Consider the following 72,089-nt stretch of genomic DNA (forward strand, 5'->3'; position numbering starts at 1 on the left):
GTTTTTCAGAGAGGGATTGCCAAGTTCCTGCAACCTCTGGACTCTGCCTTAGAATAGGTGGTGGACTCTGTTATAACTTTACTGAAGCTGGACTGGGGGCACTTGTGTGAGAGGCGCAAAGCTCAAGTACATAGAACACCCTTTTTCTCTCCTTTGTTTTAAAATCTCTTCCTTGTTCCCATTTGTTTCGCTTCTATGACTGATTTCTTCCTTTTAATCATTGTTATTATTCTGAACTACACTGAGCAGCCTTAACTGCTTACGCAGGGTGTGTGTGCTGGCATGAAGACGACTTCAGATGCATCTTGGTTTCATTAATCTTAGTACAATATTATTAACAAAGGAAGCTTGCAGCAGAGTTCTGGGAAGCTCAGAGCACCACAGAGCATGGTAAAACTTATGAGGAGAAGGGAGGGAGCGGGAAGTTTGAGCTTTTAGGACACTGGAAACTTAGGAAGAGTAGCCTGGAGACTCACTGCTGTGTTTCCCAGCTGAGGTTGTAGTATTAATAGGATTCCATTTGCTTAAAGAATTAAGAGGATTGGGTGTTTGCAAATATGTCCTTAAATAGAAATGAGTAGATTATTAAGAGAAAATACATATAAATGGACAGTGGTATGATCAGAAATTGGATATTTTCACACTTCCTGTGTGTGCACGCTCTTAGTCTTGCAGGACCCCAATTGTGCCAAAATAGGCAGAGTCAACACAAAACCAGACTAAGGAATACAATAGAGAAGTATATCCCTCCCAGGTTATCACAGCTGAAATCACTGCATGTTTTTATTTTGTTTTTTGTTGTTTTTGTTTGAGTACATGATGGAGTGCCTTGGAAAAGAAAGAAATTCCCTAGAGGCTAGCTATAATAAGGATGTGTAAATTGGGTAGTAAGCAAGTATTTGCAGCAACAACTGCAGCATGGACAATTGTTCTAGAAGCATCTGCAGATCTTCATAGCGTAGAGCTCAGGTTTAAAGATCATTGCAATTGAGATACAGATTTACTCCCAAACTTTGAGCTACCTTGTATGCTAAATTCACAGTATTTGTTTTCAAAAATTGGAAATTATGTTAGTCAGAGTTCCCAGAAGAACTGTAATGATATAACATTCAATATCACAGTTATCCAAGTCAATGCCCCAACCAGTAACGCTGAAGAAACTGGCGTTGAACAGTTTTATGAAGACCTACAAGATCTTTTGGCACTAACACCCAAAAAAGATGTCCTTTTCATTATAGGGGACTGGAATGCAAAAGTAGGAAGTCAAGAAACACCTGGAGTAACAGGCAAATTTGGCCTTGGAATATAGAATGAAGCAGGGCAAAGACTAACAGAGTTTTGCTAAGAAAATGCATTGGTCATAGCAAACACCTTCTTCCAACAACACAAGAGAAGACACTACACATGGACATCACCAGATGGTCAACACCGAAATCAGATTGATTATATTCTCTGCAGCCAAAGATGGAAAAGCTCTATACAGTCAACAAAACCAAGACCAGGAGCTGACTATGGCTCAGATCATGAACTCCTTATTGCCAAATTCAGACTGAAATTGAAGAAAGTAGGGAAAACCGCTAGACCATTCAGGTATGACCTAAATCAAATCCCTTATGATTATACAGTGGAAGTGAGAAATAGATTTAACGGTCTAGATCTGATAGATAGAGTGCCTGATGAACTATGAAGTGAGGTTGGTGACATTGTACAAGAGACAGGGATCAAGACCATCCCCATGGAAAAGAAATGCAAAAAAGCAAAATAGCTGTCTGGGGAGGCCTTACAAATAGCTGTGAAAAGAAGAGAGGCGAAAAGCAAAGGAGAAAAGGAAAGATATAAGCATCTGAATGCAGAGTTCCAAAGAATAGAAAGAAGAGATAAGAAAGCCTTCTTCAGTGATCAATGCAAAGAAATAGAGGAAAACAACAGAATGGGAAAGACCAGAGATCTCTTCAAGAAAATTAGAGATACCAAGGGAACATTTCATGCAAAGATGGGCTCGATAAAGGACAGAAATGGTATGGACCTAACAGAAGCAGAAGATAGTAAGAAGAGATGGCAAGAATACATGGAAGAACAGTACAAAAAAGATCTTCACAACCCAGATAATCATGATGATGTGATCACTAATCTAGAGCCAGACATCTTGGAATGTGAAGTCAAGTGGGCCTTAGAAAGCATCACTATGAACAAAGCTAGTGGAGGTGATGGAATTCCAGTTGAGCTGTTTCAAATCCTGAAAGATGATGCTGTGAAAGTGCTGCACTCAATATGCCAGCAAGTTTGGAAAACTCAGCAGTGGCCACAGGACTGGAAAAGGTCAGTTTTCATTCCAAATCCCAAAGAAAGACAATGCCAAAGAATGCTCAAACTACCGCACAATTGCACTCATCTCACATGCTAGTAAAGTGATGCTTAAAATTCTCCAAGCCAGACTTCAGCAATACATGAACTGTGAATTCCCTGATGATCAAGCTGGTTTTAGAAAAGGGAAAGGAACCAGAGATCAAATTGCCAACATCTGCTGGATCATGGAAAAAGCAAGAGAGTTCCAGAAAAACATCTATTTCTGCTTTACTGGCTATGCCAAAGCCTTTGACTGTGTGGATCACAAAAAACTGTGCAAAATTCTGAAAGAGATGGGAATACCAGACCACCTAACCTGCCTCTTGAGAAATCTGTATGCAGGTCAGGAAGCAACAGTTAGAACTGGACATGGAACAACAGACTGGTTCCAAATAGGAAAAGGAGTACATCAAGGCTGTATATTGTCACCCTGCTTATTTAAGTTATATGTAGAGTACATCATGAGAAATGCTGGGTTGGAAGAAACACAAGCTGGAATCAAGATTGCCAGGAAAAATATCAATCACCTCAGATATGCAGATGACACCACCCTTATGGCAGAAAGTGAAGAGGAGCTAAAAAGCCTCTTGATGAAGGTGAAAGAGGAGAGTGAAAAAGTTGGCTGAAAGCTCAACATTCAGAAAACGAAGATCATGGCATCCGGCCCCATCACTTCATTTGAAATAGATGGGAAAACAGTGTCAGACTTTATTTTGGGGGGCTCCAAAATCACTGCAGATGGTGATTGCAGCTATGAAATTAAAAGACGCTTATTCCTTGGAAGAAAAGTTATGACCAACCTAGATAGTATATTCAGAAGCAGAGACATTACTTTACTGACTAAGGTCCGTCTAGTCAAGGCTATGGTTTTTCCAGTGGTCATGTATGGATGTGAGAGTTGGACTGTGAAGAAGGCTGAGCGCCGAAGAATTGATGCGTTTGAACTGTGGTGTTGGAGAAGACTCTTGAGAGTCCCTTGGACTGCAAGGAAATCCAACCAGTCCATTCTGAAGGAGATCAACCCTGGGATTTCTTCGGAAGGAATGATGCTAAAGCTGAAGCTCCAGTACTTTGGACACCTCATGCGAAGAATTGACTCTTTGGAAAACACTCTGATGCTCGGAGAGATTGGGGGCAGGAGGAGAAGGGGATGACCCAGGATGAGATGGCTGGATGGCATCACGGACTCGATGGACGTGAGTCAGAGTGAACTCCGGGAGTTGGTGATGGACCGGGAGGCCTGGCGTGCTGCGATTCATGGGGTTGCAAAGAGTCGGACATGACTGAGCGACTGAACTGAAATAAACTGAACTGAACTGAACATGATATAGTATGATATGATATAATATAATATGATATAATGTAATATAATATCAGTTCAGCTCAGTCGCTCAGTCATGTTTGACTGTTTGTGACCCCATGGACTGTAGCACACCAGGCTTCCCTGTCCATCACCAACTCCCAGAGCTTGCTCAAACTCATGTCCATTGAGTTGATGATGACATCCAACCATCTCATTCTCTGTCATCCCCTTCTCCTTCTGCCTTCAATCTTTCCTCTCAGTGAGATCTTTCCCAGTGAATCAGTTCTTTGCATCTGGTAGCCAAAGTATTGGAGTTTCAGCTTCAGCATCAGTCCTTCCAATGAATACTCAGGACTGATTTCCTTTAGGATAGACTGGTTGGATCTCCTTGCAGTCCAAGGGACTCTCAAGAGTCTTCTCCAACACCATAGTTCAAAAGCATTAATTCTTTGTTGCTCAGCTTTCTTTATGGTCCAACTCTCACATCCATACATGACTACTGGAAAAACCATAGCTTTGACTAGATGAATCTCTGTTAGCAGAGTAATGTCTCTGCTTTTTAATATGCTGTCTAGGTTGGTCATAGCTTTTCTTCCAAGGAGCAAGCATCTTTTAATTTCATGGCTGCAGTGAAAATCTGCAGTGATTTTGGAGCCCAAGAAAATCAAGTCTGTCACTGTTTCCATTGTTTCCTCATCTATTTACCATGAAGTGATGGGACAGTATACCATGATTTTCATTTTTGTATGTTGAGTTTTAAGCCAGCTTTTTCACGCTCTTCTTTCATGTTCATCGAGAGGCTCTTTAGTTCTTCTTCGCTTTCTGCTGTAAGGGTGGTGTCATCTGCATATCTGAGGTTATTGATATTTCTCCCGGCAATCTTGAGTCCAGCTTGTGCTTCATGCAGCCCAGCATTTCTCAATATGCACTCTGCATCTAAGTTAAATAAGCAGGGTGACAATATACAGCCTTGATGTACTCCTTTCCCAATTGGAACCAATCTATTGTAGTGTTGGCCAAAACATTCATCTGAGTTTTTCTGTAAGATCTTATGAAAAATCCAAGCGAACTATTTGGCCAATCTAATCTAATATAACATAACCACAAATATAAATATATGGAGAGAGAGAGATATTTATTTTAAGGAACTGGCTCACACTATTGTGAAGACAAGCAGGTCTATAATCGGCAAGGCAGGCCAGTAGGCTGACTGTTCAGGCAGAAGTTGATGGTATAACCTTAAGCCTTGAGTCTGAGACTCAAGAGACTTAATTCTTTCATCCATCAGGAACCTAAGTATTTTCTCTTACAACCTTCAACTGAGTGGATGATTATCCACATTAGTGGGATGGGGATGGTGGTAGTATGCTTCACTCAAAGTCCACTGACTTAAATGTTAATCTTATCTAGAAAATATTGTCATAGAAATATCTAGACTGGTATCTGACCCTGCAAGTGGATACTACAGCCTAATAAGTTGATGCATAAAATTGTTACAAGAACCAACAGTTGAGATGTGTGTGTATGTGTAACACAGAGAGCTCTTTCCTCCCACTCTCATTATAAACTGTAAATATTAAATTATATATGTGTGTATGTTTGCAGCTTCCCAGGTGCTGGCACAAGTAGTAAAGAACCCACCTGCCAATTCAGGGGATGTAAGAGATGTGAGTTAAATCCCTGGGTGGGGAAGATCCCCTGGAAGAAGGCACGGCAACCCACTCCAGTATTCTTGCCTGGAGAATCCCATGGACAGAGGAGCCTGACAGGCTACAGTCCATAGGGCTGCAAAGAGTCTGACACAACTCAGCAAGAATGCACACATATATTTGCATAGATGTAACTGTCTGTGTATCTCATGTTATGAAACAGATTGTTTTTTAACCCCGACCTCATAACTGAAGACAAGTATTTTAAAAATGGAAGCTGAAAAAAAAAAAAACAAACTGGGGAAATATTTTCAGATATGCTCCTAGCTCAGTTTGTCAGAGGCATCATTTTTATAAAGGCCATAGTTAGGCTGTATCTAATCACTAAATATTGGACTGATATAAGGCAGAATTAAGAGAAAAATTAACCAGGTTCAAACATTTCCCCTCTATGGTATATTCTCCATATCTGTAAAATGAAAACACTCATACGAAGGCACTCAGTCTCGCAAAACTCTGAAATAGGGAAGGATGTAGGCACTTATGTGCTTTGAGAAGAGAGAGGCCATAAATATTATAGCTTATTTAAATTCCTTTCATAGTAGACAAACATCCCACAAATTGTTTTCTAATTTATCTTGCCCTAGGGTCAATTTAACTAATATGCACCAAATGAGTTCAGAAAGCTTATGACATCATGGAACGCATAATACAAAAAAAAAAAAAAGGGGGGGGTTGATGATTTTTTCATTTCTATCCTTCTAAATTTCAGCAATAATTCAGTATGGTTCAGGCTCTATAGCCACAGCAGTCTGATTTATCCAAAGAAAACACAACCCACTCTCTGCTCACGTATTACTCTCATTTTTCTCCAGTTTGTTTAGTTAACTTTGTGAGATTCATTTACAATAGAAGAGGGTTGAACTGGATGCCAGTGAAGGTCCCTTTTAGTTCAGATTCCAGAGCTCTTAGTCATCAAAGTGATACACTTTTAAGTGATAAGGAAGAATCTCATGCATACTCCCTGCTCAAAGATGGCTCTATTGAGTTTGGGAGGAGATAGATGTTAAGAAACAAGATCAGTCTACTTAACTCGGAACAGGTTGGTTATCCTTTCATTCAGTATTTACATCCTCTTGGCAAGAAACTAATGAGGAGAGGGATGATTGATCCAGCTTGAGTATAACCTGCCTGTTCTCTTCTTAACAGGAATATTATCAGTGTGCTAACTACCCATTTCCCTTTGTTTTCAGAATCATATAATTGCTTTAATTGTCCTCTTTTGCATTAGTGCCTTCCTAGGACAAGGCCTTCAACTATTCATTTCCTTGATGTAAACAGTATATATGGCTTGATTTCCACCCTTTCTTTCTTACATGTGATCGCCATATAATTTTTTGCTTTGCTTGTTCTTGCCTTCATGTGGTTTTGAAACTTCATAAAAGAAATGCAGCTTTGTGAAGCCCTTGTGTTTGAGTGTGTGTGTGTGTTGCTCAGTCGTGTTCCACTCTTTGCACACTTAGCAGACACCTTTACAGCACAAGTACCACAGAAAGAAGAGTAATTCTGAATACTATCTGGACACATGGATTTCAGTCTTGGCTTGCCACTCATTGTGAGCCTGAGTATAAGATACTTTGTCTCACTGATTCTCCTATTTCCTTATCCAGGCCAGTTGAGTACTCTGAGCTCTCAATTTCTTTTGTTCAAAAAGGACTTAATCTTTTACATATCAATCTTGTTACAAACAAGTCTACAGGCCCAAATTGGAGTTGCTTATGCCAAGCTCCAGGTCACCAAACTGAGACTTAATCACACTTTCAGCTCTCCTAGAAATGGAATCTCAAACCAGTAAATCGGGAATTACCTGATAGGTACTAGATAGGTAATCAGCCTGAAAGACCTCAAATGTCCCCTAAAGGAAAGTAACATTACACACTCAGTCTACTTCCTTGCCTAGCATAACTCCCTCCTTTCTGACCATAAAAGTCTCGCATTTTGTACGGCTAAGAGCTCTTTTCTGTCTCCTACATTGAATGCTGCCTGATTCATGATTTGTTGAATAAAGTCAATAAGATCTTTAAAATTTACTCAGTTGAATTTTAATTTTTAACAGCCTAAATAGAAACAAAAATCAAAAGATAATCTAAAGCAACATTCATCTAGACTAAAATTTCTCAGAGAATGGATTTGTAAAGTTCTGCATTTAAATGAACAAAGATATCCTTTGGACTGTGGCAAGAAATATTTTGCCCTGCAAAAGCCAGGGCAACTTAGGAAACCTCAACCCATGCTAGGCTTTCCTGGGCTTCTCTCTGCAATTGAACTTGTATGTTGGAGACTCAGTGTTTTAGGATCAGGTATGGCTTCCAGAGAACAAGGATGGAGAGCTGATTACAAGTGAAAAAATGTTTATTTTCTCATTCTGGTTAATAAATTTAATGTTTATTTTGGGCACAAAGAAATCTTATGAGAAACTATTCAAAATATTTTGAAAAATTTATTAGGCCAAAAGAAAAAATCACTTAAAAATAGAGTTCCCATATGATACAGCAATCCTACTCCTGGGCATATATCCAGAAAAGTCAAAAGTGTAATTTGAAAAGAAACATGCACCCCATTGTTCATGGCAGCACTATTCAAATAGCCAAGATATGGAAGTGACTTAAATGTCCACTATCAGATGAATGTGTGTGTGTGTATATATATACACACACACACATATATATGTGTGTGTGTATGAATATTCCTTTGCTATAAAAAGGGAAATAATGCCATTTGTAGCAATGTGGATGGACCTAGTGCAGGCTGAGTCACTTCTGTCATGTCCAAATCTGTGTGACCCTATGGACAGCTGCCCTCCAGGCTCCATGAAATTCTCCAAGAAATCCACTGGAGTGGGTTGCTGCATCCTTCTGCAGGGGATCTTCCCAACTCAGAGATCGAACCCATGTCTCTTAACTCTAACCTACACTGGCAGGCATGTTCTTTACCCCTAATACCACCTGGATGAACCTAGAGATTATCATATTAAGTGAAATCAGACAAAGACAAATTTCATATGATATCACTTATATGAGGAATCTAAAAAAAAATGATACAAATGCACTTATCTACAAAACAGAAATAGACATAGACTCACACACATAGAAAAGGAACTTATGGTTACCAAAGGGGAAATTGAGAAGGAAGGATAAATTACAAATTTGAGATTAACAGATGTAGACTGCTGTATAAAATAAACAAGGACCTAGGAAACTATATTCAATATCTTGTAATAACCTATACTAGAAATGAATCTGTAAAAGAATATATATATATATATATTACAATGTCCAATAGACATTAATAACTTTTTAAATACTTGGCTGTTTGTTTTATGATGGGAAATGGTTATTACGCTCAAATTCATATTTGCTTTTCTTAAAAATCATATTATTCATCCATTGTTACATATTATTCATCATATTGTTACTGAGAATGCACACATATTGGGCTTGGACTTGGATGCCCAGGGTTAATAATAAATAAGCATCAAATGAAACAGTTAACATAAACGTATTTTGTAATTTTAGGTTATAAGAAAAATCAATGGTCTGCAGTCCACAGAAGCAGTCACTGAAAGCACTGTACCATAATCCTAATTGTGCGCACGCGCATAAGTCACTCAGTCATGTCTGACTCTTTGTGACCCCGTGGACCGTTGCCCACCAGGCTTCTCTGTCCATGGGATTTCCCAGCAAGAATACAGGAGTGGGTTTCCATTTCCTCCTCCAGGGATCTTCCCGACCCACGGATTGAACCTGCGTCTCTTGCATTGGCAGGTGGATTCTTTACCTCTGCACCACCTGGGAAGCAAACCCAATTAAGTTTAGTGATGCTATTCAGCATGGGCTTCCCAGGTGGCGCTACTGGTAAAGAACCCACCTGCCAATGCACTAGATAACAAAATGTCCTTTAAAATTTTTATTTTTATTCAATTTTTAAAAGTTACTTTCTATTTACAGCTATTACAATATATTGGCTATCCTCCGTGTTTCACCATACATCCTTAAGCCTATCTTACACCCGTTGGTTTGTACCTCTCTCCCTCCCACCCCTGTAATGCCACCACTGCAGCTGGGAACCACAAGTTTGTTCTCTATATCTGTAAAGCTGTTTATGTTTCATTTTATTCACTAGTTTGTCATACTTTTTAGATGCTACATAAAAATGATATCATATTGTATTGTCTTTCTCTTTTTGACTTATTTCACTTAGCATAATGTCCACCAAGTTCATCCATGTTGCTGCAAATGGCAAAATTTCATTATCATTTATGCTGAGTAGTAATCCATTGTAAATATATACATATATATATATAAATATATAATGTACACATTTCCTTTATCCATTCACATATTGATGGACACATATTTGTTTCCATATCTTGACAATTGTAAATAATGCTTGCTATGAACACTGGGGTGCCAGTATTTTTCCAATTAGTTTTTGTTCTTTTCATATATATATATATATGCAGGGAATTGCTGGGTCATGTGGTAGTGTTTTCCAAAGCAGCCACATCAATTCACATTCCCACCAACAATGTACATGGGTTCCCTTTTCTTCACATCCTTGCCAACACTTGTTATCTGTGTTTTATTTTGATGATGGCCTTCTGATAAGTGTGAGGTGATATCTCATGGTGGTCTTGACTTGCATTTCCCTGATGATTAGTGATGCTGAGCAGCTTTTCATGCGTCTGTTGGCCATTTGTATTTCCTCTTTGGAATAATTGTCCTTTATTCAATAATTCATTCTTTTTTTCTTAAAACATATTTAGTTATTCCAGTAATATTTAGAAGGAACTGAGATGTGATGAGTTCTCTTTTAGGGATATGATCTACAATGAATAAGCCAGATAAGGTACCTGTTCTCTTGCGTCTTATGTTCCAGGGAGGAGACAGGGTCAATATGCAAATATGCAAATAAAACAACTGACAATTACAGATGGTCGTGAGTACAGCGAAGAATGCCAGCATGGCAGTGAAGGAGCAGGGTGAGCGAGCTTTAGGTGGTGTATGTATGGCACGGAAGAAGCTAACCAAATTTACATATGAAATGCACAAAGGAAATTGGATCACATTAAGCTGCCAGGTGAGGTCACCTCTTTCACACATAGAGTCATGCTCAGATTACAGACTGCCACCTGTAAATCTCTTGAAAGTTGTTGTTGAAGCCCAGGGCAGGGAAATCAAAAATATATTTCAATAGCATACTAAATATTTTGAATTAAATTTATCTGAGAAGTAGGTGGTGGGAAAAATAGTACTAAAAAGGAAAAACAAAACAAAACACACATTCTGACCCTCCTTTCTTCCCCTGAAAGTTAGAAATAAATCTCCCATGTAAAACCCTCCCTTCTATACCAGGAGGATAGAAAGCATTCTTTTAGCAGAGTTAGGGAATTCAAGGAAAAGAATGCTGTAAAAAAAGACTATTACTTCTTTATTTATCTGCTTCCTGAAGTACAAGCATCCCCACCCTTGTTTTGTTAAATCTTCACAAATAAATGCTTTTCTCTAAAAATGATATAAAAACAGCTTATCATGGTCATTTTAGGGGTCCTAGTTCTATGAGAACTCCATGCACATAAATTCAATTTTTAAAAAACCTGTCAATCTGTCTTGTGTCAGTTTAACTATTAGACCAGCCAGAAGAACCCAATGGGGTAGGGCAGACTTTTCCCCTGCTGTGACGCTTGGCAGGGTCTGCAGGATATTGGCTGGCCCATGCTCACTTACTCCTCTCCCCCACGGCTCCTGGGCCCCCTGACCATGGTCAGCAGACCCTAACAGTTCTTATACCAAGTCAGCCTCCTGACCTCCTGCCAGGTCAGATACAAGGAAAAAGTGGCGAGAGTCCTTTTTCTCTCTTCTCTCTAAACCTAGATTAACTGGAGAAAATATTTGTGAAATGGGATCCTTGGGTCATAGTGACTCTGGTCATTGGGTAAAACGATCACTCAATTTTTACTGATGCTTTCCTCCCAGAGGTGGTCATTATTTTCCTTTGTTTTTGTGTGTTGTGTCTTTTGTCATAGGAGGAAGAACCATAGAAAAGAACAGCAGATAGAGACCTATTATAAATCTGCTTTATTGACTACACCAAAGCCTTTGACTGTGTGGATCACAGCAAACTGTGGAAAATTCTTCAAGAGATGGGAATACCAGACCACCAGACCTGCCTCGTGAGAAATCTGTATGCAGGTCAAGAAGCAACAGTTAGAACTAGACATGGAACAACAGACTGGTTCCAAATAGGAAAAGGAGTACATCAAGGCTGTATATTGTCACCCCGCCTATTTAACTTATATGCAGAGTACATCATGGGAAATGCTGGGCTGGGTGAAGCACAAGCTGAAATTAAGATTGCTGGGAGAAATATCAATAACCTCAGATATGCAGATAATGCCACCCTTATGGCAGAAAGCGAAAAAAAACTAAAGAGCCTCTTGATGAAAGTGAAAGAGGAGAGTGAAAAAGTTGGCTTAAAGCTCAACATTCATAAAACTAAGATCATGGCATCCAGTCTCATCACTTCATGGCAAATAGGTGGGGAAAAAATGGAAAGAGTAAGATTTTATTTTGGGGGCTCCACAACCACTGCAGATGGTGACAGCAGCCATGAAATTAAAAGACACTTGCTCCTTAGGAAAAAAGCTATGACCAACCTAGACAGTATATTAAAAAGCAGAGGTGTTATTCTGCAAACAAAGGTCTGTGTAGTCAAAGCTATGGTTTTTCCAATAGTTATGTATTGATGTGAGAGTGGGAATATAAAGAAAGCTGAGCACTGAAGAACTGATGCCTTTGAACTCTGGTGTTGGAGAAGACTCTTGAGAATCCCTTGGACAGCAAGGAGATCCAACCAGTCAATTCTAAAGGAAACCAGTCCTGAATATTCACTGGAAGGACTGATGCTGAAGCCCTAATACTTTGGCCATGTGATGCAAATAACTGACTCATTGGAAAAGACCCTGATGCTGGGGAAGATTAAAAGTGAGAGAAGGGGACAACAGAGGTTGAGATGATTGGATGGCATCACCAACTCAATGAACATGAGTTTGAGTAGGCTCTGGGAGTTCATGATGGACAGGAAAGCCTGGCATGCTGTGGTCCATGGGGTCACAAAGAGTCAGACAGGACTGAGTGGCTGATCTGATCTGATCAATCTGCTATTTAAGCTGGCCTCACAGACAGGTGAGGTCATGCCTCATCAGAGTAAGGCTTGTTTAAACAAGGCTTGTGGGTGTTTCATGTAAAAACTGGATGGGGTTTTTCCTTCTTGTTCTATATCCTTAGAACTTAGCCTTGCGGCAGTGTGAATATGCTCTCTGGTCTCTGCCATCTAAAAGGTGCACTTACTGGGATGCAACTGGTGACCAGTTGAGTAAAATGGGATTCCGAGCAAGAAGTCAAACAGCAGTCTCCTTGTCCAGCCACTCCAGCTGTTAAGGAATTTTGTCATGAGGGTTCCTAGTCCATAAGTGGCCTTTGTAAGACTGAGTAATCTTTCTGATTTATTTATTAGTGCTAGAAAAGTGTATTTCCAGTAGCCTGTTCAGTGTCACAGATTAGTGGGCCTATAACTAGAGGTGTCACACATTCTCATGGGAAATGCGAGACACCATTTTCATGACACCATTCTTAGAACCTGTAGCAGCACAGAGTTTTACTCCTTTAGGCTAGCTCTGGAAGTGAAATTTCTGGACCTCGTGAGGCTACATAGTCTCTTGTGAGATGCCTCTTGCATCTTTGGTTAAGCTATAAAAAAAGGTTTATTGTCTCAGCCCCTATTTGAGAGTAATATAAGCTCTTACTTGTCAATAACCAGATGATGGGTCTTTAAAGTTACATGTGGCGTGCTAGGTCACTTCAGTTATGTACGACTCTTTGTGACCCCATGGACTTTAGCCTGTCAGGCTCCTCTGTCCATGGGATTCTCCAGGCAAGATAACTGAGTGGGTTGCCATTTCCTTCTCCAGGGGATCTTCCTGACCCAGGGATTGAACCCAGTCCTCATGTATTACAGGCAGATTCATTACTATCTGAGCCTCCAGAGAAGCCCCCTATAAAACTGTCTACTTTCAAAACAAAAAAATTATTCTGAGAGTCCTCATCATAAACAGCTGTCATAGGTACTTTGGGGAGGGGCTAATTGAAAGGAGAAGACACATACACCTCATATCTATAGCAATATCTGATGGTTAAACTTAGAGAATTCCTTAGTAATATGAAAGAATAGAAATTAGACTAAAACCAAAGATCCATTGTAAATGTCCCTTCTTAAAGGGGAAAAAAGAAAGTTATCTACTTCCTCAGCAATTCCCCAGACCCTCCCACAAGGAGACAAAAAATAAACCTGGAAACCCATATTCAAGGGCTAACAGAAACAACTCTCTTTGTCTTGAAAATCTGTAAAAACCAGAAGTACAACCCTAGAAATAAGACAAAGCCCACCTATCTCTACCAAATCCCAAACTCACTAATTCCGCTCAAATGATTATAGATATTACAAAAGCCTAGGATACTGGAGCAAAATTGTCCTGTTCTTGAGGGGAAATAAAGAAATCTTTGAAAACAGACTTTATGTATGGTTAGGTCTAAGACTGGAATAAATTTAATTAAGTGAGCTTTAATATACAAAGTTAGCTGGTGAAAAATTAATATGCAGTTTATATCTCTGTTAAAAAAGCAAAGGTTTCTTTGATTATTGATCTGCTCTTAATGAGAAATTGTAAACAAAGATTTTCTTTACCTTTAATGTAATCTGTCTAGAAAAACAAAGATTCAATATTTTGTCTTTAATATGTCTTTGATAACTTAGGGAAAAAAAAAACTTAGCCTTTTCAATATAAAAGAGTTTTACAACTATTTACATTTCTTTATTTTCCCATAAAGCCTTTGTCACTTTGATTAAATAGATAACTAAACATTATTTAACAGTGACTTATGATTCTATTTGATTTTTTAAAATAAATTTATTTATTTTAATTGGAGGTTAATTACTTTACATTATTATATTGGTTTTGCCATACATCAACATGAATCCACCACGGGTGTACACGTGTTCCCCATCCTGAACCCCCCTCCCTCCTTCCTCCCCGTACCATCCCTCTGGGTCGTCCCAGTGCACCAGCCCCAAGCATCCAGTATCATGCATTGAACCTGGGCTGGCAACTCGTTTCATATATGATATTATACATGTTTCAATGCCATTCTCCCAAATCATCCCACCCTCTCCCCCTCCCACAGAGTCCAAAAGACTGTTCTATACATCTGTGTCTCTTTTGCTGTCTCACATACAGGGTTATTGTTACCATCTTTCTAAATTCCATATATATGTGTTAGTATACTGTATTGGTGTTTTTCTTTCTGGCTTACTTCACTCTGTATAACAGGTTCCAGTTTCATCCATCTCATCATTCTTTTTAATGGCTGAGTAATGCTCCATTATCTATTTGATTGTTTTAAAAGATTTCTGATATCCTTGATAAACTTCCCCCAAATCAAATTCTAAATGAAGTCTTATTGACCTAAAAATAACTTTGGGCTTTTCCAAAGGGCTCCTGGAACACCTCCAAATATCTGTTTTCTTTCCTTATGAAAGAGAGATTAAATGAATTAGGCTTATTTGGTATGTTCAATTATATGGGAAGTATTATTAAATAAATGATGGTAAAATTCTTAGATTACATTGTATAAGTAAGTAAATGTTATTAATATAAATATTCTAAAGATCATATCAAACTTTTGAAATTTGGGTATATCCAAATATAATGTTATCAGTCACAGTTACAGTTATTATCTTAAGATATTGTATGTTTCAGTGATAACCAAATATCCTTGTCATTTGTATTGCAGTGAAACAGATATTAATGATGGACATTTTAAAATCATTTATCATTCACAGTTTTTTTTAATGTACTTTTTTATTGAAGGGTAATTGCTTTACAGAATTTGTTTCTGTCAAACCTCAACATGAATCAGCTATAGGTATACATATGTCCCCTCCCTTTTGGAACTCCCTCCCATCTCCCTTCCCATCCCACCCCTCTAGGTTGATACAAAGTCCCTGTTTGAGTTTCCTGAGCCATACAGCAAATTCCCATTAGCCATCTATTTTGCATATGGTCATATAAGTTTCCATGTTACTTTTTCCATACATCTCTTCCTCTCCTCCCCTTTCCCCATGTCTATAAGTCTATTCTCTATGCCTGTTAGATGCTTTTACAAAAGCTTCTTACAAATGTGTTTTATCTTCAGTGATATTCATGGAAATATGCCTGCAAGTGGGCTAAGCAGCTTCAGTCATGTCTGACTCTTTGCAGCTCTATGGACTGTAGCTGCCAGGCTCCTCTGTCCATGAAATTCTCCAGGCAAGAATACCAGAGTGGTTTGCCATGCCCTCCTCCAGGGGACCCTCCTGACCCCAGCGATCAAACCTGAGTCTCCTACATCTCCTGCATTGGCAGGTGGTTCCTTACCACTAGCATCACCTGGTAAGCCCCTCATGGAATCAATAAAACCACCTGGACAAATAGCTTTATGGGGTTCCCAGCAGTCTAACCATGTGAATAAGGAAGGTCCCTTCCCCAAAAGTCAAGGAACGTCAGAATATTTGAGGGACCTCAAGAATTCACACAAAACTATTTGTTGGACCAGCCAAAAGAATTCAAGAGGGGTAGAGGAAAATTTCTTCACTCCAACAGTGTTGTTCAGTCGCTTAGTCATACCTGACTCTTTGTGACTCATAGACTGCAACATGCCAGGCTTCCCTGTCCTTCACTATCATACATTACGTAATATATGTTGATTCATTATTTTCTATTGTAAGGAAGAAAACCTGAAGCTCATCATTTTCTTGCAGGATTTTTATGAAAAAAACAAATAGTTGAGAGATTGAGGGAAAAGGCAAGTATATAGTTTTCTTAATTGGGAAGAACACAGGTTTGTGATATGAGAGATCTGGTTTCAGGCCTGCTTCTTTCCTAACTGTGATCTTGGGAAACCTTATTTTCTGCATCTGTGCAACACAAGTATATGAAAAGGTGACCTCTATTATTCCTTGCTTCTAGTGGATGTATGAGGCTGAATATAAACAAATACTTGTTCTGTTTAAATTGTTTTTCCTTGAAGGCAGTTAATCCTATATTTAAAAAGCAATTAAGTCAAAAGCAAAGACAGGATTAAAGTGAACTCAAGGACCATAAGGAAATATACCCTTGGTAAAACAGATATAAAGCTTTCTTTAAAATTGTTTATGACTGAGTTGCCTAATCTAGGGAGAAAACCAAGGGGACTCTCATGTCAAATACATGTGATTAAAATCCTACAATCACTAATTAGCTGTGTAACATTATGCAGGTTTTTCTCTTTTTAAAGTCTACTTTAAGCATCATTTTTCTCATCTGTGAAATAGATACTAGGAATAAATGAAAAATTTTCAATATATCCAGCCAAAGAAGGCATCCAGTAAATGCTAAGTTCAGGTACCTCATGTAGCAGAAACTGAAACTGCGTTTTTCCCCTAGCACCTTTCAGTGAGGATAGTAAAGGGATCTCTCTTATATTACTCTAAACCTAGAAATAGCTACAATTGGACCCCAAGGACAATTTTAATAAATGCCTTAAAAAGGATACCTAGTAGGCTCCTCTAAATTTCAGTTGGACTTAAGTAACAAATTTTTCAAAGGGATTAGGTTTTTTTTTTTTACTTTTTTTTTTAAAGTTTTACTTTATTTTGCTTTACAATACTGTATTGGCTTTGCCATACATTGACATGAATCAGCCACGGGTGTACATGATTAGTTTTTTAAGAACCCATATAATACTGATTCATTTTACTCTTGTTTTCAAGAAAATACCTGGTGTGATAAATGAGAAGAAATGTTATGCATACATTTTTCATACACTTGTGTCTTTTATGTTCCTTTATTTGGTATATTTTTGCTTACTTCATCTTTTTTCTGTTTTACCTATTTTGAAAAGCTAAGGTATTAGATGAGCCCTAAATAGAGACAAAATATGAGGTCTTTAAAATCAGATATTTGAAAGAGACACTTAAGTGGCTATCTGAGTGACTTGCAAACGTTAACTTCTTCACCTTAATTACTACCTTGTGGTGGTGGTGGTTTAGTCATTAATTCGTGTCCAGCTCTTGCGACCCCGTGAACTGCAGCCCGCCAGGCTCCTCTGTCCACGGGATTCCCCAGGCAAGAAACCGGAGCTGGCTGCATTTCCCACTACCTTGTAGGAATGTAGTAAAAATATAATGAAATAATGTACATTAAAGTATTTATGCATTTGTTATACAAACAAATGACTAATTACTACTACAAAAACAATGACATCAGCTCTGTCATGTGTACTATTGAACACTTGGTTCGTTGGAAAAGTAAATTTTACTTGGTCACTTAATGATAATTATATAGAATTTTAACTCAAGGATAGTATTCTGTGGCTGAAAAATCTGTTTTCTATAAACACCAGAGTAGATCCAGGAGTTTTCACATGGATTAAGCACAGCAAAAAAAAAAAAAAAAAAAAAGGATATCTACTACCCAAGCTAAATGAAGAATCTTAGACCGATAGTACAGCCAAAACAACAGATAGCATTTTAGTACTTCTAAATTCAGCAGCAGCAGATTAATTTTCTATTATAGTAAGAGGCAAGTTTAATCCTTTAAAACAAATTCTAATGAGTTTTCAGAGAGGGTGTAAGATGTTGAAGGAGACCATTTCTTCTACCTATGAATGAAAAATACTCTCTGCTGTATCAGTAAACAAGGCATGAAGCAGCCATCAAGCCACTGCATCCACCCCCTATCCCATGGTGAGCCCCAAAGGAATGCAGGATGGGGACAAAATGGACTGTCCACTGCCAAGCCCTCGACAACTACAGCTACCGTGCAAGGGTGAGGGAACTCAGGATGCAAAAGAGAAGGATGCAGGCCCTAGATAGCTGAGGTGAATATCAAAAGAGTGATTTCAATGACTCTTACATATTACGATACACAGAAGAGTGCTACATTCATTAACTCAAGATGTCTGATTTTCTTTAATTAACAATAATCTTTTGACGTTTAGACAACCCTCTCTTTGTGGTAAAAACTCCTATATATCCTGATCCCTGCCTTACCTCTTCAGAGCAGTCACTCAGAGCTATCTGAGAATCTGTCTCCCCAACATTAAGTCCTAAAAAATCCATAGAATATAATCCTCCACTTCTAGATTGTATATATGTTTTTAGCCGACATAACCTAACCATCAGAAAAAAAAAAAAAAGGAACAGTAAGCTAAAAATAATGAAATAAAGTAAATTACAGTTTCTAAAAACCCACCAGCATAGCTGAGGGAACAAAAAGCCCAAGTAAACTAAATTTCATAAAGAGACAAAATCTAAGTAAGAAAGATCCACATCTGGTTTCATTCCTAATAAGAGGGCAGAAAAGAGTAAATGTACCGTAAATGGGGGTAAAGAGAAAAAGATCAACATTTAAATAAATAAATAAATAAATAAATAAAACAAAAAAAAAACTTTCAATGTCTCTGTTGGGTTGGCATGATGTCTTATAATTCAAAAGAGCCAAATTCACAGAAAAAGTCTCTGTTCACCTGAACTTCTTTCCCCTGGGTCCTTGGGTGTCTATGCTGCCGCTGCTGCTGCTAAGTCGCTTCAGTCGTGTCAGACTCTGTGCGACCCCAAGATGGCAGCCCACCAGGCTCCCCCATCCCTGGGATTCTCCAGCAAGACTACTGGAGTGGGTTGCCATTTCCTTCTCCAATGCATGAAAGTGAAAAGTGAAAGTGAAGTCGCTCAGTCATGTCTGACTCTTCTCGACCCCATGGATGGCAGCCAACCAGGCTCCCCTGTCCATGGGATTTTCCAGGCAAGAGTGTTGGAGTGGGATGCCATTGCCTTCTATACAACCCCAGAATACCCATGGCTGAGTACAGGTAACTCCTTCCCATTTGGGCCAGCCCTTCATGTGCCCAAAGCAGTGAACTGCATCTTGGATTAGGGCATGAAAGCTGAGAAAGAATCTTGGAGAACTTTAGGCATTATTTCATTCTTGGCATCAACTCATGGAAGATGGGGGACAACGATGGAGGAAGAAGAAAAATCTCCTGTGGTGATGAAATTAGAAAAGGGATGAAGAGGGAAAACAATTCCTCAGAGGCTGAAAACATCTGTGACCATAGTAAAAAAATAAATAAAAACAAAGAGAGAGAGAGAGGAAACTCTTCCAAGGTAAGGAAACATGTTAATGGGCTAAAGCAGAGAGTTCCCAAGTCTTGCTGTAAAGGGGCAAGATAATGTGGCCCATGATTTAGAAAACAAAATCAACAGAAGCAACCACGGTGAGTTAAGCAAGCAATTATGGTCAAGCAAGAAAATCACACATCAGAAACTCAAGTATTCTGAATAACAATGGATAAACATAAGGAAGATTGAAATAGCTGTTAACTGATTGAAAAAAGAAACAAATGGAAGAAAAAAGGCAAAAATATCTTTAAAATAAAGAATGACTTAAAAGGAAACCCAGGGAGAACATATTGTACCAAAAGGGGCATTGATGCTAGGAATTAGAAGAAACCCAAATAAATAAAATCAAAGAAGTAACTAAAAATTATAGTTACTGTAACTGATTATAGAAGATAGGGAATGGATAGTCAATATACATAGTACATGATTCTTTGAAGAGAAAAAAGCATAATAACATAAACAAAACTAACATTTAGAAACAAAATCTAAGAAACTCCAGAAATTAAAACACACACACACACACACACACACAATTCATTATTAAAACAGAAGCAACTGGCCCTAAAATATTAGAAAGAAGATGCTTACCTCATAGTAAGTGTTACATAAACTAAAACAGTAGTGAAATGCTATGTCATACCCATCAATTTGGCAAAAATGTATGTTTGACAATATCTCTATTGGAAAGACTAGAAAGAGATATTCTCATACATCTGGTCTGAGTTCAAAATGTACACGTATGATGTTTGAAAACTCCCCATTATCTCAAAAAAATTTGGTTCTCTTATTCAATAATCTCATTTCTAGGAATCTCTGCTAAAGATACATCTTCAGAAATAAAAATAGGCACAAGAGTATTCACTGTAGCATTATTTCTAATGGTAAGATATTTTAAACAACTCCAATGTCCATTCACAGGGGACAGAAAAACAATAGAGTATTATAACATCCTAAAAAATGGACACACAAATATGGAAATGAATCAAGGGAGTTTTCTGAATCCTGTTTTGTAGTGATCTCCAAGAAAAAGAGGATTTCCCAGGTGGCACAGTGATAAAAAGAATCTGCCTGCCATTGCAGGAGACACAAGAGACCTGGGTTTGATCCCTGGGTGGGGAAGATCCTCTGGATTAGGAAATGGCACCCTACTCCAGTGGCTTGCCTGGGAAATTCCATGGACAGAGGAGCCTGGTGGGCTATAGTCTATGGGGTGGCAAAGAGTCAGAAATGGCTGAATGACTGAGCATATATTCAGTGTGGCAGAAGGGTCAGAGAGTGGCATGCAAATAACAAAATTTACTTACGAGGCCTATTGTTAATTATACTACTGACTATATTAGACTATATTAACAGTAGGGCAATGCCAAAGAAAGTTCAAACTCCATACAGTTGTGCTCATTTCACATGCTAGCAAGGTCATGCTCAAAATCCCTCAAGCTAGGCTTCAATAGTATGTGTATCAAGAACTTCCAGATGTACAAGCTGGATTTAGAAAAGGCAGAGGATCCAGAGATCTAATTGCCAACATTTGCTGAATCTTTGAAAAAGCAAGAGAGTTCCAGAAAAACATCTATTTCTGCTTTATTTACTATGCTATAGCCTTTGACTGTGTGAATCACAATAAACTGCGGAAAATTCTTCAAGAGATGGGAATACGAGACCACCTGACCTGCTTCCTCAGAAATCTGCGTGCAGGTCAAGAATAAACAGAACTGAACAAGGAACAATGGACAGGTTCAAAATTAGGAAAGGAGTACATCAAGGCTGTATATTGTCACCTTGCTTATATAACTTACATGCAGAGTATATCACACAAAATGCTGGGTTGGATGAATCGCAAACTGAAATAAGATTTTCTGGAGAAATATCAACAACCACAGATATATAGATCAGTTCAGTTCAGTTCAGTTGCTCAGTCATGTTTGACTCTTTGTGACCCCATGAATTGCAGCACGCCAGAACTCCCTGTCTATCACCATCTCCCAGAGTTCACTCAGATTCACGTCCATCGAGTCGCTGATGCCATCCAGCCATCTCACCCTCTGTTGTCCCCTTTTCCTCCTGCCCCCAATCCCTCCCACCATCAGAGTCTTTTCCAATGAGTCAACTCTTCACATGAGGTGGCCAAAGTACTGGAGTTTCAGCTTTAGCATCATTCCTTCCAAAGAAATCCCAGGGCTGATCTCCTTGAGAATGGACTGGTTGGATCTCCTTGCAGTCCAAGGGACTCTCAAGAGTCTTCTCCAACACCACAGTTCATCAATTCTTTGGTGCTCAGCTTTCTTCACAGTCTAACTCTCACACCCATACATGACCACTGGAAAAACCATAGCCTTGATTAGACAGACCTTTGTTGGTAAAGTAATGTCTCTGCTTTTGTATATGCTATCTAGGTTGGTCATAACTTTCCTTCCAAGGAGTAAGCGTCTTTTAACTTCATGGCTGCAATCACCATCTGCAGTGATTTTGGAGCCCCCCAAAATAAAATCTGACACTGTTTCCACTGTCTCCCCATCTATTTGCCATGAAGTGATGGGACCAGATGCCATGATCTTCGTTTTCTGAAAGTTGAGCTTTAAGCCAACTTTTTCACTCTCCTCTTTCACTTTCATCAAGAGGCTTTAGATGATACCCCTTAATGAGCAAAAGGGAAAAGGAACTAAACACACTCTTAATGAAGTGAATGAGGAGAGTGAAAAGGCTGGCTTAAAATTCAACATTCATAAAACTAAGATCATGGCATCCAGTCCCATCATTTCATGGGAAATAGATGGTGGGAAGTGGAAACAGTGACATATTTTATTTTGGGGGCTCCAAAATCACTGCAGACAGTGACTGCAGTTCTGAAATTAAAAGATGCTTGCTCCTTAGAAGAACAGCTATGACAAACCTAGACAGGGTATTAAAACGTAGAGACATCACTTTGCCAGCAATAGTCCATTTTGTCAAAGCTATGGTTTTTCCGATAGTCATGTATGCATGTGAGAACTGGACCATAAGGAAGGTTGAATGCTGAAGAACTGATGCTGTTGTATTGTGGTGCTGGAGAAGACTCTTGAGAGTCCCTTGGAAAGTGAGGCGATCAAAGCAGTCAATCTTAAAGGAATTCAACCTTGAATATTCATTCAAAGGACTGATGCTAAAGCTGAAGCTCCAATACTTTGGCCACTTGATGTGAAGAGCTGACTCATTGGAAAGGACCCTGATTTGGGGAAAGACTGAGGGCAGGAGATGAAGGGGACAAAAGAGGATGAGATGATTGGATGGCATCACTGACTCAATGGACATGAGTTTGAGCAAACTCTGGGAGATAATGAAGGACAGGGAAGCCTAGCATGCTGCAGTTCATGGGTTGGCAAATAGTAGGAAATGACTTAGTTACTAAACAACAGCATGCAGTTAGAATTAATTTTTAAATCTCACAGTATAACACAAATAAGCAAATTTTTAAATATTATTGGGCAAAAAAGTTTTTAGTGTCAGAGAAAAGACATATAAATTTGCTAGCATCATTTACTGAAACAGCCTTGTAAGAACTGCATACTGGAAGACCTGCAGTTCAGATCCTGGCTAATTCCAAGCAGCGAGGATGGAGGGTGAACATAGGACTTCTAGCTGTGCCTGAAAAATCACATGGGGTTCTAAGAAAAAGATATATAAGCCAACTTAGAGGGTCACTTTCTGGCTAAATTTGACATTGTTTATGCTTAAAGAGAAAAATGACACTTGGTTTTAAAATATTGAAAGAATAAAAAATATGGTAATAATTAAAACAAAAGAGGGAAACACACACACCCCTTTTGTGTGATGGCAATCACGTTTGCCATTAGTGGTAGTGATTGTTATACCAATGTGTTAATATGAAAATTAGTAACAAAATGTAATTAAACATTACCCCATTTTTTAAAATTATATGTTCATATTCTACTGTTGTGGCAAATTCCTTCCTTAGAAGAATACTTGCTAATATATGGAATGAACATGATACAAAAAACATTATTTTGAAATCCCTCCAAAACCATCCTCTCTGGTGGCTCAGATGGTAAAGAGTCTGCCTGCAATGCACCAGACCTGGCTGTGATCCCTGGGTTGGAAAGATCCTCTGGAGAAGAAAATGGCAACCAACTCCAGTATTCTTGCCTGGAAAATACCATGGACAGAGGAGCTTGGTGGTCTGTAGTCCATGGGGTAGGAAAGAATTGGCCATAACTGAGTGACTAACACACACACCTAAAACTCATTCTTCCGGAAAGTGATGAATGCTAAAATCAGTAGTCTCATGGCACCAAAGAATAATCCTACAGTTTATTTGCTGTTGGAGAAGACTCTTGAGAGTCCCTTGGACTGCAAGGAGATCCAACCAATCCATCCTGAAGGAGATCAGCCCTGGGATTTCTTTGGAAGGAATGATGCTAAAGCTGAAACTCTAGTACTTTGGCCACCTCATGCGAAGAGTTGACTCATTGGAAAAGACTCTGATGGTGGGAGGGATTGGGGGCAGGAGGATAAGGGAACTACAGAGGATGGGATGGATGGATGGCATCACTGACTCGATGGACGTGAGTCTGAGTGAACACTGGGAGTTGGTGATGGACAGGGAGGCCTGGTGTGCTGCGATTCATGGGGCAGCAAGGAGTCGGACATGACTGAGCGACTGAACTGAACTGAACTGAAGAGAAAAATAAACTTTCTCAAAGAAACAATCTGCCAACTATACTTTCACAAAGTTGTCAGACTTAGAATCACTAATATTGACACAATCTGACAATATATTCCTCCTGATATGATGAAAAGTACACAGCATTGCTTTTCAAGTTTTTTTGCCAAAGGTAAAATATCAAGCCTTTAGATACAACTTACATTTTACAATATAAAGGAGATGGAAAAAAAGTTAACACATTCTACAAGGAATCAATCTGACAAAGAATATAAAACATCCTATTGGACAACTGGCCTGCTTTCTTCAAAAAGTCAGTAACCAGGGAAAATGAGGAATTGTAGATTAGAAAAGACTAAAAAATACCTAAGAAATATTATACATCAACTTAACTTTGTTTAAATCTCTGGTTTTAAAAAATATTCTATTGGAGTTTTTTGAGGCAAAGGAGGAAATTTAAGCACTAGCGCTTGCATTAGCTAATATTAAAAATTATTATCTTTTAGTTGAGATGCTATTGTTGTAAGGAATATTATTTTTAGAAGAAACTTGAAGATTTTATAGTAAACCATAATGAGTTGTATGGTTTACTTTCCATCTCTCAACTGGTTGAAAAGATTAGATAGATAATAAAGATACATAAAAGGATAAATGAATAGAGTAGTAATTATGAGTAAATATTATTAAATATAGTTCCTTTTCAAATGAGATCATTATCACTATTTTTTTTTTTGGTTTATAAAATGTAATTTTATTTTCTGTTACTCTGCTGTTACATAGGGCATAACATTTTCACAAGGCTTTTATGGGACTACAGTCAATGATTAGCAACATACAATAGTGGTCCAACTCTCTAAATAACAATCACTAGACAAACTGGACACCCTCTCACATGTGCACAAATCTGCATGGAACAGTACTAATATTTTAGACTGGGCTATGTGCTTTTTCCCCCTTTCTAGTGTATTAAGAAATGACATACGCTTTAATTTGCCAAAAGCAATGGTTGTATTCTGGCAGCAACATGCTACTTCTATTACATAGTAAAGTGAATAACAGAACTATAAAGGCAGGAAGTGTAAGTGAGTTTTTATTGGGAAGGGAAGTTGTCAACTTAATCAGCAGCAAATAAAGAGTGAGCAGAAAATGAAGATCATGCATTCGGTCCCATCACTTCATGGGAAATAGATGGGGAAACAGTGGAAACAGTGTCAGACTTTATTTTAGGGGGCTCCAAAATCACTGCAGATGGTGACTGCAGCCTTGAAATCAGAAGACTCTTACTCCTTGGAAGAAAAGTTATGACCAACCTAGATAGCATACTCAAAAGCAGAGACATTACTTTGCTGACTAAGGTCCGTGTAGTCAAGGCTATGGTTTTTCCTGTGGTCATGTATGGATGTGAGAGTTGGACTGGGAAGAAGGCTGAGCACCGAAGAATTGATGCTTTTGAACTGTGGTGTTGGAGAAGACTCTTGAGAGTCCCTTGGACTGCAAGGAGATCCAACCAGTCCATTCTGAAGGAGATCAACTCTGGGATTTCTTTGGAAGGAATGATGCTGAAGCTGAAACTCCAGTACTTTGGCCACCTCATGCGAATAGTTGACTCACTGGAAAAGACTCTGATGGTGGGAGGGATTCGGGGCAGGAGGAGAAGGGGACGACCGAGGATGAGATGGCTAGATGGCATCACGGACTCGATGGATGTGAGTCTGAGTGAACGCTGGGAGATGGTGATGAACAGGGAGGCCTGGCATGCTGCGATTCATGGGGTTGCAAAAAGTTGGACACGACTGAGCGACTGAACTGAACTGAACTGAAGGAAACTTCCTGTTGTCACAGATACACAAGACCTCCATCACATATGATACAGGAGACATTTGAATCTGTGATCCCCCAGCCCCAAAATGTTGAATGCTTTTCCATTTAATCTAATACTTCTGGATTCCTACGGAATACATTAACAGAATGGAAAAGTTGCTTGCTGAAAGGAAATCTCTGAAGAAGAGTAAGGGAGGGAATGCAGAAATTAAGAACTTATGTAGAACACTCTTTAAATTGTAATTAGCTACATTTTCATATCTTCACAGTAATACAAAACACAGTCACTTGCAGAACTGGTTCAGATTACTTAAATACCAGATACATTTTTAGTCGTCTACATAAGTGTTTGGAAGTTACTTATGTTTGTATGAAATGAAGCTATTAATACTTTTCTACAGCAGTAACTGCACACCAGGAAGGCTAAGACAAACACAAACCAAGGAATGGAGTATTCCCAAAGCTGCAGTGTGAAAAGACTATAAACAGTTGATTCCATACACATGAATTCGTTTCTATGCTATAGGAAATCCAAATGGAGTGAGGAATGCAGATGAGTATAAAGGTTTCAAGGGGAAGAAAGATGGCACCCTGTACGCACTTCGTTTTCTGCCCCTTCTGCCGCATCACATTCTTAGCACTATCCGATGTCCATAATGTGAGGTTGTCTCTCAGCAGCTGCATGATGAGGATGCTGTCTTTGTAAGAGTCTTCATTCAGTGTGTCGAGTTCTGCAATAGCCTCATCCAAAGCCGTTTTAGCCCATGTGCAGGCCAGTTCCGGGTTATTGAGGATCTCATAGTAGAGCACAGAAAAGTTAAGAGCCAGCCCCAGCCGGATGGGGTGTGTGGGCTGCATCTCCTTCTTGCTTATGTTGAAAGCCTCTTGGTAAGCTCCTTGGGAATTATTTATCGTTTGCTTCCGATCATCACCACAAGCAACTTCAGCAAGGTACCGGAAGTAATCTCCCTTCATTTTCAGATAGAAGACCTTACTTTCTGGATTAGTTGCTGCTGTTGCTACTGCTGCTGCTAAGTCGCTTCAGTAGTGTCCGACTCTATGCGACCCCATAGACGGCGGCCCACCAGGCTCCCCCGTCCCTGGGATTCTCCAGGCAAGAACACTGGAGTGGGTTGCCATTTCCTTCTCCAATGCATGAAAGTGAAAAGTGAAGTGAAGTCGCTCAGTCATGTCCAACCCTCAGCGACCCCATGGACTGCAGCCTACCAGTCTCCTCCGTCCATGGGACTTTCCAGGCAAGAGTACTGGAGTGGGGTGCCATTGCCTTCTCTACTGCTGAATTAGTTGCATTTGCTATTAAATACTTATCCAACAATTCCAGGACCATGGTGCAGTTGGACCTCACCTCGGACTCCACTTTCTCCCGGTAGTCCTTGATCAGCTCCAACTTCTTGTCCGAGGTGTCGGTCTTCTGCTCGATGCTGGAGATGACCCTCCAGGTGGACCGGCGGCCCCTGACCACGTTCTTGTAGGCCGCCGACAGCAGGTTGCACTCCTCGTTGGACAGCTCGGTGACCTGCTCCTTCACGGCCTTTATGCAGGTGGCCATGTCGTCTTAGCGCTCGGCCTGCTAGGCCAGCTTGGCCTTCTGGATCAGCTCCGTCTTCCCCATGGGGGCTGGGGGAGCAGACAGCGAGGTCGAGCCCAGACCCCGGGGGGCTTCACGTCTCCGCGGCCATGGTGCAAGTCCCCCACTATTCTTAATATATTAAAATTCTTTTAATGTTTGTACATTTCATAATAAAAGTTTTATTATGATTACCTCTAATGTAAATAGCTCCAGAGGACAAATTATGTTTTCTTTGAATGATATTCAAATTAGAATGGCTATCTGGTTAGCCTGGCTTTAGTTAGCTGACTAAACAATGTTCATTCTCTCCATCTTTTTGATATTAGAAAGTAGAAATTGTGTCCTACTGGAAACTTCCTTTGCAAATTGGGGAAACCGGTGTGGGTAAGCAAACTTATTTGGTGAAAGCCCTTTAATTATTTTTTATTCTTGTTTTGTTTCAATTGGAAGATAAGCTCAATGACGAAAAGAAGGTTTGGCTATACTAGTTCATGAGGAAACTTGCCAAGGATTGTGGACTAAAAGAGAAGATACCCAATCCCCTTGTGTGTGTGTGAATGTTTTACTTTACACTTAATTTAATGAGAGAAAAATAAAACTTTGGTGTTCATACTACTGTAGCTTTAAGGTTTCTATTATTTTCAGTTTAACCTAAACTTAACAAATACAGTCTTTATAAAAATTTCCCTGTCCAGATTCTGGTTGCAGCTCTGTAAAGAATATTTGCATGGCTATCTGTGGTAGCCTGATTGATGGTCTTTAAATAATACCCATGTTGCCTTATGTGTCAGAAAAAAGACTTTGCAGATGTACTTAAATTAAGAATCATGAAATGGAGAGACTATCCTGAGGTACTAGGTGAACTTTTAATGAGATCACATGCATTCATAATCCCTCTCACAAAGAGAGAGAGTCAGAGAGTAAACAGAGAAGAGAAGGCAATGTGACCAGGAAGACAGACATTGGATTGATGCTCGCAAAGCCAAAGAATCCTTAGAGACACCAGAAGCTGGAAGAAGCAAGAAATGGGTTCTCCTACACAGCCTGTCAAGGGGAGCAGCCTGATCAGAACTTCCATTTCAGTCCAGTGAAACTGATAATGGGCCTTTGGCCTCTAGAATAGTGAGAACATAAATTTCCATTCTTTAAGTCATGTCGTTTGTGGTAAATTTGCTACAGCAGCCACCAGAAGCTAATACAATATTTCCACATGTAGAAGCCGTTAGCCTTTTTCATGCTTTTTTATTTTTTTTTCTTTTTCACATTTACAGCATCTCAACTGGATTGTATTCTACAGTCTGGCTAAATGTTCACATTACTTCTTACATTCTGTTCAGTTCAGACGCTCAGTTGTGTCTGATTCTTTGCGACCCCATGAATTGCAGCATGCCAGGCCTCCCTGTCCATCATCAACTCCCGGAGTTCACTCAAACTCATGTCCATCGAGTCAGTGAGGCCATCCAGCCATCTCATCCTCTGTCATCCCTTTCTCCTCCTGCCCCCAACCCCTCCCAGCATCAGGGCCTTTTCCAATAAGTCAACTATTTGCATGAGGTGGCCAAAGTATTGGAGTTTAAGCTTTAGCATCATTCCTTCCAAAGAACACCCAGGACTGATCTCCTTTAGAATGGACTGATTGGATCTCCTTGCAGTCCAAGGGACCCTCAAGTCTTGTCCAACACCACAGTTCAAAAGCATCAATTATTCGGCCCTCAGCTTTCTTCACAGTCCAACTCTCACACCCATACATGACCACTGGAAAAACCATAGCCTTGACTAGATGGACCTTTGTTGGCGAAGCAATGTCTCTGCTTTTGAATATGCTATCTAGGTTGGTCATAACTTTCCTTCCAAGGAGTAAGAGTCTTTTAATTTCATGGCTGCAATCACCATCTACAGTGATTTTAGAGCCCGCCAAATTAAAATCTGACACTGTTTCCACTGTTTCCCCATCTATTGCCCATGAAGTGATGGGAACAGATGCCATGATCTTAGTTTTCTGAATGTTGAGCTTTCAGCCAACTTTTTCACTCTCCTCTTTCACTTTCATCAAGAGACTTTTTGGTTCCTCTTCACTTTCTGCCATAAGGGTGGTGTCATCTGCATATCTGAGGTTATTGGTATTTCTCCTGGCAATCTTGATTCCAGCTTGTGCTTCTTCCAGCCCAGTGTTTCTCATGATGTACTCTACATATAAGTTAAATAAGTAGGGTGACAATATACAGCCTTGACGTACTCCTTTTCCTATTTGGAACCAGTCTGTTTCATGTCCACTTCTAACTGTTTCTTCCTGACCTGCATATAGGTTTCTCAAGAGGCAGGTCAGTTGCTCTAGCATGCCCATCTCTTCCAGAATTTTCCACAGTTTCTTGTGATCCACACAGTCAAAGGCTTTGGCATAGCCAATAAAGCAGAAATAGATGTTTTTCTGGAACTCTCTTGCTTTTTCCATGATCCAGTGGATGTTAGCAATTTGATCTCTGGTTCCTCTGCCTTTTCTAAAACCAGCTTGAACATCTGGAAGTTCATGGTTCACGTATTGCTGAAGCCTGGCTTGGAGCATTTTGAGCATGACTTTACTAGCGTGTGAGATGAGTGCAATTGTGTGGTAGTTTGAGCATTCTTTGGCATTGCCTTTCTTTGGGATTGGAATGAAAACCGACCTTTTCCAGTCCTGTGGCCATTGCTGAGTTTTCCAAATTTGCTGGCATATTGAGTGCAGCATCATCTTTCAGGATTTTAAAGACACGTTCTAAGGCAAAATTAAAGAGTTCTATGTTCTCTGGGATTCCCTGGTGGCTCAGCTGGTAAAGAATCCACCTGCAATGCAGGAAACCTGACTTTGATCCCTGGGTTGGGAAGATCCCCTGGAAACGGGAATAGCTACCCACTCCAGTATTCTGGCCTGGAGAATTCCATGGACTGTATAGTATAGTTCATGGGGTCGCAAATAGTTGGACATGACAGAGCGACTTTTATTTACACTGTCTACATTTTCTGATCACAGCAACAACTAACAGCCACCAATTACTTCCTCTGTGTTGGTGCTTGCTTATCTCAAGTAATCTGAACAACCTAATGAGATAAAGATTTCACTAGTTTCCTATTTAAGAATGACAAAACGGTGACTTGCCCATGGCTACCATGGTGGCAGGGTCCATCTCAAGGTCAGAGTTGTCTGACTCCACAGTCTATACTTTTAAGGAACATAGCTGACTATCTCTGAAAAGGAGGAATTGGTCTTGGACTTGAGCCTGCTCAGGACACTTGATGCATGCATCTGTGTGTTTTCACTTGCTTGGTCATGTCCAACTCTTTGAACCCCATGGGCTGTAGCCTGCCAGACTCCTCTGTCCATGGAATTTTCCAGGCAAGAATACTGGAGTGGATTGCCATTTCCTACCCCAGGGGATCTTCTCATCCCAGGGATCTAACCCATGTCTCTTGTATCCCCTGCATTGGCAGGTGGATTCTTTACCACTGAATTACCTGGGAAGCCTTGGCATATATCAGTATCTTCTCTTTCTAATTCATTGGGATAAAGTATGAAATCAGGCTTCCTTCATAGCTCAGTTGGTAAAGAGTCCTCCTGCAATGCGGGAAACCTGGGATCCATTCCTGGTTTGGAAAGATCCCCTGGAGAGGGAAATGGCAACCCACTCCAGTATTCTTGCCTGGAGAATCCCAAGGACAGAAGAGCCTGGCAGGCTACAGTCTATTGGATTGAAAGAGTCGGACATGACTGAGTGCTAAGCACACACAAGGTATGAAATAGACTTCTATTTACAGTTTGGAACTGTGAGCTGTCACACTTCCTGGTTACGAACTTTTACCAGGTACAACAGAGTGATCAAATTTCAGGAGGTTTAGGACCTTATTAAACGTAAATTTCAGTATCCTATGATAGATAAAGACATCTTTGATACATCATTAACAAAGAGGTTAGGTAGAATTTGGCACCTGAAGAGTTAGGCAGCAAAGAAATTCTAAAAGGTATGCACAATGCAATCTACTATCATGTATGGAATTTGCAAGCTATTGTCAAATAGATCAAAAGCAACCTGATCCAAGATGTGCATTTTCATTACAAAGGAGAAACTAGCAATAAACTAATTAAAAATATGACCAGAATATATCTAATTGAGTAATTAATTTAGAATCCTGTTCATAAAAAATAAGTTATTCAGAGTATTTTTGTTTAATCTAGTTTCAAATTTTTACTGAGCTCTACAAGTTCAAGAATTTCTTTTTACTATAAGAAAAAAAATTCATCTTGATTCATGGAAAAATGATAGACTTTAATACTATCAGATCTTGAGAAACCAGTATGCAGGTCAGGAAGCAACCGTTAGAACTGGACATGGAACAACAGACTGGTTCCAAATAGGAAAAGGAGTACGTCAAGGCTGTATATTGTTACCCAGCTTATTTAACTTATATGCAGAGTACATCATGAGAAACGCTGGGCTGGAAGAAGCACAAGCTGGAATCAAGATTGCCAGAAGAAATATCAAAAACCTCAGATATACAAATGACACCACAGTTATGGCAGAAAGTGAAGAAGAGCTAAAGAGCCTCTTGATGAAAGTGAAAGAGGAGAGTGAAAAAGTTGGCTGAAAGCTCAACATTCAGAAAACTAAGATCATGGCATCCGGTCCCATCACTTCAAGGCAGATAGATGGGGAAACACTGGAAACAGTGTCACTGCAGATGGCGATTGCAACAATGAAATTAAAAGACGATTACTCCTTGGAAGGAAAGTTAGATAGACCAAACTAGATAGCATATTAAAAAGCAGAGGCATTACTTTGCCAACAAAGGTCCATCTAGTCAAGGCTATGGTTTTTCCAGTGGCCATGTATGGTCGTGAGAGTTGGACTATAAAGAAAGATGAGCGCCAAAGAATTGATGCTTTTGAACTGTGGTGTTGGAGAAGACTCTTAAGAGTCCCTTGGACTTCAAGGAGATCCAACCAGTCCATCCTAAAGGAGATCAGTCCTGGGTGTTCATTGGAAGGACTAATGTTGAGGCTGAAACTCCAATACTTTGGCCACCTGATGCGAACAGCTGACTCATTGGAAAAGACCCTGATGCTGAGAAAGATTGAGGGCAGGAGGAGAAGGAGATGACAGAGGATGAGATAGTTGAATGGCATCATCGACTCGATGGACATGGGCTTGGGTGGACTCCGGGAGTTGGTGGTGGACAGGGAGGCCTGGTATGTTGCGGTTCATGGGGTTCCAAATAATGGGACATGACTGAGCAACTGAACTGAACTATTTATTTACTTATTAATTTTATAATATTTTATTAGTGCTTTGCAATTTCTAAACTTTCCTACAAATTTATATAATCTCAAACCCATAATATTGTAAGGTGTGTATATTATTATCAACATCCAAGCTACTGGTGAATAAAGTGAATTTCAAGATTTTAAGTAACTATCCATACTCACATAGCAAATAAATGTTAAATTAGCTTTTGAAATGAAGTCTTTCAGATTTCAAAGGCTACACAGAGTTCTAACTGCATCATCAGGCCAAGGAGCTATAAGAAAATCTCAGTGGTGGGAAAATATATTAGCTAGAAAAGAACAAACAGAATTTGCATGTGTCTAAGCACTTGGCAAATGTAACTTCAATTCTTCTGGCTTAACTCGAGTTATTTAAAGTCACAAGGGAAAAAAAAAAAAAAGGATAGAAAAATATCTGCATTGACCTTCCCGGCACATTGTCCTTGAAACTCTGTAACTTGTACAGCAGAACCCATTAAATCCCTCTAGGCCTTTGACCCCTACTCAGATAAGAGACCAGGCATTCTCATGGGAGAAATACAAGAGGCTGTTGTCAGCAATTTATTTACAAAGTAACAGTGAATCAACCTTGCCAACAGACTATGGTATTCTAGTTCTTCAATAATGGGTTCTTTTTTATTCAACAGTAATTTAGATGTTTAGTATTTCATTTCTCCCAGAACTGAAACTTTTACCCTTGGCCCTATGAGCAACCCCCCCCAATCCCCTCCCCCCTACCCCCCCACCCCCCGCCGCCCCTGCCCCAGTAAAAGAATCTTTTCTTTCTGCTGCTGGATCTCATGAATGTTGCCTGCCTCTTTGAGTTTTTGAATAACTGAATCCTAGGTGAATTTTTCTGATTTATCCCTTGGAGTTCTATACTTTGGATTCCTTTTTGGACTTCTTGCTTCCTGTCCTTCCTACTTCCTGTGTCTTAAATCCTTCCTTAGAGCATGCTCTCTACCACCATCCTTTGACCTGCCTGTCCAGGAGTTCATTCTTGTCTCACCAACTTTCTACGGCTGCCTAACTCATATTTTCAGCTTTCTCTGGTTTGAATTCTTTACCACTAAGCTACCAGGGAAAGCGATGACAAATCTAGACAGCATGTTGAAAAGCAGAGACATTACTCTGCTGACAAAGGTTTGTATATCAGGGCTATGGTCTTCCCAGTGGTCATGTATGGTTTTGAGAGCTGGACCGTAAAGAAGGCTTTATGCCAAAGAATTGATGCCTTCAAACTGTGCTGCTGGGAAAGCCCCTTGGACAGCAAGGAGATCAAACCAGCCAATCTTAAGAGAGATCAACCATGAATAATCACTGAAAGGACTGATACTGAAGCTGAAGCTGCAGGATTTTAGTCATCTGATGCACACAGACAACTCACTGGAAAAGTCCCTGATACTGCGAAAGATAGAGAGTGGAAGGGAAAGAGGGCCTCGGAGGATAAGATGGCTGGATGGCATTACCAATGCAAAGAACATGAACTTGGGCGAACTCTGGGAGATGGTGAGGGACAGGGAGGCCTGGTGTGCTGCAGTCCTTGGGGTCCCAAAGAGTCAGATGCGACTGGGCGACTGGACAACGACAGCTGGTGTGAATGCTGTGATGGCTGTCCCATGGTATTATGAAGGTTTCTCCTTGATTTTTTTTTTTTTTAATAGAGTATGATGCCTGGGAAATCCCGTGGATGGAGGAGCCTGGTAGGCTGCAGTCCATGGGGTCGAGAAGAGTTGGACAGGACTGAGCAACTTCACTTTCACTTTTCACTTTCATGCACTGGAGAAGGAAACGGCAACCCACTCCAGTATGCTTGCCTGGAGAATCCCAGGGACGGGAGCCTGGTGGGCCGCTGTCTATGGGGTCTCACAGAGTCGAACACGACTGACGTGACTTAGCAGCAACAGCAGCAGGGCTTGTGAAGTTTTCTTTTTTATTAAAAAAAAAAAAAGGAGCATGATAGATGATAGTATCATATGATTGGGGCTCAGAAAGAATTAGGTAAATCCATTTAATCACTACGTAATTGAGGAAGCCACCTGGAAATAAATGATTCTTTTCTTTCCTGTTGGGTTTATGCACCACATTGATAGTCACCAAGTCCTATCTATTTTTTGCCTTAATTTCTGTCGAGCTTGGCTTCATTGAGCCCATCATACTGCACTTCTTTAGCTCAAGCTTTGTAATTTCCCATGTCTGTCACACGGAGACTTGTAACGGGTCTTCTTGCCCTAAGTTTTACTTCTTTTAAATTTCATTCTTGTCACTTCTCCTGTGATCTCCCCTGATTTTACACATCATTCTCTGGCTAGAAAATTCTTTCCTTTTCTACTAAGAATTCCTACTCATTTTTCAAAACTCAGTTTAGCTACTACCACTTCTGGGAATCTTTAGACAACCTACTTTACTATTTTCTTTTTCTGCCCCACACATACTCACCACCTCTCTGGGTCAGGGGGCTCTCTTTGTATTATCCTGAATAATCCCCTCAAATATCTTATCATTTATCATTCCAGGTTTAGCATTGTTTATATATGAATTTATCCTTGAGTGTTTGAACTTATTATTTCTTTAAATCTATGGTTGCTAGTACTAAACTTTGAACACTTTAATCAGCCCCAAAATATTTGTTATGCAAAAATGGAAGTTACCACTACAACTCTCAGAAACAATTGAGAACTCACAATAAGGGGAACTCTGCTTTATTCTTCAGTAACTTGTACTTTTTTATATCATTTCTTTTTTCAGTTCCAGCTCTGAGTAATATGTCAGCTTTCATTTACTGCTTGACTACCATAAGGCAAAGAAGTAGGATAATTTTGTTGACTAGAGTTTATGATTTCTGCTCTGATAAGTGAACTGGTCATCCATTCATTCACTTTTTCATTTAATACAGATTTATTAAGTACCTACTATGTGTCTGGACCTCTATCAAGGAGACCTGGGTACCAAAAAATAGGCCTTCAAGCTCATAATATAATAGAAATATACTGTTGTAAATGCCTACTCTTCCCCTCTGTCTTATGGAAAAGGAGTTCCTCTATATGTACAAATATATAAAAATATATACATATATTCATGCAAAGATATGAGTATATAAATAAATTACATGTGTAAGTAAAAATAAAACCTAGTAGCTTCAACATTGAATATTCAATCCCAGAACTTGGATCTGACTCACAAAATTCTGGATTTTTCTTTCCCTCTCTGCTCATCAGCAATACTTGGCCTAGCTCACACTGATGTTGTTATTATTAGATAAAACACTCATCTGCCTTTTCACCACTCGTACATCCAAAGATATCACCTTGCATTAGTGGACATTGGCTATGATACAATGTCAGGCTGGGTTTCTCTAATGAAATTTTGGAAGCCTTTGGGATAACCTATAACTTGACCTTGTAGTGGATGCCTGTATATTACCCCATCTCTGTTTTGAAAATCCCTATCCATAATGACTTGTCAGATTGCTAAAGGAAGAAAAGTTTAAAGAGAAAAGAACCTTAAATTTTTTTTTATTTTCTAATACTCCTATTCTCAACCCTAAATTAAGCCCTGAGGCTGAGGACTGAATTGCACTGCAGCTGCTGACCACAACACCTGGGGAAAATACTTCTCTTTTTCCACTGGTGAAGATATCAAAGGGAGTAAACCTAATTTTACATCTGAAAAATTTCTCCACATTTGCAATATAACTTATCCTGTCATGAGCATGATATGTCATCATATTCACAGTCCCATCCAAAATGAAAGGGAGATTATACCAGGAAAGGACACAAGAAGGCAGGGATCTTGGGAACTATCTTAGAATCCTGCCTACCATATCATATTACACCCTCATTGTGTGTTAGTCGCTCAGTGGTATCTCTTTTTGACCCCATGGACTGTAGCTTGTCAGGCTCCCTTGTCCATGGAACTCTCCAGGCAAGAATACTGGAGTGGGTTGCCATTCCCTTATCCAGGGGATCTTCCCCACCCAGGAATTGAATCCAGGTCTCCTGCATTATGGGCAGATTCTTTACTACCTTAGCCACCAGGGAAGCCCTTAATATACCCTAAGTTTTAATAATTCAGATCTTCCCTGGTGGCTCAGACAGTAAAGCGTCTGCCTACAATGTGGGAGACCTGGGTTCGATCCCTGGGTCGGGAAGATCCCCTGGAGAAGGTAATGGCAACCCACTCCAGTACTCTTGCATGGAGAATCCCATGGACGGAGGAGCCTGGTAGGCTACAGTCCATGGGGTCACAAAGAGTCGGACACGACTGAGCGACTTCACTTTAATAATTCAGATGGCTTTGTTCAATGCTACTGAAAGCAAATTTATGTTTTAGATTAACACAACTCATTAAGCTCAGAAAGCATATGCACTTGATTTTTTTAGAGACTTTCTTTAAAGAGTTGGCATCAGAGAATTCAGATTAAAAACTTTAAGAGATTACAAAGCAGCTTACACATATAATTGAAAGTGTTTACAAAACAAGTAAGACTGTTGTTTGTTTATTTGAAAAACCTGTTGCTTTGAATTGTATTTCATTTACACATGTATCGCTCTACAACTATGTCAGAGCTTTTCATTATTTCAAATATACTTCTAGAACATTTTATTACATTTATGATTGGTTAATGGTTAATCATTTAAAGTAGATTTTTCAGATACACAAATTGTGAACTGAGTGACTTCTGTGTGTGTGTGTGTGTGTGATGATTGATGCATTTTATTTACCTTGCATTTTATTTTTAAGAAGTTTGGAGAAAGAGTTAATACTGTTACTAGTTTTAAGCCTCTAGATTTGGTTATATATTATTCACAACTGTATCTGTGTAATTTAAAGATATCCAAGCCAATAAAGTATTTCATTTAAGCTAGCTTGGATTCCATTCCTGATATATAAAACCAGAAAAATCTCAACCAGTACAACATTTACAGCAAGTATTGGTTACTAGAACACAAAACTGTAATGAAATAGGAAAAAGGAATATGAAAGGAAAACTGGGATGATTAAAACAAGTGATGATTTGCTCATGAAAATGACTGGGAGTTTTTCAGATTCATGGATTAAGGTCAAGACGCAAGCACAGCGTGACTCGCTTTTATTCAAGTTGTTCAGACAAGTTCTACAATGCTGGAATATAAAGAAATTCTTGGAAGCTTTACTATGAAATATTGAAACAAAAGAACTATATCACAAAGTAATGAATTACACAAATACTTTGTAACATGTTCCACAATGAAAGCATGAGTAAATTCTGAGTGTAAGCCTGAGCAATACCGACAAGTTATTTTGTCTACTTCAGTGGAAAATTGTGTGCAAAATTGCTTCAGTTGCGTCTGACTCTTTGCGACTCTATGGACCATAGCCTGCCAGACTCCTCTGTCTCTCGGATTCTCCAGGCAAGAATACTGGAGTGGGTTGCCATGCCCTCCTCCAGTGGATCTTCCCAACCCAGGGATTAAACCCATGTCTCTTAAGTCCCTGTATTGGCAGGTGTGTTCTTTACCACTAGCACCACTTGGGAAGCCCCGTATTACCAATTAGAAAGACCAAAAAATCCTGGGTGCCGACTCTCTTCTGAGCCTCCCCAAGTCTACTCTTCGTCTTTCTGCTTCATATTCTAAATCCTGGGAGGCTAGCCTTGAATTTTCCTTTTCTTGGTTGCTTGCTTTCTGGCTTCTTTTTGGGTCTAGACAGTGAAAGTTCCTTGAAGGATTTTCAGAGGTGATAGGATGACATGAGGGAATCCGTTTTCTCCACCCTGTGGCTTGGCTGTGTTTATCGACTGGAAACCAACACTCCTTCCAGCAGGGCTACTCCATTCAGCTGCTTCTCCTCTAACAACTTTCTCTACTTTTCTGTACAAACCTAGGGATGATAAGGACTTCTCAATATTGGGCTTCCTAGAAACCTCTTAATTTCTCTAAAACTTGCCTAAGTCACTTGGATGAAGCGTGCCATCTGTTTTCTCATAGTAATCAAGTTATTTTTATTTATTCTTTATAATACATCCTGTGATTTTCAAATAGTCTATGAAGCACATGCCTTGCTTTTAAAAATCAGAAGATAACAAATAATGTCTTATAATACATTTTCTTTAAAAAAGGTCTGGTAAATATTTCCAGAAACTTGCAACTCAAGATAGAGAGTAGTGATTTTGTTTGAGGAAAAGGAATGAATGTATATTGACATTTTTATACTGGGTGTCATATTAGGGGATTTCTATAAACTATCTCATTATACAAATGTAGATTTCTGTGATTGTACTTTATATATAAAGTCATTGAGACATTGGTCACATATCTAGCAAACAGAAGCAGCTTGAATTGCTGCTGATATACACATATATAATCAGTTGGTGCATAACATGCATTGATAAAGAAGATGATAAAATTACTAAATATGAAGCATATATATATATATATATATATATAGTTGCTCTTCTGGGAAAATAAGCACTCTTCTTTCCACTTTTAAAGTAGTAAAGAGTTGCTGAGCAGGTACTATGCATCTTGTTATTGGAGACCCCACTGTATAGCAAACCACTTTCGAAAGTAATTTAATGTTGTAAATGAGTTCAAGGAATTTGCATTCAGACTCTGTGTTTGAATCCCAATTCTGTTGCTTGACTGTTATTTTAAACCTTGCTAATCTTCAATTTTTTACCTGCAAATTATAAAAAGGATAGTTTCTCTCACATAGGCAGTCTGAAATGATTAAAAATATACATATTAAACAGCACAAGGCCTAGGAGAGAATGAAATAATATTATTAATTTAATAAATGAAATGGACAATTATTATTAATAATAGTGCTTTCTAATCCTGAAATTCCTGCTTATTGTACTCTATGGAATATTTGAATAAATTATGCACATTTATATCAAAGTGTAATGGAAGTTTCAAAGTTCAGGTTAAATATGCTTCTACAAATATCAATATTTAAAAACTCAAATAGCATTTTTGTGTGTGCATAAAGCAAGCAAGATCATAATGTATAGAAAATAAACACAGTGATGAAAGTTTGTTTCACCATGACCAAATATCTTGCCTGGATCCCCACATCTCTGAAAAATGCCATAGAGGTCACTGAGTGATGTACCATGCCCCAAAAAATATATTTTGGATAATTAATATGCCTAATGTCTCAGGAATGACACATAATTCACTAAATCAAATCATGGAGGGTTAAAAGAAATTGTCCTGAGTTTAGATATTACATTTAAATTCTTCCCCTAAGATAGTACTCAAGACTTAGAATGATGCTTTCAAAACATGTCTGGGAAGGAGAGGATGACCAGGAAAATCCTGACAGATCACTTAACAATGACAGAACAGAGAACTACACGGAGTCAGGAAGCTTCCACCTGCCATTTTTCAACTATTGTTACTAGCTGTGTGCTTCATTTAATAAACAGGATAAAATAATCTTTCAGATTCTGTGTTGGAATGGGATTTAATTTCCACTCAGGGTGACTGCATTTCATTGGAAAATAAAGAACATGAGACATAATTTGTATTAAAGCTCCCAAGGAACACATCGTAAATAACTATGAACAAGGATAAAGAAAAGGAGGAAATATCTCCACTAGGAAATATCTCCTAGACCTACATGATTTATTTTATATTTAGTCATTCATTTCAATGGACATGGATGCAATGTCTTCCTATGTGTTGTCTTAGCTCTGATCGCAAGCTTTTGTAAATAATCACATGAAGAGATACAATATCATTTTAACACTTCACATAGATTGTGGCCAACTCTTCATTGCTCTTGTTTATTTTCACTAAATACCTAAACTCATCATCCTTAAGACTTGGAGGAAAGAATGTACCAGAAAAAAGCAAAAGGATCTGAATTTATGGCTGTCAATCAATTTCTGACTTCATGGACACCTGAGTGCTGTGAGAAACATCTGTGACAAGAATGACTAGAATGAAGTTTCTTTGGGGAAAGGAATGGGCCTCTGGAAGCTCTGAGATGGTGTCTTTATGTATGTGACCACTTGAGCCCACCTTAATCCAATCACCCTCTGCCTCAAGGTAAGAAATTCTGGTTAAGAGAGAGTAAGATCATATGAACTGATATGTTCTCAATTCTGTTTTGAATTCACTAGAAAATCTAGACTATTCCAAGAGCTCAGAATTTCACCAATTCAAAAATAACATTTATAAAAGCCCTAGAACTTGATGGCTATTGTCCTGGAGACAAAAGTTGAAAACAAATAGCATTTATTTTGATTTCCTCTCATCCCTCTTAAGGAACATCATTGTTCTCAATCTCTCTCCTACTTGTTACTCCGGTCTTAGCTCTTGAAACACTGATTTGAGAATGATGTGGGGAGGCAGAGGAAGATGGAGAAGAACATTGGCTGTGTTAAGAAAGATTGTTCCAAATTGTCAAAGCTAATGAATTATCACCACTTAAAGAGAAAGAATGTATCAACTAAACTTTTAGTAGGTAATCTTCACTGATATTTTAATACAGCCAAGGCTTTTGAACTGTGGTGCTGGAGAAGACGTTGTGTGTGTGTCTGTGTGACCTAAGGATTGGAGAAAACTCTTGAGAGTCCCTTGGATAGCAAGGAGATCAATTCTAAATCAGTCAATTCTAATCAGTCTATTCTAAAGGAAAGCAATCCTGAATATTCATTGGAAAGACTGATGCTGAAGTTCCAATAATTTGGTCACCTGATGTGAAGAACTGGCTCCTTGGAAAAGACTCTGTTGCTGGGAAAGATTGAAGACAGGAGGAGAAGGGGACGACAGAGGATGAGATGTTGGATGGAATCACTGACTCGATGGACATGAGTTTGAGCAAGTTCTGGGAGATGGTGAAGGACAGGGGAGCTTGGCGTGCTGCAGCCCATGGGGTTGCAAAGAGCTGGACATGAGGGACTGAACAACAGCAACAATAACAACAAGGGATATTTGCTTCTTATTAATAAAGATGAAAGTGAACGGAAATATTTAATAATTGAAAAACCTAAAATATAAATTAAAAATAGTGAAGTTAGAAAAGACATGGCACCATGTCTTGTGGAAGCCAAGGTCCTGCTCTGTCTGTAACAAGACATTACATCTTTATCACAGACCCTACTGCTGGATATTCTGCATGGACTAAAAGGCCACGACAGGATGGGTCCCTCTTCAGAGCAGCTGACCCTGGACCCCATCCAGACTTGTTTTGCGCCCTTAGCCCCCTGGGCTCACCAAACCTAAAATCATTAGAAATTCAAACAGCCTCTATGTGTATTTGGACTCTCCTATTTCTAAGGTGCTTGAGTAATGAAAATCCAGGGATTAGATGTTTGATGTAAGTTCACAGCAGAATCCTTTTTCAAGCAGTAGATTCAGTTCTTATGAACACTGAATACAAAACCTTAAAAAACCTTTTAATATAAAAACTTTATTTATTGACATTATTTCTGGCTTTCATTTTATGGTGTAAGAAAATGTATCTATTATAAAAGTACATTAGTCTTTTAGTATTTCTTTAAATTTCATTTAACATTAACTGACAAAATAAAATATAATCTTTATCTACATGATTAATCCTTTTTTATTTTCAGCAAGACTAAGTTTGTGCAATTATTCTGGTGGCTATGGAGACTCTGCTGAAGGGAGTTCAAATTCAAGGCATCTTGGCTGTTCCTCTTTTGTACCATGAATGAGAATGATTGTATTCTGGTCCTGGAAATGACTCCTGAGTAATAACTAGAATTAAATGAGTTAACCTCTCTCAACCCATAAATTGGAACATATACTACAAAACAGTTGGGCTGGATGAATTCTAGGTTAGCAAACAAATTAAAAATCCTTTGGTCCATCCTTCCTCCCACACTATTTCCACTGCCTGTGAAAGCTACAAAAAATAAAAATGAGCATGTTACTTGCATTTTTTAATATTTAAAATTACATAGGTTTATTCATTTTATGAAAGATTTTTTTTTATTTTTGTGTTGAAAAATAGTATGATGAGAAGGAAAATATTTAGTGTTCAGAATTAGCAATACATGATTAAAAAACACTTATGCCTTCTTGGCTTTTATGACCTTGGAAGATAAACTTAACCTATTTGGCCCTTAGTTTTCTCATAAGGAAAATAGTAATCATTGCTACTTAGTAATGTTGTGTGAAGAACTGATTCAGAATGTTTACCATGAAGCAGGTGTTGCAGAAATAATCCTAATGTCAAAAACAATTGCGATAATGTCTTGATGCAGTCAAATCCCTCAGGGGTGCTTATAATATGATGCTATTCATATGAAATTCATATATACAGCATGGCTTTGGAACCTATCTATCAGGCAAAGAGGGATTTACTAGAAAAACAGGCTTCAGAACTCAATGACTGTGGATAAAGCCAATCACCATCTAGAATATGTTTGACAAATGGGAACACTTTGAGGATACAGAAAGTTAGCATTTTCCCTTCATTTTGCCCATGTGTGGTCTGCGGATTTTTAATTCTACCTTATTCGTTTGGGAATAGATGGAGTAACTGTGACTAAGGATTTATCATTCTTACCTGCCTCAAGCGGTTAACAAGAACCAGGAGCAATAGAAGCAACTATTTTAAGCTGGCCTGGCAGGGGAGCCTCCCTGCTGGAGAGGAGGGGAGAACACGTCAGCCTTGGCAGCCTTGATACCCAAACTGACAGCACTTAGGTGAACATCACGTCCCGGCTCTGCTGTCCAAAGAAATAACCTGTCAAACCCTTTGACTGAACTTACACAACGTCCATATGGCCACCGGGAAAATAATCTGACAGAGTCAGAAAATGCATGTGTATTGGGAAGCAGCTCATTCAGCAAGGGTCATATGACTCGAGAAAACCAGCACATCATGTCTCTGCTGGACAGAGCGGCTTCTGGTTAAACTGGCCATGTCATTGGCCAATGGAAACAGTGACTCCTCCACAGTCCACATTTCTTTCAGGAGTAGAAAATCAACTTTAACTGTGACTTTTATGAGACTGATTCCCATGCTTCTCTATACCATTGACAGGACCAACAGAGGTGCGAAAGATCTTTCCATTCCTACCCGATATGATGATGGTGATGGATATAATGACATAAACAAGCGTGTTGAGAGGACAACAAAGAACCTGTTAGAATGAAGGTCAAGGAAACACAGGGAAGGTGAAATGATTGGACCACACTGAGGGCATAAGCCCTAGAAACAAGAGGATTGACCTCTGAAACTCGTGGGTGAAGAAACAACTCACCTCCAGAGGAAAGAAGGGCTTCTCTGGTGGCTCAGGTGGTAAAGAAATCTTTTTTGCAATGCAGGAGACCTGAGTTTGATCCCTGGGTTAAGAAGATCCCCTGGAGAAGGGAACAGCTACCCACTCCAGCATTCAGACCTGGAGAATTCCATGGACAGAGTAACCTGGCAGGCTACAGTCCATGGGGGTCGCCAAGAGTCAGACAGGACTGAGAGACCTTCACTTCCCTTCACAATGGAAACGAAATGAACCGGCACAATAAGCCCCAGGCCATACTGAGCCCCAGGCCATACTGAGCCCCAGGCCATACTGAGTTCCAGGCCATACTGAGCTCCAGGCCATACTGAGCCCCAGGCCATACTGAGCCCCAGGCCATACTGAGCTCCAGGCCATACTGAGCTCCAGGCCATAATGAGCCCCAGGCCATACTGAGCTCCAGGCCATACTGAGCCCCAGGCCATACTGAGCTCCAGGCCATACTGAGCCCCAGGCCATACTGAGCTCCAGGCCATACTGAGCTCCAGGCCATACTGAGCTCCAGGCCATAATGAGCCCCAGGCCATACTGAGCCCCAGGCCATACTGAGCCCCAGGCCATACTGAGCTCCAGGCCATACTGAGCCCCAGGCCATAATGAGCCCCAGGCCATACTGAGCTCCAGGCCATACTGAGCTCCAGGCCATAATGAGCTCCAGGCCATACTGAGCCCCAGGCCATACTGAGCCCCAGGCCATACTGAGCTCCAGGCCATACTGAGCCCCAGGCCATAATGAGCCCCAGGCCATAATGAGCCCCAGGCCATACTGAGCCCCAGGCCATAATGAGCTCCAGGCCATAATGAGCCCCAGGCCATAATGAGCCCCAGGCCATACTGAGCCCCAGGCCATACTGAGCCCCAGGCCATAATGAGCTCCAGGCCATAATGAGCCCCAGGCCATACTGAGCCCCAGGCCATACTGAGCCCCAGGCCATACTGAGCCCCAGGCCATAATGAGCTCCAGGCCATAATGAGCCCCAGGCCATACTGAGCCCCAGGCCATAATGAGCTCCAGGCCATAATGAGCTCCAGGCCATACTGAGCTCCAGGCCATACTGAGCCCCAGGCCATAATGAGCTCCAGGCCACACTGAGCTCCAGGCCATACTGAGCTCCAGGCCATACTGAGCTCCAGGCCATAATGAGCTCCAGGCCATACTGAGCTCCAGGCCATACTGAGCCCCAGGCCATAATGAGCTCCAGGCCATACTGAGCTCCAGGCCATACTGAGCCCCAGGCCATAATGAGCTCCAGGCCATACTGAGCTCCAGGCCATACTGAGCTCCAGGCCATACTGAGCTCCAGGCCATAATGAGCTCCAGGCCATACTGAGCTCCAGGCCATAATGAGCCCCAGGCCATAATGAGCTCCAGGCCATACTGAGCTCCAGGCCATAATGAGCTCCAGGCCATACTGAGCCCCAGGCCATAGGTGGAAATTAGAAAGAAGAGAGTGTTGGCTGATCCTTGGTGGGCCATGCCCAGATTCCCACCTATTAATATAAGATTCTGGGAAGTGGGTGGAAATGCCTCTGATAAACAAAGCGCAGGCGGCTGCAGGCCAGCTCACTAAGCGCGGCCGAGAGGAGCTACCCTGTGTCCGAGGTCAGGGGCGGCCAGGAGAAGCCACTTCGCGCCTGAGGCCAGGGCTGTTGGCCGGAAGGAGCAACCCGAGGAGCGGTGGCTGAGCAGGCACAGGAGGGCCTAGAGGAGCTATACCACGTTGAAGGTCAGGAACAGTGGCGGTAAGGAGATACCCCTCGTCCAAGGTAAGGAACAGGTGCTGTGCTTTGCTGAAGCAGCCGTGAAGAGATACCCCATGCCAAGGTAAGAGAAACCCAAGTAAGTGTTGCAAGAGGGCATCAGAGGGCAGACATACTGAAACCATACTCACAGAATACTGGTCAATCCAATCACATTAGGACCACAGCCTTGTCTAACTCAATGAAACCAAGCAATGCCTGCGGGGCAACCCAAGATGGGCGGGTCATGGTGGAGAGGCCTGACAGAACGTGGTCCACTGGAGAAGGGAATGGCAAGCCACTTCAGTATTCTTGCCTTGAGAACCCATGAACAGTAGGAAAAGGCAAAATAATAGGATACCAAAAGGGGACGACCCAGGGTGAGCTGCCTGGATGGCATCATGGACTCGATGGATGTGAGTCAGAGTGAACTCCAGGAGATGGTGATGGACAGGGAGGCCTGGTGTGCTGCGATTCATGGGGTCACAGAGTCAGACACGACTGAGCGACTGAACTGAAATGAACTGAACTGAACTGAACTGAACTGAAACAAAGGTTTGAGTTATCTATTTTACCTTTGCTTGTTTATCACAGGCATTTCTACCCACTTCCCAGAATCCTGATTCATGTTGAGTTTTGACAGAAAACAGCAAAATTCTTTAAAGCAATTATCCTTCAACAAAAAATAAATTAAAACAAACAAACAAGCAAACAAATGGAGGGGTAGTGTTTCACAGTGGGTGAGGCCATGGGTTCTGGAGTCAGAGCCAGCTGGTGTATGATTTATTAGGTATGTGACTGTGGATCATTCACCTAACCTCTCTGATCTGAAACTTAATTACCTCTATGGATCCCAATGCCAACTTCATAAGACTGTCAGAAGGATTAAGCCTGAGAAAATCTCTAGAATACATAATCCAGACTATGACAGATCTATCTAGGGTTAAGTAAGGACCTTTGTGATTAATTGCACCTATGTGTGCGTCTCTGAACATATGCAGCCCCTGCTCTGTGACTAACAGTGTGTGAATAGTCCAGGGCGTCTTTCATTCCTTAACCACGACTTGTTTTGCTTCTCTGCCTGGCTATCCTCTCATTCACCTAAAACATAGGTACCTAAGTCCCACTTTTTAAAAAGTGATTTTTCTGATTGGATATCAGAAGACTTTCTCCAATAGGCAAAAAAGTCACTGCATGCATTCTCCCTGACTGCAGCAAAATGAGTATTTGGAGGGATCAGAACCCCACCCACAGCCTTGATAGTTTCAGACATATCAAGGGGTATGAGAGAAGTCACCTGAAAGTTGAGGCATGAGCTTAACATCAGGTGATAAGTGTCTTATTTATGATCCCTAATGCTTGAGAAAAAAAGAGGCATAAAAACAGCACAGAGAGGCTAACTCTATTGTCAGCTGTTACTCAGCTGCTAAACTATCACCTGGATGCAAACTGAGGTCTGTTTGGCTCAACAGCCATGCTTTCTGCAAGATAGTATCTTGCTGACTCCTAGTGCATGGTTTTTGAACTGTTTTGGTCTTTCCTCTTTCTCCCTCTACACACGCTATTTTGCCACCTGATAGTTCCCACTTTAGCAAACTTCTGCTTCTGTTAAACTATGCAAAAATATTACCTAAATGAACTCTTCCACAAACTCCAGGACAGAACTAAGCACTTCTTCAGTTTGAAAGCACCTTTTCTTAAATCCATATTAAAACATATAACAGTGTTCATGGCTATATTCCCAGTACTACCTGGAACAACGCCTAGCATATAATTCATGGTCAATAAATATTTATTGAATAAATGAATTGAATTTTAATGATTTATATACAGACTGAAATTGAAAGATGCTTACTCCTTGGAAGAAAAGTTATGACTAACCTAGATAGTATATTCAAAAGCAGAGACATTACTTTGCTGACTAAGGTCCATCTAGTCAAGGCTATGGTTTTTCCTGTGGTCATGTATGGATGTGAGATTTGGACTGTGAAGAAGGCTGAGCGCCGAAGAATGGATGCGTTTGAACTGTGGTGTTGGAGAAGACTCTTGAGGATCCCTTGGACTGCAAGGAGATCCAACCAGTCCATTCTGAAGGAGATCAACCCTGGGATTTCTTTGGAAGGAATGATGCTAAAGCTGAAGCTCCAGTACTTTGGACACCTTATGCAAAGAGTTGACTCATTGAAAAAGACTCGGATGCTGGGAGGGACTGGGGGCAGGAGGAGAAGGGGACGACCGAGGATGAGATGGCTGGATGGCATCACGGACTTGATGGACGTGAGTCTGAGTGAACTCTGGGAGATGGTGATGGACAGGGAGGCCTGGCATGCTGAGATTCATGGGGTCACAAAGAGTCGGACACGACTGAGTGACTGAACTGAACTAAACTGAACTGTCTCTCTTTATCTACATTGAACTTCTTAAGAATAGTGTAACACCCATTTGCTAAAAATGCTGAACTAGTTACTATGAAATCCTGAAAGAGTATTAATATATTTTCTGTGCCCATTCTCAGATATTGACAAGCCCAGTGCAATCTAATAGCAACACTTCAATTTAATTATATTATTCAGTTTAAGGCTTCTCTACTTCCTGCCAAAAATCTTGGCAAGATCCAGACCTCAAAAATTGAAAGTGATACGTGAACATGTTCTGGGAACCAACATTTTACCTTACTCCCACATTACTAACTGTGTCTTCTCAAGGATTAGTTTCAGTTGAGAGTGAGAATTAGAGGGACAAGGGTTAAAAACCTTATCGCTTTGGTGTGGTTGTAATCTGGATTTGATGTCCTCAAAAGAGTGGATGCCCAGATCCTGGTTTTTTTCCTCCTAAAAGAAATTTTGTGGGCCCTTTTGTGATACTGCATGGATGCCTTAGTTTAGTCTGCTATAACAAAGTGCCATTAACGGGTAACTTAAAAGAAAACATTTAACTTTCACAGTTCGGGAGGCTAGGAAATTCAAGATCAAGGTAATCTTAGATTCAGGGTCTGGTAACAGCTCACTTTCTGGTTCATACATGGCCCTCTTCTCACTGTGTCCTCACATGGCAGAAATAGCATGAGAGAACAGTCTAAGGTCACTTTATAAGGGCACTGATCACATTCATGACGACTGCACCCTCCTGATCTAATTACCTCTCATCCAAAGGTCCCACCTCCTATACTATCACTTTGGGGGTTAGAATGTCTACATGTAAATTTGGAGAGCACACAAGTATTTAGTCATTGCACTGAATTTTTTTTGCAACATTTCATATATCTTAGTACACTTTCTAGCTTAACACCTATCAGCTCACTCTCAGAGATTTTCTGACAGTAAACTGTGACCTCTCATACAGAAGATATGCACAGATTTTCCATAACCCTTTCCAAAGAAATTATCATTATTAATCTTTTTCATCTATTTGTCCTATTTTAATAATAAGAATGGGTGGCAAATGCTTATCAATTATTTTTGACCACAATTCCAAGATTTACACTTCCCATTTTTTTCCTGTTTGTTTCAAAGTTTACCAACTGACATGTTGAAAAGACCCCATACATAATAAATGATTAACAAATGGATAAATTGATATATAGATGGGGAAGGAAAATATACAACCAAAAGATTATATATTTATACAGAAATATAAATATTCTGTATATAAATCCTTCTGACAGAAAGGGGATGAAGAAAGGGGGCAGTTGGGAATAAGATTGATGCCACTGAGGAAAGTCATAACTATCCATCCTTAGTTCTCATACACACAGGCTAGATTAGTAGTGCATATAAAGAGTCTATTCTCCGAGTGGACAGAAAAGAAGAATACAGGACTCCAATCTCAGTCTAATGACTTTGAATCTATGTATGAGATTCTTAGCTGAATGGAGGGAAAGCTCAAAACTCCAGATGTTGTTAATTGAAGAACAGTTGACTTACCATATTAGTTTTAGGTGTGTAGATAGTGAATCAATATTTTCATACAATTTTTACATTTATTTATGTATTTTTGGTTGTGCTCTGCCTCCATTGCTGTGCTTGGACTTTCTCTAGATGCAGTGGGTGAGAGCTACTCTCCTTGTGGTGCGTGGGCTTCTCATTGTGGTGGCCTCTCTTGTTGGGGATCAAGGACTCTGGAGCGCATAGGCTCAGTAGCTGTGATGCGTGGGCTTAGTTGCTCCAGGGCATGTGGAATCTGCCAAGACCAGAGATGGAACTTGTGTCTTTTGCATTGGCAGGCAGATTCTTAACCACGGCACTGGGGAAGTCCTTTTTATACATTATAAACTGATCACAATTGTGATGCTTGTTACCATCCATCACTGTACAAGGTTGAATATTATCGACTATATTCCATTAGCTGTACATCACATCTCAGTGACTTATTTATTTTATAACTGGACATCTGTAGTGCTGAATTCCCTTCACTTGTTTTGTCTGCTGCCCCTCTGGCAACCACTAGCTTGTTCTCCACATCTGTGAAGTCTGTTTCTGTTTTCATGTTTTTTTCTTTTGTTTTGCAGATTCCACATGTAAGTGAAATAATTAGGTATTTATCTTTCTTTGTCTGACTTATTCCACTTGTATAATATTCTTTAGATCCATTAAGACTGTTGCAGACAGCAAGATTACATTCTTTTATATGGATAAGTAATATTCTATTCTATGCATGTATTACATATATGCATCATATATATACTATATCTCATTTAACTTAAATACAGAGTCCATCATGTGAAATGCCAGGCTTGATGAAGCACAAGGTGGCATCAAGATTACCAGGAGAAGTATCACTAACCTCAGATACACAGATGACACCACCTTTATGGCAGAAAGCAAAGAACTAAAGAGCCATGAAAGTGAAAGAGGTGAGGGAAAAAGTTGGCTTAAAACTCAACATTCAAAAACCTAAGATCATGGCATCTGGTCCCATCACTTCATGGCAAATAGATGGGGAAACAATGGAAAAAGTGACAGACTTTATTCTTGGGGGCTCCAAGACTGCAGCCATGAATTAAAAGATACTTACTCCTTGGAAGAAAAGTTATGACCAACCCCTTCAGCATAATAAAAAGCAGAGACATTACTTTGCCAACAAAGGTCCATCTGGTCCAAGTTATGGTTTTTCCAGTAGTCGTGTATGGATGTGAGATTTGGACTAGAAAGAAAGCTGTGTGCTGAATAATTGATGCTTTTGAACTGTGGTGTTGGAGAAGACTTTTGAGAGTCCCCTGGACTGTAAGGAGATCAAAGCAATCAATCCTAAAGGAAATCAGTCTGGAATATTCACTGGAAGGACTGATGCTGAAGCTGAAGCTCCAATACTTTGGCTACCTGATGTGAAGAACTGGCTCATTGAAAAAGACCCTGATATTGGGAAAGATTGAAGACAGGAAGAAAAGGGGATAACTGAGGATGAGACGGTTGGATGGTATCACCGACTCAATGGACGTGAGTTTGAGTAAGCTGTGGGAGTTGGTGATGGACAGGGAAGCCTGGCGTGCTGCAGTCCATGGGGTCGCAAAGAGTCAGACACGACTGAGCAACTGCTGAACTGATGGTATATCTTCTTTATCCAGTCATGTAATGATAATCATTTAGGCTGCTTCCATAACTTGGCTATTGCAAACAACCGTACAATAAACAGAGGAGTGTACATACCTTTTCAAATTAGTGTTTTTGTTTTTCTCTGCTAAATATCCAGAATTGGAATTGCTGGATTGTAAGGTAGTCTTATTTTTAATAATTGAGGTACTTCCATACTCTTCACCTTAGTGACTATACTAATTTATATTCTCACCCAATTTACAATAGTGCCTAAGGGTTCTTTTGCTCTACATTCTTGCCGTCACTTGTTACTTCTTGACATTTGAATAATAGTAAATCTGACTGGTGTGATATGATATCTCAGTGTGTTTCTGAATTACAGCTCACTGATGATTAGTGATGTTAAGCATCTTTTTGTTTGGGTCTGATGGTCATGCTGCTGCTAAGTGACTTCAGTCATGTCCGACTCTGTGTGACCCATAGATGGCAGCCCACCAGGCTCCCCTGTCTCTGGGATTCTCCAGGCAAGAACACTGGAGTGGGTTGTCATTTCCTTCTCCAATGCATGAAAGTGAAAAGTGAAAGTGAAGTCGCTCAGTTGTGTCTGACCCTCAGCAACACCATGGACTGCAGCTTTCCAGGCTCCTCCATCCATGGTGTTTTCCAGGCAGGAGTACTGGAGTGGGGTGCCACTGCCTTCCCAGCTGATGGTCATAGGTATGTTAATTTAGGTCCTCTACACAAGGATGCAAAGTTTTAGATTAGGCTGAAGTGAGTTTGGAAAAGGAAAATATTAAACCAGAATTTCAGAAAATATCAGCTACATTGTGGGTTGGAATAACTATTTTTGGCTTAAGGTAATACTGACTATGCCAAAGCCTTTGACTGTGTGGATCACAAGAAACTGTGGAAAATTCTGAAAGAGATGGGAATACCAGACCACCTGACCTGCCTCTTGAGAAATCTGTATGCAGGTCAGGAAGCAGCAGTTAGAACTGGACATGGACAAACAGACTGGTTCCAAATAGGAAAAGGAGTACGTCAAGGCTGTATATTGTCACCCTGCTTATTTAACTTATATGCAGAGTACATACATCATGAGAACCGCTGGACTGGGAGAAACACAAGCTGGAATCAATATTGCCAGGAGAAATCTCAATAACCGCTGATGTGCAGATGACACCACCCTTATGGCAGAAAGTGAAGAGGAACTAAAAAGCCTCTTGATGAAAGTGAAAGTGGAGAGTGAAAAAGTCGGCCTAAAGCTCAACATTCAGAAAATGAAGATCAGGCATCCGGTCCCATCACTTCATGGGAAATAGATGGGGAAACAGTGGAAATAGTGTCAGACTTTGCTTTGGGGGGCTCCAAAATCGCTGCAGATGGTGATTGCAGCCATGAAATTAAAAGATGCTTACTCCTTGGAAGAAAAGTTATGACCAACCTAGATGGTATATTCAAAAGCAGAGACATTACTTTGCTGACTAAGGTCCATCTAGTCAAGGCTATAGTTTTTCCTGTGGTCATGTATGGATGTGAGAGTTGGACTGTGAAGAAGGTTGAGCATCAAAGAATTGATGCTTTTGAACTGTGGTGTTGGAGAAGACTCTTGAGAGTCCCTTGGAATGCAAGGAGATCCAACCAGTTCATTCTGAAGGAGATCAACCCTGGGATTTCTTTGGAAGGAATGATGCTAAAGCTGAAACTCCAGTACTTTGGCCACCTCATGCGAAGACTTGACTTATTGGAAAAGACTCTGATGCTGGGAGGGATTGGGGGCAGGAGGAGAAGGGGACGACCGAGGATGAGATGGCTGGATGGCATCACTGACTCGATGGACGTGAGTTTGAGTGAACTCCGGGAGTTGGTGATGGACAGGGAGGCCTGGCATGCTGCGATTCATGGGGTCACAAAGAGTCGGACATGACTGAGCGACTGATCTGAACAGAACTGAATGTTAAATTATGATTTCATACGTACTTTTATTTGCTGCTTGTTTGTTGAGTTCACAAGAATGCATCCTTAGCAAAACATTTGCCATTGCCATCTTTTGTTTTATTTGGAGGATATAAATGTTTCCTTTCCTTGGGCAAAAGCGTGACAAGGTCCATGACTTTTCTGGCTCCCTCTTCAATAATAGCAGTCCTAGGATCAGGAGATAGGGATCAAGATCATCCCCATGGAAAAGAAATGCAAAAAACCAAAATGGCTGTCTGGGAAGGCCTTACAAATAGCTGTGAAAAGAAGAGAAGTGAAAACCAAAGGAGACATAACCATCTGAATGCAGAGTTCCAAAGAATAGCAAGAAGAGATAAGAGAGCTTTCCTCAGAGATCAATCTAAAGAAATAGAGGAAAACAACAGAATGGGAAAGACTAGAGATCTCTTCAAGAAAATTAGGGATACCAAGGGAACATTTCATGCAAAGATGGGCTCGATAAAGGACAGAAATAATATGGACCTAACAGAAGCAGAAGATATTAAGAAGAGGTGCCAAGAATACACAGAACTGTATAAAAAAGATCTTCATGACCAAGATAATCATGATGGTGTGATCACTCACCTAGAGTCAGACATCCTGGAATGTGAAGTCAAGCAGGCCTTAAAAAGCATCACTAAGTAAAAAGCTAGTGGAGGTGATGGAATTCCAGTTGAGCTATTTCAAATCCTGAAAGATGATGCTGTGAAAGTGCTGCATTCAATATGCCAGCAAATTTGGAAAACTCAGCAGTGGCCACAGGACTGGAAAAGGTCAGTTTTCATTCCAATCCCAAAGAAAGGCAATGCAAAGAATGCTCAAACTACCGCACAATTCCACTCATCTCACACGCTAGTAAAGTAATGCTCAAAATTCTCCAAGCCAGGCTTCAGCAATACATGAACCATGAACTTCCAGATGTTTAAGCTGATTTTAGAAAAGGCAGAGGAACCAGAGATCAAATTGCCAACATCCGCTGGATCTTGGAAAAAGCAAGGGAGTTCCAGAAAAACATCTATTTCTGCTTTATTGTCTATGCCAAAGCCTTTGACTGTGTGGATGACAACAAACTGTGGAAAATTCTTCAAGAGATGGGAATACCAGAGCAACTGACCAGCCTCTTGAGAAACCTATATGCAGGTCAGGAAGCAACAGTTAGAACTGGACATGGACCAACAGACTGGTTCCAAATAGGAAAAGGAGTACATCAAGGCTGTATATTGTCACCCTGCTTATTTAACTTCTGTGGAGAGTACATCATGAGAAACACTGGGCTGGAAGAAGCACAAGCTGGAATCAAGATTGCTGGGAGAAATATCAATAACCTCAGATATGCAGATGATACCACCCTTATGGCAGAAAGTGAAGAAGAACAAAGAGCCTCTTGATGAAAGTGAAAGTGGAGAGCAAAAAAGTTGGCTTAAAGCTCAATATTCAGAAAGTGAAGATCATGGCATCTGGTCCCATCACTTCATGGGAAATAGATGAGGAAACAGTGTCAGACTTTATTTTTTGGGCTCCAAAATCACTGCAGATGGTGACTGCAGCCATGAAATTAAAAGACACTTACTCCTTGGAAGAAAAGTTTTGACCAACCTAGATAGCATATTGAAAGTAGAGATATTACTTTGCCAACAAAGGTCCATCTAGTCAAGGCTATGGTTTTTCCAGTGGTCATGTATGGATGTGAGAGTTGGACTCTGAAGAAAGCTGAGTGCTGAAGAATTAATGCTTTTGAATTGTGGTGCTGGAGAAGACTCTTGAGAGTCTCTTGGAATGCAAGGAGATCCAACCAGTCCATTCTGAAGGAGATCAGCCTGGGGATTTCTTCGGAAGGAATGATGCTAAAGCTGAAACTCCAGTACTTTGGCCAGCTCATGCGAAGAGTTGACTCATTGGAAAAGACTCTGATGCTGGGAGGGATTGGGGGCAGGAGGAGAAGGGGACGACCGAGGATGAGATGGCTGGATGGCATCACGGACTCAATGGAGTCTGAGTCTGAGTGAACTCCGGGAGTTGGTGATGGACAGAGAGGCCTGGTGTGCTGCGATTCATGGATTCGCAAAGAGTCGGACATGCCTAAGCGACAGAACTGAACTGAAGGATCACTTTAAGTAACACATTGTTAGCATTTTCATTCTTAACTATTAATCACAATGTCATATTTGATTTAGCATTTTTTTTTTTCCATCCACAGGGTGGGCCAGCTTCGGGCTCAAGTCTTCTAGTGGGGGAAGAAAAGGATATTATTTCCTCCTATGTCCTCTTAATTCTTTCTCTATTTTCTAACTGTTGATTTAACTTAAGGTTTGGGCAGAAGGGATGAAAACAGGTAAGGATATATATTGCTTTTCATTTGCTAAGTCGTGTCCAACTCTTTGCGACCCCATAGACTGTAGCACACCAGGCTCCCTTGTCCATCTCTGTCTTCCAGAATTAGCTCAAATTCATGTCCATTGAGTCAGTGATGGCAGCTAACCATCTCATCTTCATTTTTATTTGACTGGTGGCATGCAGTTCTTTTCTGAGTCTGATGATTAAATCTGGAGACCATGAATGGATCTGGCTTGTGTTTTCTCTCATACAGAGGTTTCCATTGGCATCTGAGTTTTAACTGTTGACTTCCTACCTCTTGCAGTGGACTTAGCCCTAACAGATGTATGTGTATGGGGCTAATGTGTTTTGCTCTGCTTCTATTCTACCCCTTTTCCTATCTCATTTCTCTTTCTGCCCAGGTCTCACTTTTCTAGATGATTTTACCAAGCAACGTCCAAGACAACCTCTTTTGAGCTGTAGCCCATTATGAACACTCTTACTTTCCTGTATCCCATCAACACTGAATGAATATTCACCTCAATTCAGGACATTGTTTTGGTTTTACGTCCAAATAAATAGCCTTTTTTCTTTTAACCTTCCCGATTTCCTGGCTAAGAGGCAAACCCCACCCCAGGGCTGACTTCAGTTTTCCAAAGTGTGAGTCAGTCATCAGCCCCCAAACGCAGGAAGCAAACTTCAGTGTTACAATATCTGGAAGATCCTCTTGAAACCCACTTCTCGCTTCACTAGGTTTGGAGCAAAAAAGAACAGATCCTGGTTCTTCTCTCAAAGAGGAGGTGGAAAGGCAAAGCCCTACAAGAGCTTCCTTCAAGAAAAGCTCATTTCCACACACACATCCTCTTTTTATTTTTCTCTGCAAATTCTGAATCTTATTGATATATACTTAATCTGGTTGGAAGATTCTGAGAGGTCTGAAACTGGTTTTCCTTAACTTCCTTTGAAAATCTGCTGCTGCTACTGCCCTAAGTTGCTTCTGTCAGGTCCGACTCTGTGTGACCCCATAGACGGCAGCCCATCAGGCTCCCCTGTCCCTGGGATTCTCCAGGCAGGAACACTGGAGTGGGTTTCCATTTCCTTCTCCAGTGCATGAAAGTGAAAAGTGAAAGTGAAGTCACTCAGTCATGCCTGACTCTTAGCGACCCCATGGACTGCAGCCTACCAGGCTCCTCCATCCATGGGATTTTTCAGGCAAGAAAAATGCCATTGGCTTCTTCTTTGAAAATCTACACATGGAAAATTGGCCTTGGAAGTTTGCATCTATTTTATCTGGTGATTTTCCTGTTGTTGTTGTTCAGTAGCTAAGTCAGGTCCGACTCTTTGTGATCTCTTGGACTGCAGCATGCCAGGTACCTCTGTCCTCCACCACCTCCCCGAGTTTGCTCAAATTCATGTCCATTGAGTCAGTAACATCATCTAACCATCTCATCCTCTGCTTGCTCTTCTCTTTTTGCCTTGAACCTTTCCTAGCATCAGGGTCTTTTCCAGTGAGTTGGTTCTTCACATCAGATGGCCAAAGTATTGGAACTTCAGCTTCAACATCAGTTCTTCCAATGAATATTCAGGATTGGTTTCCTTTAGAATTGACTGTCTTGCCCTCCTTGCAGGCCAAGAGACTCTTAAGGGATTTCCATCTCTTAAAGAATTTTCCACAGCTAGTTGTGATCCACACAGTAAAAAGCTTTAGTGTAGCCAATGAAAGAGAAGTAGAATTTTTTTTTTTCCCTAGAACTCCCTTGCTTTCTCCATGATCCAACAAATGTTGGCAATTTGATCTCTGGATCCTCTGCCTCCTCAAAACTTCAGCTTGTAATTTAAAACATACTGTTGTACAAGCGGATACATAGATTCAAGATTCAACAGATTTAGACTGAACTTTCAGAGCTTACACTACATGTAAATTAGAAATGTTCTATGTTTGGAGAAGTAGCTATGCATTTACTATGTTCTTTATATTCACTTTCATTTCATGCCTCTATTTTTTTTTTAACTGGCTTAATGATGCCAGTTAATTCAGCTAATCCAAGTGAATTCAACTTGTAGTGATAAGAGGAGGGGGAGGTATTAGATGCTCTGACTCTCTGGTAAGCAGTTTCTTTGCCTTTCTGGGTTCTCTGAGAATGCAAGAGCTAGCAGACCAGAAGCAGCTGTGGGGCTTTTCATCTAAGCGAAAATCTGAAACTATTGGATAAAAATTTCTCATTTTACTCCCTTCATACAGTTTCAGTAAACTGAATTAGTCTATTTCATTACACAAAAATTCCCTCTGATGAGTAAAATAGCTACTAATGGATAAAACTATAAACAATTAGATAAAGCAAGTTACTAAAAATCTAACTATTCATCTGCTTCAACAGCCAAGGGAAATGTGGCCAAAGGAAATAGTATCTGCTTTCTTCCCCTACTACCCCAAGGTTTAGTTGTGAAAATCTGTAGCAAATAACCATCTTTTCTTGTCATTTCAAAAAAAAAAGATAATCTTAATATTTGTATAGAGAATAACTATGACAGCAATACAAAAAGAAATTGGTGGGATTAACCCTGCCAGACATAAAGTATCTCAGAATATTGGTGTAATAAAAGCAAAGAGCACTGTCATAGAGAAAAACTAACAGATAAAGGAATATTCTAAAATTACAAGACACTTTTTAAAATAATTCAGCATATGATAAACAGGTCTTTAACCCAGATGTTATAATCCAGTAGAAATTTAAATAATTATTTAGGAGTATTTAATAAATAATGCTAGAACAAATAGCTATTAATCTGAGGAAGTATACACACATATAGGTAAAACATATGGGATGTATCTACCTAAATATATATCCTCAATGTTTCAACAGACAGTAAACTCTGGTTAAATCAAGACTTAAATCTGAGAAAGGAAAGTAATACAATTTACTAGGATAACATATACAAAAGAAAATCAAGTTACTAATACTGGAATTGAGATTGCCTTCATAAATACACTAAGAAAAGCAAAAGTCTTAAAAAATGATAAATAAGTTAACATTAAAAATTTTTCAATAGTAAACTTATGAATACATACATTGTCATTACGGATAACAATAACTAGGTGAAGGTGAAGTCGCTCAGTCGTGTCCGACTCTGCGACCCCGTGGACTGTAACCTACTAGGCTTCTCCGTCCATGGGATTCTCCAGGCAAGAATACTGGAGTGGATTGCCATTTCCTTCTCCAGGGGATCTTCCTGATCCAGGGATCAAACCCGGGTCTCCTGCATTGGAGGCAGATGGTTTAACCTCTGAGCCACCAGGGAAGCCTAGGAAACATGCATTACAAATGATCAGATCAGACAAAACACCTATTTTAGATGTATACCATGATGGTGGTGATTTAGTTGCTCAGTTGTGTCCAACTCTTTGCAACCCTATGAACTGTAGCCTGTCAGGCTCCTCTGTCTATGGGATTTTCCAGGCAAGAATGCTAGAGTGGGGAACTTCCCGACCCAGAGACAGAACCTAGATTTTGTGTATTACAGGAGCCTCATGCATTGCAGGTGGATTCTTTACCCACTGAGCCACCAGGAAAGCCCCAGAGGAATACCATGAAAGCTCACAAATCAAGAAGAAAAAACCCCAAACCCAAAAGAAAACTAGACACGGGATATGAAAAATTCAGCTTTCTAAAAGTAAAATCAAAATAACTCTAAATATATAAAAAGATGGTCAACCTCATGCTAATTAAAAGCAAATTAAAACAGATTTTTTTCATCATTGAGATCAACAAGAATAAAAACTAATGAATATATTCAGTGTTGGTAACAGTATGGGGATAGACAGTCTTGCGCTATTGATGGATATGTTGGAAACATTTTGGAAAGCAATATGGTAATGCCTACCAAAACTGTAAATGTGAATCACCTTTGAATAAGTTTTTGGAGTTTAGACTAATGAACTACTTTTAGCAATTTAAGCTAGAGATATATTGGTGTTAAAGATGTTTATTTTTATATTGATAGCAACCATATTGGGGAAAAACATAAATGCTCATCAATAATTGGGCCAGATTTAAATTCTGATATTTCTCCAATGGAATACTTTAAAGCAAATGGAACTCCATATAGTCACAAATGGCAAAGCATGTAACAGAATAAAAGATATGGAATCGGTCCAATTGTGTAAAAAAAAAAAATTTTTTTTCTCAGAGGAGAAAAAGCTAACACCATATTGATAATGGTGACTTAGTCCAAAGATGGAGTTAAGGAAGAGGAACAATTTACTTTTATTCTGTGCTTTTCTGTAGTTTCACTACTTTTTGCAAAAGGACATGTCACTCTATGATACAAATCACATAACACAGGAAGAAACATATAGAAAGAAGGTTTAAATGCCTAGCTTCAAACATAGCATTTATAATACGATGCTGTCTGATACAACCCACTCCAGTATTCTTGCCTGGAGAATCCCACGGGTAGAGGAGCCTGGCAGGCTACAGTACCTAGGGTCACAAAGAGTCAGACATGACTGGAGTGGCTCTGTATGCACTGTCTGATGCAATAGAATTTAAACTATGGAAGTCTGCTCCAAAAACCTTAGCGCACAAAGAAATAAAGTGCCCAGTCAGCAGTTAGCAAATCTATTAACCAGGTCAAGATGAAGCAATACCTTCTCATCTTTATTCAAAAAGGATTAGTTCTAGAGAACACATTTTTTAAAATCAACTTTGAAAATGGCAAGTCTTATTAAAGAAATTTACCCTAATTTTCAAGCTGGTAGGTCTATGCATGACTACTTGTAGACACTAATTGTTATGCTTTGTGACAGACTTTAACGATTATTGGTTCCACTATTTATCTTCCAAGCCTGCTGGGTATATTATGTAAAATAATAAATGTGAAAATGTTGTCAAAGGGTACATTCGAGGTAATTTTTATTGTTCAAGTGTTGGCTTAAGGCACAAAAACATCATCATAAGTAATAACCATGAGTTTTAACAATTGCAGCTATTAAAATAAAGAAATACTGCTTTTGGCCTCTCGAAGCTGACAAAGCTTAAAAAAAAAAAAACTTGATAAATTCAGTGTTGTGGAGGAGTGGAATTGGTTGTCTCTCTGGAAGGCAATGTGGAAATACATGTTAACATGTTTTAAAATAAGCAGATCCACTGAACCAGCAATTCCCTACGAATATATCTCAAGGAAATAATTTATAGGTATTTAATTCCAGTATAACTATAAGATAGCAATAAATTAGAAATGACCTAATAGCCAACAACAGGAGGCTAGTTAAATAATTATGGTGTTTCAGGTAGTCATTAAACATAATTCTGAAGGAAATTTGAAAATATACATGGGATATTTTGAAATAAAAAGATGAATAATGTATGCACAGTGTGATTTCATTTTGCTAAAATTTTTGCTTTTAAGATCAATGAAGTTGAGACAGGTTGTTAACAATGCCACTAAAACAAACACACATGCACAATGTCTATAATAAAGATCCTTTAACTCAACATTTACAATGTGATGGGAAATTTGCATAAAACATTTTATGTAGGTGTAATCAGATGGCAGGTGAGACCAAAGTCAATAGGAAGCATGACTGAGACATTGGAAGAGCCAGGCCTCTCTCCTTCTTCATGTAGCCTCAGGGCCTCTTCTCTCCACCTGGATCTTAGATTTTTCCCTAGGTCTCTCTAGCAGAGCTCCTGGACGCCCTACATGACATTTTCGTATTCCCCAAAAGCACAAATGTGAAAGCTACTGGGACACCTTAAGGACTGGTCGCATCACTGGCACGATGGCATTTCTTCCATGTTCTGTGGAAAAAGTGAGTTATATGGGAGGGGACTAGCCAAGGGCATGAATCCAGGAGACAGCATTCTTTGCAAGTCAGTCTTGGACAATAGCTACCACATTACAGGAACTGACAGTCACAGTGTGAGGTCCAGGGAGACAATGGTAAGTAAATTCATATGCGATTGCTGCCCTCAATGGGCCCATAGTCTAGTGAGGAAGAGAAACATCAGTTTTTTAAAAAAATCCACTATAATAATTGCTGTAAAGGGCAAGTATTTTGTTCTCAAGTGGGTTTTTATGCTACTCAAGGAGGTCAGAAAATGTTTCTGGGGGAAATAAAGCTAGAGCTTATGGTAAAGGTGGATACTTTTATGCTACATGGCTAGGGGGTGGGGTAAGCATTCCAGCAAAAGGAAATAGCACAGAAAAAGTCATAGGAAGTACCCAACACTGAAAAGAATGGAAAGAGTTACAGCTGAACGTGTCTCTTGGGGGCAGTGAGGTGTAAGAGCAGGCTGGAGAAGAAGATAGAAGTCTTGTTTCACCTTCATTTAAAGCAATGGGGAACTAGCGAAAGGGTTCGAAAGTACAAGATGACAGGATTAGTCTTGCATTTGTTTTGTTTTGTTTTGTTTTTAATTCTAAGAAAGCATTTATTTTTTATTTTTTTTCTGTGTTCTTTTTATTTTTTTAATTTTAAAATCTTTAATTCTTACAGGCGTTCCCAAACATGGAAAAGATACCTCTGACTGCTGAGTGGAGAGTGATTAAATGAATGCATTACGGTTGACTTGATTCTACCTGGGAGGATACTGCAACCCTCCAGGTGAGAGGTGATCTTCTTCCTCTATCTCAGGCATCTTAGAAATGCTGGATTCAAGAAGGACAGGCACTCTCAGAATTTCTTTCACTTCCTTTCTAATCATTTTTTCAGCTTCTATTTTCTTTTTCTTACTCAAATAAAAGTGATTCAGAATCCAAAACAACTCACATGAAAGGGTGATCAAAACCCATCAAATGTAGTAAAGACTATCTACAAGGTAGGCAAGAAAAGGAGCCAGACTTGATTTGCTCTCAATTCTTTGAGACATCACCCCCAATATGAATCCTCTTGAAGTTTCCAATAAGATGAACAAGGATTCTTTACTTTTCCTTTCTTTTGTTTGCTTTAAATCAAGTCCTAAGCACTTTTGGGCTTCCCAGGTGGCTCAGTGGGAAAGAATCCACCTGCCAGTGAAGGAGACCTGGGTTTGATTCCTGGGTCAGGAAGATTCCCTGGAGAAGTAAATGGTAACCTACTCCACTATTCTTGCCTGGAGAATCCCATGGACAGAGGAGCTTGGCAGGCTATAGTCTATGGGGTTGTAAAGAGTCAGACATAACTTAGTGACTAAACAGCAACAACAACCCTTCTTATCAATTTTCCCACTCCTCCAAAGAGAATCATTCCTTGTCGCAAAGAGTGACACAGACATGGACTCAAACCTTGTTCTGCTGGGTGAACTTACACAATAAGTTCATGAACCTCTCTGAACTTCAATATTTTTACCTAATAACAAAATAAAGAGCTTAATAGTATATGGCCAAAGTGTAACAATAAGTCAGTGAGATGATGCATGCAAAGAACTTAGCCAAGTGCAGTATATCCTGGTGGTTATGAGATATGCTTTGGAGCCAAATCAATGTTGGCTCAATGCCCAGCTTTGCCATTTATTAGCTCTATGGTCTTGAGCAAGTTATGTGCTGTACTGAAGCATCATTTTTTTTTAAATATGTATAAACATAATATTACTTTATAGTGTTTTTATGAGGATTATTTGACAAAAGCCACAGGAAGCATTAAATAGAGTAACTGGCACACAGCCAAGATTTAATAAGTGGTAACTGCTGTTATTATAAAAATTATTAGCACTCAATACATTTAATTCAATTCTGCTTTCCCATTTCACTAGAACATTTTCCCCATATATCATCTTCCCATAATTGCCAGAAACTTCCCTTATAGGCTACACATTATTTTCCATCTGTCTTTTCCTCCTTCCTTCCCTTCCTCTCTCAAAATCTGGACAGTAGAAATAGTTAAATAATTGAAACAATCCAAAAACTTAAAAATTCAAAACATTAATTTTAGAAAAGTAAATTGTTAGAATGCAGGGGAAAGTTATAATTTGAAAAATGATCAAATTATTTTTTTAAAACTTGTGTTACTGAAGTATAGTCAACTTACTAAGGTGTTAATTTTGGCTGTACTGTAAACTGATTCAGATATATATGTGTGTGTGTATCAGTAAAGAATTGGCCTGCAATGAGAAGACCCAAGGTTCGATCCCTGGGTTGGGAAAATCTCCTGGAGAAGGAAATGGTAACCCACTCTGGTATTCTTGCCTGGATAATCTCATGGACAGAGGAGCCTGGTGGGCTACAGTCCATGGGGTTGCAAGAGTCAGACATGACTTACCGATTAACCACCGCCAATATTAAAAACTCCAGGAGATGGTGAAGAACAGGGAAGCCTCGTGTGCTTCAGTCCATGGGTGGCAGAGTCGGACACAACTGAGTGACTAAACAATAACCACCACCAATATGTGTATATGTGTGTGTGTATGTGTGTGTGTGTGTATGTATATACACATATGTTCTTTTTCATATCCTTTCCATAATGGTCTATCACAGGCTATTGAATATAGTTCTTTGTGCTATACAGTAGAACCTTGTTTATCTAATTCCATATATATTACAAACTAATATCTTTCTTAATATAGGACTAGAGCTTTAAAAATCCCCCTACCTCATCCATTCTTTGTGGACATACCAACAACTAGTTACTAAAACACCCACATAATTAATCTGGTAAATAGCCTTTTGAATGTCTATCAACCATAAGATGGCTATGATCTCAGTCTTTCATGGAGTTAATAGTACCTTTGAATTTACTCTAGGTTTAAATATTTCTATTTTATACTCTGAAAATAAGAATCCTTCATTTTTATGTGGTGCTTTGGTTTAGCATCTAAGTCTTGTAGTGAACAAATATGCTTCTAAAACTGAACGAACATGGAAGCATAATCTAAGTCTTCTCTCACCCTTCCCCTAGTATTCAGAATAGAAGAGACACTTTGTAACACCAAGCAAAATTTTCTTTAATGATGAAAGAAAGAACAGCTTACTCCTTCATATGGTTGCCAGAAGGAAACCCTTAGAGAAGTTTTGGTTTACTATTAGTTTGGTGGAGACAGTAAGAAAATTATCAAAATATCTTGAAAGTATAGTCAGGAAATAATAACTTTTCTTTCTAATTGTGAATGGCCTAACATTACCATGAAAACTTGCTAGCTCAAGTGTTGAGAAGACAAAATGATCTGTGTATGTATTATGTTAAACTTGTATACCATGGATAATGCTGAAATGACTGACCTCTTGGATGATATCTGACTTCAAACACAGTGGGCTTGTTATTTCCACTTTTAAATGTGCTGTTCTACTTTTGTTCAGTTCTGTTTATATTTATACTAGACTGTAATACTTAATAGTCTAAAATACAAAATAATCGATCTATGGTGTATTTCAGGAATTAAACAGCTCATATTTTGTGAAACAATATTTTCAGATACAGCAGTTTCCAACAATGACTGGGAAATAGCTGTTCTTTTATCCTGCTTAAATAATGTCAATCATATATGGAATGAACCAAAATTAGGCTTCACAAAGTATTGATACAACAGCTAGGAAAGGGCCCTTTAATGTTGGTAATATTTAAATTATGTATTTTCATGATTAAGTACAATGTTAAATTTAAGTACCTCTGTCCATCTGATTCAAATTCCTTTTATATATGATGGTGCACATGAAACAAAATCTCATTAAAACCTCTTCACTATCAATGTGTGATAATTAAAGAGAAAAGAGACGAGATTAGATTCAGAGTTGTGTGAAGAAATCTTTTGCTGAGTGAAAGAAACGGGGGCAGATTCTTTTAAAAAATATTTTTAGCATTGTAAGGATAATTTTGTAATATATGCGAATACTGAATCATTGTGTTATACACATGAAATTAATGTTAATTATATCACAATAAAAATTAAAAAAAAACAAATTATTTGATGTACCAACATATTTCCAGTACTATAGTAGATTTGCTCTCAAAACTATGGTAATTAATTATATTAGGGGCTGTCACTATGATAGAAGATATCCCATGTATTTTATTTATACAGTCATATTTAACCTAATGATCTAAGGATAATTAATTTCAGCTTACAAATTAAGACATTTTTACAATTCCCACCAATTCTAAGGACTAAGGGCTTATCCCAAGTCATCCTGCTAAATCAGTAAAGAGACTTAATCCAGCTAGCTCCCAGATGCACTATTTTCCAACTACACTACCAGGTCTCCCACTTAAGAACAAGCCTGCTAAACTAATTTAGTCTAGAATTTAAGCAGGAAAATGAATGCTTCTGCTTGGCATTGTTAGACATTTAAAAATAGTTTAAAACATTTCACTAGATTATATCCATTACTTGCCTCTTTTGGTAAATTCTAAAGAAGGAGCAGGGCTTCCCAGGTGGCACTAGTGGTAAAGAGCCTGCCTGCCAATGCAGGAGACATAAAAGATCTGGGTGGGTTCAATCCCCGGCATGAGAATATCCCATGAAGGAGGTCATGGCAACAACCCACTCCAGTATTCTTGCCTGGAGAATCCCCAAGGACAGAGGAGCCTGGCGGGCTACAGTCTACGGGGTCGTAAAGAGTCAAACATGACTGAGCAACTGAGCAGTCAGAGAAGGAGAGGGCACCACTTCTCATAACTGGGATGGACAGAGTTTAAAGCAAACCAGGCTCTTGGCTGGGGAACATTGCCTTCTTACTTCCCCCTGAATAATTTTGCATGAAATCAACAGGGTCCCATGAAAGAAGGGCAACAGAAATGTTCAGAAAAGAACATAGGCAGCTCTGAGAATCCAACCCAATTTCCCTCCTGCATAAAATTACCTCTAAAGTAAAGCCAAAAATAAAGTCTCACTGTAAAAATAAAATAAAGGTTGGATTTGGAATAGGACCCTTTAGCCATATTTTAATTACTCCTCAGCTCTTTATGACATGTATCGTTCCTAACTTACAGGAGGATTTGTCAAATAGTGTCAAGCAGATACTGTGCACTATTTATTCAGAACCCATATTACCCAAAGTATTATATAGAGCAGGGAATTGTTCCTTAAATAGGCCAGAAGGAAAGACTGGTTAACTGGTTCACCTCACTGACCGAGCTAGAACATGGCTGCATAATGGTCAGTTCCTGGCACTTGTTCACACTGGGTCTGGCTTGACACCCCTGCATGACCAATATTCAAATCTCAAATTTAAAGAAACATTGTGTTACCTTTGGAAGTTTAAGGATGCTTCTCTTCAAAACACAAAGTTTGAGACTCATGGACAGGACATGCACAACTGATTGACAGAAAATACAAAATGCTATGAACAAAGATAGTACAGCTGATGGAATTCCAGCTAAACTATTGCAAATGCTAAAAGATAATGCTTTTAAAGTGCTGCACACAATATGACAGCAAATTCGGAAAGCTCAGTGGTGGCCACAGGACTGGAAAAGTTCAATTTTCATTCCAATACCAAAGAAGGGCAATGTCAAAGAATGTTCAACTACCGCACAATTGTACTCATTCCACATGCTAGCAAGGTTATGCTCACAATCCGCCAAGCTAGGCTTCAGTAGTATGTGAACTGAGAACTTCCAGCTATACAAACTGGATTTAGAAAAGGCAGAGGAACCAGGGATCAAATTGCCAACATCTGTTGGATCATAGACAAAACAAGAGAATTACAGAAAAACATCTACTTCTGCTTCATTGATTATGCCAAATCCTTTGACTGTGTGGATCACATCAAACTGTGGAAAATCCTAAAACATATGGGAATACCAGACAACCTTACCTGCCTCCTGGGAAATCTGTATGCAAGTCAAGAAGCAATAATTAGAACTGGACATGGAACAACAGATGGGTTCAAAATTTGGAAAGAAATACATCAAGGTTGTATAGTGTCACCCTGGTTATTTAACTTATATGCAGTGTACATCATGAGAAATGACAGATTTGATAAAGCACAAGCTGAAATCAAGATTTCTGGGAGAAATATCAATAACTCCAGATTTGCAGATGACACCATCCTTATGGCAGAAAGCAAAGAGGAACTAAAAAGCCTCTTGATGAAGGTGAAAGAGGAAAGTGAAAAAGCTGGCTTAAAACTCAACATTTAAAAAAAAAAAAAACCTAAGATCATGGTATCTGGTCCCATCTCTTCATGGCATATAGATGGGAAAACAATAGAAATAGTGACAGACTTTATTTTCTTGGGCCCCACAATCATTGTAGATGGTGACTGCAACCATGAAATTAAATGACGCTCCTTGGAAGAAAAACTATGACAAACCTAGACAACGTATTTAAAAGCAGAGACATTACTTTGTCAACAAAGGTCCATATAGTGAAATCTGTGTTTTTTCCAGTAGTCATGTATGGATGTGATAGTTGTACCATAAGGAAGGCTGAGCACCAAAGAATTAGTTCTTTTCAACTGTGATGTTGGAGATGCCCCCTTGACAGTCCCTTAGAGTGCGAGATCAAACCAGTCTATTCTAAAGGAAACAACCTTGAATATTCATTGGAAGGACTGATGCTGAAGCTGAAGCTCCAATACTTTGGCCACGTGATGCAAAGAGCTGATTCACTGGAAAAAATAATGATTCTGGGAAAGAGTGAAGGCAAGAGGAAAAGGGGATGACAGAGGATGAGATGGTTGGATGGCATCACCGACTCAGTGGACATAGTTTGAACGTGCTCTGGGAGATGGTGAAGTACAGGGAAGCCTGGTGTGCTGTAGTCCATGGGCTCCCAAAGAGTCAGACTTGACTGAGCAACTGAACAAAATTATAAAATAATTGAAATATCATCATACTGTAATCTAATTTAACTTAGATTTGCTGCAGTATTAAGAACAAGTGGATAACAAAAGAGGTCATGTCAATAACTTTTCCAGTGTTCTGTTTGCCACTATCAATTCTGGAAGGTACTAATCCAGGAAAAAGTAAGTAAGTGAAGTCGCTCAGTCATGTCTGACTCTTTGGGACCCCATGGATTGTAGCCTACCAAGCTCCTTTGTCTATTGGATTTTCCAGGCAATAGTACTGGAGTGGATTAACAGACTGTCAAATAGAGAAAGAAGATGATATCAAAATTTTAATGTTTGGGGAAACAAAGAGTAAGTAAGGAGATGTTTAAATTTTCACAAATTTACATTATATGTCTAGGAAAGCAAGGGAGGGTCACTTCTTCAAACTTATTTGCAACTGAATATTTCAAGGATAGCTTATACTTTCTAGAAGACCCAATAAGACTACACTGACACAGGATGCTGAGGGTCCACTCAACTTTATATATAAGTTTACCTACAAAGAAAGCCTGCAAAAGTAGAAAGTCCTGGGACTTTGAAATCAGATTGACTTTAGATTAAATCTCAGATAAGGTTTTTGTTTGTTTGTTTGTTTGTTTGTTTTAAACTAATTTATGGCTTCTAGAAATACACATCACTGACATGTAACGTAGTTTTTCCTGTAGAGGACACCGTGTTTCCTTCTTAGAGGGGTTATTGCTTGGATTAGGTGTTAGGTGTAAGGTACACTTAAGATATTAGTAGATGTTTAGCTTATGGTGGTTCTCTTCCTCCTCTCTCTTTATAACCTTCTTTGAATTAATAGTATATACATTTTGTAATAAGACTGGATACTATGTCTTGTTACTGACTGACTTCCTTGTGCTTTCAGTGTATATTGATAGTATACATTGATGCCAGGTATAGGGGTTATTATTATTTTTATAGTATCTGTTGATATTAGTATAATTTACTGTTTCAAAGCAGAAATATTCAAGCCACATCCACTATTTATACAAAGACACATATGCATAACCAGGAGAGACAAGGAGGCAACAAGCATTAACAAAGCCTGTGACCATTTGTGGAATACAGAAGAAATATATTTTCCCCTACTTGGAGAATAATAAAACTTTAGTTCACTATGGGAGCATAAGGGGCAATCAATGTCCAAAACTAATCATGCCAGCTCTCGGAAAAAGCAACTCAGAAAGAGAAAAATGGACAAAATATCTGCATAGCTTGCACTTCAGACATAATTTAATTTAGACAAAAAGGTCCATTAAACAAGAAGCATTATAATAGTAAAGATGATGAGTCATTTAATAACTCTTAATGAACAGCAACTGATAAGGAAGAGTCAGCTTGGAGGCTGGGTTTATAGCATCAGCTCTTTTTTTAAATATTGTGACTCTTTGGGTCGTGGCTATTCATGTTTATCATTTATTTATTCATTTATTTCATTCATTTATTCATCAAATAACTATTGATTACATACTATATGACAAACACTGGTGCATAGATAATGAAAGGACATATATGGTTATTGCCCTCATGAAATGCAGAGCATAGTAGAAAAAACATAAGTGTAAAGAAAGCAAATATATGAATGGAATATTTTATATTGTAGTAAGAATATGCTCACAGAAAGAGAAATAAGTAGGGTGATGAGTTAGTAATTGAGGGACACCTTAGGTTGAGGTAGGGAAGAAAGGCCTTGTCTTAAAGGTTGTGTTTATGCTGATTACTGAGGAAGTCAAAAGAGCAAGACCTTTAAAGCCATGGAAGTGAACAGTTCAGCCATATAGAAGAGGAGTTTTCAAATTTCGCAAGTTAGGAAAACACCACAGACCCCAGTGGCTTGAGACTGGTGAGCAAAGTGGAGAATGGCATGAGGTTAATCTGGCGAGGTGACCACCTCCCTCAGAATCCTTGTTAATATCTTATGAAAATGACTGGCGGCACCTGGGGTGTGTGGAAACAGGAAGCTGTAAGGAAGCTGTTGGAACTGTCCAACTGAGAGGTGATGATGATAGGAAGGGGTTGGTAAGAGGGGAGATGGGCTTTAGTGTAGAGGAAAATACTTGCAAAATACTTGTTACTCACAGAACAAACAGGATTTAGTGATTCAGAGAAAGAGAAGCCAAAGATGCTGTCTTTGAAGATGTGGTGTATATATATAAAATGCAATACTATTTAGCTCTAAAAAAGCATGAAATAATGCTATTTGCAGCAATATAGATGAGCCTAGAGATGCTCATACTAAGTGAAGTAAAGGCAGACAAATATAAATATCAAATGGCATCAATTATATGTGGAATTTAAAATACAAATGAACTTATTTACAAAATAGAAACAGACTCACAGACAGAGAAACATATGGCTACCAAAGGGGAAAGTGGATGGGGTAAGCTATAAATTAGGAGTTTACAGTTGGCAGATGCAAACTTCTGTGTATACAGTAGACAATAGACAAGCAACAAGGGCCTACTGTAGAGCATAGGGAACTATATTCACTATCTTGCAATGAATTATAATGAAAAAAATGCAGGTATATGTATAAGTAAATCACTTTGCTGTTCACCAGAAATTTACATAACATTGTCAATCGACAATTTATTGCTGTTTAGTCACTACGTCATGTCCAACTCTATGCAACCCCATGGACTTCAGCATGTCAGGCTCCTCTGTCTTCCACTAGTACATTGCTTTCTGTGGTGATGGAAGATATCACCAGTCATATTGTTTTACAGAACTCCTTTTGAAAAAAAAAGAGTCACATTCAGGAATTTCTTTTTTTAAGATTTGTTTTGAAACCCTGGGACATTTTCCATCTAATCGGCCAGAAAGCCAATGAAGCTCTTGATTTTTGTTCATGAAATAATATTCTCCATAAACCAAACCAGGAAACCAGACACAGAGAAATGCATTTGCCTAGAGTTCATAGAAGTCTTATTAATAAGGCCAGAAGTCGTCATTAGTATGGGAAAACATAGGAAGCAGGAGCCAAATGGTAAAATAATCACCACCTAGAGCTGAATCTAAGCTCTTTCATTTAGGAGACACATAACTCCTCAATCTTGTTTTCCTTACCTGCAAATCATACATACATTTCTATTCCATTGTGTTGTTTTAGGGTTTATGAGAGAATGATATACAAATATATAAAAATGCTAAAGAGTGATAGATTTACTTATGATAGTTCGTTGAAGCAGTGTTCTGGGTTGTATCAAATCTGTGGCCCTGGAGACACAAAGTCTATGACTATATTATCTTCTTACTTCATTTTGGCCACATGATCTCAATTTGTAGTTTCAAAGGAAATATTGTAGACTCCAAGCTTCCTTTTTCATTTTGAACAGAATTTATGCCCCAGTCCTGATAAATTGACAATTATCCCACATTATAAGGCACTTTGTATTTCACCAAACCTTTCCGAGTTCTGTGATTTATTGAAATGGGTAGACTTCTGAAGAGAATTTCACTTGAAATATTTCCACAGAAAACTAAATTCTTAGAAATGGCTTTGGGCCATGGAGAAGAAAATGATGGAAGGTGTTGATATACAG

At 39.4% G+C, this 72,089-nt stretch overlaps 1 pseudogene; it reads right to left on the bottom strand.

Moving 5' to 3' along the window:
* Nucleotides 1–13,022: 13,022 nt before the first annotated feature.
* On the bottom strand, nucleotides 13,023–27,722 carry LOC138420200 (14-3-3 protein theta-like; annotated as a pseudogene).
* Between the last annotated feature and the right edge of the window lie 44,367 nt (nucleotides 27,723–72,089).

This window comes from Ovis canadensis, chromosome 15, assembly GCF_042477335.2.
Source record: "Ovis canadensis isolate MfBH-ARS-UI-01 breed Bighorn chromosome 15, ARS-UI_OviCan_v2, whole genome shotgun sequence".
Lineage (NCBI taxonomy): Eukaryota > Metazoa > Chordata > Mammalia > Artiodactyla > Bovidae > Ovis > Ovis canadensis.